The 60,948-nt window shown below is 39.6% G+C and overlaps 4 protein-coding genes across 4 annotated transcripts in view; 2 read left to right on the top strand and 2 right to left on the bottom strand.

Annotated features, from left to right (window-relative positions):
* Window positions 1-18,141: 18,141 nt before the first annotated feature.
* Window positions 18,142-19,418, bottom strand: LOC109190192 (protein C2-DOMAIN ABA-RELATED 4). Its single transcript, XM_019340643.1, has 4 exons — window positions 19,291-19,418; window positions 18,854-19,124; window positions 18,656-18,751; window positions 18,142-18,576 (listed from the first exon to the last, which is right to left on the bottom strand). The coding sequence occupies exons 2-4, from the start codon at window positions 19,010-19,012 to the stop codon at window positions 18,286-18,288; spliced, it is 546 nt and encodes a 181-aa protein (XP_019196188.1). The 5' UTR covers window positions 19,013-19,124; window positions 19,291-19,418; the 3' UTR covers window positions 18,142-18,285.
* Window positions 19,419-21,652: 2,234 nt separating this feature from the next.
* On the top strand, window positions 21,653-25,609 carry LOC109190174. Its single transcript, XM_019340625.1, has 7 exons — window positions 21,653-21,682; window positions 22,846-23,331; window positions 23,448-23,509; window positions 23,754-23,816; window positions 23,890-23,991; window positions 24,098-24,163; window positions 24,612-25,609. Exons 2-7 carry the CDS (start codon window positions 22,905-22,907, stop codon window positions 25,476-25,478), a joined length of 1,587 nt encoding a protein of 528 aa, XP_019196170.1. The 5' UTR covers window positions 21,653-21,682; window positions 22,846-22,904; the 3' UTR covers window positions 25,479-25,609.
* Window positions 25,610-38,205: 12,596 nt separating this feature from the next.
* Window positions 38,206-40,814, top strand: LOC109190184 (protein FAR1-RELATED SEQUENCE 5-like). The gene is made up of 3 exons (XM_019340635.1): window positions 38,206-38,263; window positions 38,893-39,733; window positions 39,932-40,814. The coding sequence occupies exons 1-3, from the start codon at window positions 38,206-38,208 to the stop codon at window positions 40,812-40,814; spliced, it is 1,782 nt and encodes a 593-aa protein (XP_019196180.1).
* Window positions 40,815-54,020: 13,206 nt separating this feature from the next.
* The window catches only part of LOC109190204 (translocon at the outer membrane of chloroplasts 64-like), a 7,320-nt gene continuing 392 nt past the window's right edge, over window positions 54,021-60,948 (bottom strand). Inside the window, exons 1-13 of the mRNA XM_019340655.1 lie at window positions 60,890-60,948; window positions 60,359-60,511; window positions 60,042-60,166; window positions 59,719-59,844; window positions 58,443-58,625; window positions 58,195-58,333; window positions 57,685-57,853; window positions 56,890-57,024; window positions 56,557-56,757; window positions 56,028-56,155; window positions 55,898-55,949; window positions 55,318-55,387; window positions 54,021-54,516 (exon numbers count right to left, since the gene is read on the bottom strand). The exon at window positions 60,890-60,948 is cut by the window's right edge and continues 392 nt beyond it. Of these exons, the coding sequence (XP_019196200.1) occupies window positions 54,434-54,516; window positions 55,318-55,387; window positions 55,898-55,949; window positions 56,028-56,155; window positions 56,557-56,757; window positions 56,890-57,024; window positions 57,685-57,853; window positions 58,195-58,333; window positions 58,443-58,625; window positions 59,719-59,844; window positions 60,042-60,166; window positions 60,359-60,511; window positions 60,890-60,948 (1,623 nt within the window). The 3' untranslated portion in view covers window positions 54,021-54,433. The remainder of the gene's footprint in view (window positions 54,517-55,317; window positions 55,388-55,897; window positions 55,950-56,027; window positions 56,156-56,556; window positions 56,758-56,889; window positions 57,025-57,684; window positions 57,854-58,194; window positions 58,334-58,442; window positions 58,626-59,718; window positions 59,845-60,041; window positions 60,167-60,358; window positions 60,512-60,889) is intronic.

Here is a 60,948-nt window from a genome sequence, read left to right as displayed (position 1 = left end):
TCATCAAGAACTTCCTATCGTCATCAAGATCACTCATAAATTCATCTCATCAATCATTACGATCATATCATCAATATCACAACCGATTTATCAAAGAAAATAAGTTTTGTTAAGACATGGGTTACCTCTTAGCCTTAATTAATTTCCTTGGCTATGAAGGGTCTTTCTTTAAGATTTCTCCTTTCTTGATTTCTCCTAGGGGAATTCTTGGAACTTCTTGTATGGTGAGAGATTATTCGTGGTGTGGGTTCTAGGTGCCTCCTATGACCCCTATTTATATACCTAAGAGTCCCAATTAGGGTCCAAATACTATGGGCTTGCTAATTCTATTCCTTATAGGACTAGGGGATTGGTTTTAGGGATAAGGGCCCATGGACTATGGTGGGCCTTTTCCTAATTAATTACTGGAATTTAATTCTTTCTTTGGGTAAATGATTAAATGATTAATTGATTTTAGGGGTCGTAACACAGGGTGTTACAATATATGAGCCATAAGATAATACAATGAGCAAATAGAATAATATTAATAATTATTCTAACACGTGTTACTTCCACTATTGTCTCAAAATTTAATTCCACTTCTAGATATTGCATTTAATAAGTTTAAATTCCAAATTTAAAAGTCTTTCACAGCTCCGATTCTGTCCTAGAGACGGATAAAGTAAATAACTAGATGTGTCTCAACTTACTGTAAATTAAATTCCTAAATCACTGCTGAAAATTCTGAAATTTCTGACCACCTGAAAGTGATCTTAAATCAAGTCAAAAGTCTTGTTCCGACCACTTTTGGTATCTGGAAAAACATTTGTTGTTATTTCCGATCACTTTTTGCTTTCAATTTGATTTAAGATCACTTTCAGGTGGTCGAAAATTCCATAATTTCCAGCAGTGAATATTTGTATATTAATACTTGTACATGACTTTTTTTTTCTTATTAAGACTCAAACCATGCAGTTACTAGCAAAGTAACGTTTATGAACATATTTTAGATTGATTAATCAATTGATACTATATTTGGACTAGATATTTTGTATATTGCAGTTAGGTGGCAATGATGTTGAGAATTGAAGGTACATATACAGGTGTAAAAGGGTGAGAAAAACAGAAGCTATAGAACAACTGAACAAGGACGTAATAGGAAAATGGAAGATGCAAAGTAGCAATGAGCCGCCGGTTCAACACGACCCTATAGATATAGTATATGATATGATATGAAAGGGAAAGATTAGGTTCATTCCACCGTTACGTTATTGTTCTCTAGCAGCCATATCATACATTCCAAAATTTTCACCTCTCTTTAATTTACATAAAAGTCCGTAGTCCTTACTTGAAAGTACACATTAAGTAAAACTTGCTTTAATTTGTCATTATAGCTGATAAAAGACCTAAAGGAGGTAAACCAATCTAGATTATTAATATCACCTAATTTAGGCTTTCACAATCATTACTTTATGGACCATGGTTCATGCATTTGTGTGAACCATAAATAAAAAGTACATTTTTAATATATTAAAAATACATTATTTGTATACATAAAGTACATTGTTCAAAGTACATAATTTTTTATATATTATCAAATAATATACATTTAGTACACAAATAATGTATTTTTAGTATATTCAAAATGTATATTGCATTTATGGTCTACCCCAGCTACGTGGACCATGGTTCACACACTAATTTGCTAGGTCTTCAAGACCAAATATTCAAGATTTATTCAAGTAAATGTCACTCCGATCCCCTGAAAATAACAATCTGCAAAGCCTACATGTTCTAATATAATAAAAACATATTGTTTTAAAATAAGTGTAGAAAAAGGATATAGTACAATCTTTAAGATTGTCACTAAAGTGAACATTTTGTATAATAATTTTGTAACTCTTCTAGATCGAGCTCATGTGGGTTGAATTTTGACGATAGATATATTTATCAAATATTCCTAAACATAGCCATTTTGACGATATATATGATGTTGAGAATTGAAGATACATATACAGGTGTAAAAGGGTGACAAAAACAGAAGCTATAGAACAACTGAACAAAGACGTAATAGGAAAATGGAAGGTGCAATGTCGCACTGAGTCGTCGGTTCAACACGACCCTATAGATAAATGGCTATGTTTAGAAATATTTGACAAATCATATATATTGTTAAAATTCAGCCTACATGAGCTCGAACAGCTCGAATTGTTTGTTCCCATTTGTCATTGTTAGGAATATTTTGTACTTAGATTTTGATGATATCAAAAGATAGGAATTTTAGTCCCCTATTTCTTTTATATTCTAGACTTATGATTATTTCTGCTCAAAATTCGAATAATCTGAATAGTACCTCGAGAAGCCACAATTCAGAAACAAATATTCCGAATGATAACTCGAAAGGTCATGTTTCGATTAGTCTCAACAAACATTTCGAATAGTAACTCAAATGGTTACCTTTCGAATAGCTCGAAATGAAGACTGAAGATCGAAGAGTATAAGAACAAATGGTAAGGGCAACCATTTGAAACGTAACCGAAAGATAGCAAAGGTTGAATAATTGAAGGACCTACCTTTCGAAGTATAAGGCGGACCGAATGGTAAGGTCAACCATTCGTATCTGAGAGGTTGTAAAGGTTTAAAGTTCGAAACGTCAACCTAGTTAACCATTCGAAAGGACTGCTCGAGACATTCTCTAAGTCAACAGTTCGAACCTTAATATTTTAGGTGAATGTGTCCAATACAAATTAAAGAGTGTCCTAGGAACACATCCCAAAGAAGAGTTTTTCTTAAAAGCCAAGACATTTTGTGTAGAACAAAAAGATATGTTCAACGCAAAATAATTCACCAACGGCTAGAAAATCTGACAAGTCACCTACCCTCCGGATTACCCGTCAGTCTTTACCCACTGGTCATGTAACACCTCGTGTTACGGCCTTCAAATCTGGATTAATTATTAAATTAATCTCGTTAATAAATAGTTAAAAAGATTTAATTCGATTAGAATTCCCTTAATTAATTAATGTGGTCCACAATGGATCGTGAACCCTTGCCTGAACTAGAGCCTTACGCCTGTTAGGAATAAAGAAAGTGGGCCTTACCATTCAGATTCCAAATAGGATTTCCTAAACATATAAATAGGGGATTAGAAAGCATTTAGAACCTCTCTCACCTCTCATAACTCTAATACACGAATTGCCCAAGAAACCTGGCCGGAGGAGTTCCCCACCACCAAGCTTAGGGAAATCAATCGGAGGGAAATCTTGGAAAAGAACCTTAATAGCCAAGGGAGGATTAATTAAGGCTAAGAGGTAACCGATATCTTACAAAACCTATTTTCCTTGCTATTATTTATTGATTGGATCCGTTGAACGATTGAATATATGATTTTGTTTTTGTGCCTTGTTAGAGTTTGTCTTTAGGAATTTGTGATATGGATTGTTGTTATTCTTGATGTTCTTGGTGGCCCCGTGTGGTCCTGGTATATTCTTATATCTAATCATGTTTAGAGCTTGTCCTTAGAGTTTATATTGTAAATCTTGTAGTTATGATGTTCTTGGTGTTCTTGGGTGGGTTTACGTATGCCTGGGTGTTGATTCAAGGTTTGGGCTTGTTTTAGGGCTTTGCATATAATTTTCTTGATGATATTGAGGTTCTTGATGCTCTTGGACCGTTATGTGTTTAATCCCAAGTCTTGCCATGTTTAGGGATTGTGCTTAGGGTATAATTGTGGTGTTTCTGTGACTCCCCGTAAATCCAAACTCTAATCAAGGATTAATTAGAGAATTAATCCTAGCTTCCTTGTTAATTTATTCCTAAAAATCCTGAAAATTCAATAGTCGGAAAACTAGAATTTGACTAGTCAATCAAGGTCAAACGGTTGTACCTTATGCTTGTTGGGTTGTTCCCTTGTTTCCTTATCCTTATAACTTTAGTAAGGGCAAAGGTGTCTTTCTACCTAAAGTTTGTGCTTCAAGCTAACCTAGCAACATCTCTTCATTTCATCCACCAACAATCTAAACACAAAATCTCTACCTTCTCTCTAAGAATTTGGTAGCTTCTTCTCCAAGCCAAAATTTGGGCATCCTAAATCTTGCAAGTTGTCTTCCAAGATTCCTACTTTCCTAATCTTGAGCATATGGGTGGGTAAGATCCTTGATCTCTTGGTGTTTTTAGCATCCTTTTAGTTGTCTTTTTCTAAAAATAGAATCTTTGTTATCTTTTGGTTTGTTTGTGAAGTTGGTGTGGAAGAAGAGCTTTAGGAGAAGCTTTCTAAGGGTGAGAAAGTGAAGTTTTAGGCTACAAAGGTAACCCATGCTTTACAAAACCTATTTTCTTACTTATATGATGATTTCTTGGCTTCTACTTGTGATTCTTGTGTTGAAATGTGAGATTTGATGCATTGTCTTGTGGTAATGCATGTTTAGAGCTTATTCTTAGGGTTCTTGTATGCCATTGCTTGGCTATTTCTTGGGCTCAAGTCATATTGTTGTATCGTGTGAGATTTTGGGTGTTTTGGACTTGAATTTGGACTTGTTGTTGAAAATCCCCGAAGGGATTATTTTGGAGTACAGGTGTACCCGCGGGCGGAACGGCGGGCAGAGGCCAACCCGCCGCCCCACCCGCAGGGAACAAGGTATCGTGGGCTTGGTACCCGCGGGCGGAACCATGGGTAGTTGTCCACCCGTGGCCCCACCCGCGGAGAACGTGTATGGATTGTGGCAGGGATTTGTTCCCCGTGATTCTTTTGACTCGGTATTGATGTTTTGACCTCCCGATGTTGTTTTATTTGGCCTTCATTTCGAACTCATATGCTTTAAGATCACTAAATAGTTTGTCGGTTGACAATATTCTTAGATCTCGGTGATCTCGCATAGCTGTAACCTTCATATCCCATGTAGATGGTAAGCCTCGTAGAACTTTGAGATTAATTTCCTTTTGGCTAATATTTTTGCCAAGGTCATTAATTTCTCCAAGGATTTTAATTATTCGAGCTTCCATATCAACAATGGATTCGTTTGAGAGCATCTTGAAGTCCTCGAACTTCTTCATAGCAATAGTGAGCTTGTTATCTTTTTCTTGTTCATCTCCTTCTCGGATCTTGATGAGAGTATCCCAAATTTCTTTTGCACTTGTACATTTTTGCACTTTTGGGAATATTGTATCATCAATGGCTTTGAACAGAATATCTTTGGCAATATTGTCAAGATTGTTCCTCTTTCTATCATCCGATGTCCATTCCGGTTTTGGCTTTGGTACGAATTGTTGAGCATCCGGTGATAGAAGAAAAGCCGTATTTACTTTCAATATTTCGATCGGGTCGTTAGAGATAACTTCCCACATTTCATCATGTAAGGCTGATAAATGAACCTGCATACGAACTTTCCAATCATCAAATTTATCAAGCGAGAATAATAAATTTTGAGCTAAATCTTTATTCATCTTCTCGGTGGATACGAGAGATAAATAATCCAATTACACACACTGGGTAAAACGGATCTGCCTAGCAGTCAGAAACAGGTTGACCCAAAGTGGCAACATGCTTTTGATACCACTTGTTGGTATTAGTAAAAAACAAGCTGACTCAAATAGGCTACAGGCTCTGATACCAATTGTTGGTCCCAAAAGAGGTAAGGTGAAAGTCTAGAGGGGGGGGGGGGGGGGGAGGGGGGTGAATAGACTTTCAAACTTTTTAGCATAGTACAACAATTGCTAAGGCAACAGAGAAACCAAGACTCTTAACTAGATTGTTAGAGTCCGGTGCACAGCGAAAATAATAAACGATACAGTGTGTGTGTATATTGTGTCAAGATTATTCTCGTGAGAAGCAAGCAAGAGCAGTAAGTAAAGAAAGCAGTAAAGAACACAAGGCAATTTATAGTGGTTCGGAGGTGGTGTAATCCTCCTACTCCACTTGCTCTTATTGTCCAAGAGCAATTCACTATATCCACCACTTCTTGGTTCCAAGATACAATGAATTTCGTGATCTAGTGCTTTGATCACCAAGCCCACACTAATCACGCCCAGTGCCACCAACACTGCTGCTTCGGGTTTCACGTCGCCGCGTTACTTTCCCAGGATTTCACGACTCCGCGTTACTTTCCCCCCGTCTTCTACGCTCCGGTAGAAACGCTTCTTTCGTGATCTAGTGCTTTGATCATAAGGCCCGCACTAATCATGCCCAATGTCTTCCGACACTGCTGCTTCGGATCTCACAACTCCGTGTGACAATCCAGGATTTCACAACTCCGTGTTACTTTCCTCCTTTCCCTTATTTTGCCTTGCTTCCAACTTTGAGACTCTGTAGATGATCTTTGATGATGCGCTTAGTCTCTTGTAGTTGATGAAGATTCTAACACTCTTGGATATTTCTTTTGTAAGCTCTTTATCACTCTGAGTGTTTATCTCACAAAGAATATATCAATTTAAGCTCTTGAGATGGAAAGCTTTCTTTGAATTTCGTATGCTCTGTTTAGCTCTGTTCTTTGCTCTATTGCGTTCTTGCTTCTTTCTTTTTGCTTCTGCTTTCCACTACTTCAATATTCATCCTTTTATAGCCGGTAATGAGAATCTGTCCATTGGAAAGAAACGTTCTCATTTTTGAATTTCATCTAGCTATATAGCCTTTTCAGAGGATAAGATAACGTTGCAAATATGTCAGAGATTCTCTGCAAGTTGAGCTTGAGGTTTTAGCAAAAATGGCGTCCCAAAAACTTCATCTGGTGTAGATCACGCCTCTTGGGATTTCTATCTTCAAAATATAATCTCCAATTTAATCCCTTACTAGTTTAGACAGGTATTTTTGCTTCTGCAACTTCTTCTTGTATTTTCCTTTGTACTTCACGTCTGGGTCTGTCTACTGCTTCCAGACTTCATCTTCTAAATTGACTTGGGAAATCTCTTCCCATGTAAACTTCATCCCTTACTATATTTGGAAGTGAAATCTCATCGACTTGGGAAATCTCTTCCCATGTAAACTTCATCCCTTACTATATTTGGAAGTGAAATATCATCCCATCCTTGATTTGTCAATTGAAATCTCATCCCTTCCTTGATTTGGACTTGCAACTTCATCCCTTGCTATTTATATCTTGAATTGAATTGAAGCCCTTTGCAAATCTCATCCCATCAAATTGAAACTTCTGCCCCAAGGGTGAGATACGTGAACTTCATCCCTTTTGCATCCCTTTGCAAATCTCATCCCATCAAATTGAAAATCCTGCCCCAAGGATGAGATACATGAACTTCATCCCTTCAAATTGAAATTGCATCCCTATTTCAATTTTGAGATACTTCATCCCTTCAAACGGCCAAACCATCGCCCATACTTCATCCCTTCATAGTATAATATTTCAAGCTTCTACTAACTCGTCCGTACAACCTTTTAGTCATCATCTTGTTTCACTTGGTGTACTCCTTTCTTTCTATAGATGCTTTATCTTCAAGATAGCTTCATGCAAACTTTAAGTCACGTTCTTTCTTCTTCGGGATTTCTTGAGGGATTTCTTCATTGATTTCTTGAGAGATTTCTTCTTAGGATGATAGTCTTCATAACTTGTGTATACTTCTTCATACGCATACATCTTCCTCTTTTGTTTGCCATTTTCACAAGGCAAATTCTTGATTTTAGGCTTTATATCTTCTTCATTCATTTCCTCAACTAATGAATTTATTTTTCCCTTTCTTGGTCTAAGACTCGACTAGTCTAACCAAAATAAAATTGGGGTTCAACGATTTACAATATGGCATATCAAAATCTATTACAATTTATTCCTAACACATATGTAGGTGGTTGTGTGAATGAAATGAAAAGTACCCATGTGTACTCATATGTAGGTGGTATGTTGGAGGCTATGTTGGAGGGGGGACGACGGTCCCTAGCGGTATAAGGTTGGACTCAGAAGTACAGGGTCGCACTCGGAGGTAATGGTTGGAACTGAAATAAGGTCAGGTGTAGCCATAAGGTTAGAACAGGGCATAAGGTTGGAACTGTGAAACTTGTGACATGAAGTTGTCACTGTGGCATGTAGTTGCCAATATGTGAATGTGTATTCTTTGCTAATGAGCATGTCTTGATGTATTCTACTTTGTGATCAGTAGAATACATCTCGAGTTGTATTGGTTACAGTTGGTATTCTTGTCTAGTTGTTGTCGTAAGGATATTGATTTCCTTTTCCTTGAGAGTGTGAATGAGTCTTTGAAGTTGACTTCTCTCTATGGCTTTTGAAATGATATATACTGTATTCCGTTTTGAAAATGGTTTTGACTTATACCTATCTATGCTATTTAACGCGTATTGATGGGTTACAAGCAATGTTCGCTGACCGGGTGTCATCCCCTATCTTTATGTTGCTTTACAGGTTTTGAGTAGCATCTTGGAGAGCGCGCTAGCAGGTCATTAGTTAGTGTAGCTCTTTGTGGCTTGTTTTAGTTAGACTTATGGCCTGTGAGCCATGGATTTTTATAAGTATGTCTATGATGTTTGGTTTAGACTTAGCCTGTGCACCTATAGATGTGTAGGTGTGGCATAACATCTCTCGTACTTGTTTAGTAGCTTCCGCTTTATTTTATCTTAATGAGTAGTCTTTATCTCTTCATTAAACTTTAATTGGTTTTTAAAAGTTGTGAGAATCGGGGGTGTTACAGTTGGTATCCGAGCCTAGGTTTGAGCCTTCGATGATAGAGTCTGGACTTTAAGAAGTTAAGTGTGGTTTGAGACCCTAAGGTGACCTTTAAGTACTTAAGTGTTTAGGACTTAGGACTTCTAGGACGCGTGGTGAGGTTGTGAGTTCTTTTATCTTTTTCGGTTGTGCTTCATGTGCTTTGTTTTCCTTTTAGCTTTGGTTCTCTTTAGTTAAGGCACCAGGTAAGGGTGGGGGTCCTAAGTTTCCTCCCGTTATCGTGCTGTTGCTGTAGAAGTCAAGGATGGCACCATCGTGACGTCGTGCAAGGTCTTCAGAAGTGGCCACCAACGAACAATTAGCTCAAAGCTTTCATCAACTGACACAGATCACCCAGACGTTGAGCAACGCCCTCCTTAACAACAACCACTCTCCTCAAAATGGGAATCGAGACATAGTACGCCAATTCGCAAATCTTCGTCCCCCGGTCTTCGCCGGTGAAGAAGAACCCGCAGTGCTGGACGAGTGGATCCGGATGTTTGAAAAGATCTTCGAAGCTGTGGTTTGCCCGGAGGATCGCCAAGTAGAGTTGGCTACGTTCTACCTTAGGCAAGAAGCGGACTTGTGGTGGATGCTTGAAAGGCCAGCTTGTAGACAAGATCCAGAGTTCAGTTTGGAAAACCTGAAGATTAAGTTACGTGAGCGGTTCTATCCTGCTCAAGTCAAGGAGGCCTACCTTTGTGCAGCTGACCTCTACCAGGTACAACAAGTTCAGAAAGGAATCCAGGAGAACCGTAAGAGGGAGCTTGATGGAAGTGTTACACCTGTGGTTAGGAGTTTGATGGCTACTGGTGTTGAATCAACAAGAAGTCTTCAAAGAGACGGCTCTAAGAGTGGCAAGACTCCCCAGCCAATCCGGAACAACAAGGCTAAGGGAAGGCGCTCAATTTGCAAGAAGTGTGGAAGTGACCACCCTGGCGTGGACTGTCTTAGGAAACTGGTTGAGTGCTTTGCTTGTGGCAAGAAGGGTCACCGGTCCTTTCAGTGCAGGACTAAGAGGAAGACTTCAACAGGCTCAAAACCAGTTGGTAGTGTGGGACCCCGGTCGGGAAGTAAGCCTCGAAGTGGAAGCAACAATGGACTAAATGGAAGTAGCATCCAGGACCTGTGTACAAAGTCGGGACCTCGGCAAGGCAAGATCCACAGTCGTGAGGAAGATGCAAGTGGGAACCGATGAAGTAAGTTCTTGTACCCTTTTGTTGCACCTCCCTTTGTCTTTGTGTCCTTCCTTGTGTGTTAGCTTTGGGCGTTAGCTAGTTCAAGAGTCACCCTTGACCCTCTCTAATCTTTTCTTTCCCCTAGACAAACCCAATCACCCTTTTTGCCAAGTGATCATTTTCTTCCAAACCTTGTTCTTGTTTTCTTTCCAAACCATCTTGTGCAAGGCATCGGTGACTTCAGCTTCTGAAGGAATCTGGCAAGGTCTAAGCGTTAAGTCGCGTCTGAGTCGAGGTAGAGAGCCTTCAGTTCGACAAGCGTAGTGGTCATCATCAAGTCAAAGTTTCGCCGGAAGTCGTGAACCCTTTCACCTCTTGAAGCCAATCTTCCCCTCTTACCCTCGTCAAATCCCTTGCCCCTTCTCGAGAAATCCTTCCTATCTTTTCAGACCTCGTTCTTGTTCCTCTTTTGAGTTGACTCTGTTCAAGGTTGCAACCTCATCTTTCCTAAGTTGTGACTTTGAAAATCTTGATTCCCTTCCTAATCAGCCCTATCCTTGAGCTTAAATCAGATACCCTCTATGGGAAAATCCTATTCAACTTTCTTAAACCTCGTTTTGATTCCTTACTCCCTAAGTTGTAGCCTTGTTTACAATTCTCCTCTTCTTAACCAACATGGTCCTCGAGTTGTTGAACCTAAACCTTTCACCCTGATCTTTTCCTTTAAACCGAATCCCTTCTTGTGAGCCTCTTTTCCCTGAGTTACCTTTCTCCCTTGTTACCGTTCCTGTTTTGGACCTTTCATCCAGACCGAGAGTTTTGAAGTTTCAAGTGTTGCTTTGTAGAGAGTTGTGGATTGTGTGCTAATGGTCCAACTTTGTGATTCGTTGGACTAATGATGAGTCTTGAATGTTCTATGGAACTACTTTTGTTTACCCGTTTGATAAGCATGCTAGTTTGATGTTGAAATGCTAGTATGTGTTGTTTGTTCTTTCCTATTGAGATTGGCAACTTGTGTTGACCAACGTTTGGTGTCAGATTGTGATCCTTCCTTGTTGAGTATGGTTTCATATCTTTGTTGTGATCCATTGATTGATTCCTATGATGTGAACGTATGTGATCGTTGTACCCTTTGATTGATACTTGATTAAGGTTATTGTTGAACCTTAGTCCGCTTGGTAATGATGATGACTTGTGTGGCTATGATTGAAATTGGTGGTGTGACCTGAGCGTAGGCGCATATGTAGGTGGTTGTGTGAATGAAATGAAAAGTACCCTCGTGTACTCATATGTAGGTGGTATGTTGGAGGGGGGACGACGGTCCCTAGCGATATAAGGTTGGACTCAGAAGTACAGGGTGGCACTCGGAGGTAATGGTTGGAACTGAAATAAGGTCGGGGGTAGCCATAAGGTTGGAACAAGGCATAAGGTTGGAACTGTGAAACTTGTGACATGAAGTTGTCAATGTGGCATGTAGTTGCCAATGTGTGAATGTGTATTCTTTGCTAATGAGCATGTCTTGATGTATTCTACTTTGTGATCAGTAGAATACATCTCGAGTTGTATTGGTTACAGTTGGTATTCTTGTCTTGTTGTTGTCGTAAGGATATTGATTTCCTTTTCCTTGAGAGTGTGAATGAGTTTTTGAAATTGACTTCTCTCTATGGCTTTTGAAATGATATATACTGTATTCCGTTTTGGAAATGGTTTTGACTTATACCTATCTATGCTATTTAACGCGTATTGATGGGTTACAAGCAATGTTCGCTGACCGGGTGTCATCCCCTATCTTTATGTTGCTTTACAGGTTTTGATTAGCATCTTGGAGAGCGCGCTAGCAGGTCGTTAGTTAGTGTAGCTCCTTGTGGCTTGTTTTAGTTAGACTTATGGCCTGTGAGTCGTGGATTTTTATAAGTATGTCTATGATGGTTGGTTTAGACTTAGCCGCTGCACCTATAGATGTGTAGGTGTGGCATAACATCTCCCGTACTTGTTTAGTAGCTTCCGCATTATTTTATCTTAATGAGTAGTCTTTATCTCTTTCTTAAGCAGTAATTGGTTTTTAAAAGTTGTGAAAATTGGGGGTGTTACAGTTTCTTGGTTTAATTCTTGTTGTTCGAGTCCATATTGTTGTTGATATGTTGTAGGGATGCGTTTGGACTTGATTTTGGGTTTAATTGAGGGATTCTCGAAAGGGAAAATGCCAAAGTTATCATCGTACCAGTGGGGGGACGAACCCCCACCTGACCACGTACCCGCCGGTACCGTCCACCGTACCAGCGGGTGGATGACCACCCGCTGGTACAGTGTCGCCCGTCCGCGGGTGGTTGACCACCCGCTGGTACGGGCGGGGCGGGGCGTTGTTTTACCCTGTTTGTTGTTTCCCCGTGCCCCGTTGTGCCCCGGTTGGTGTTTATGAGTCTCGGGTGATGTTTTCGAGTACCGTTTCACGGGTTGTGTGTCGTGGTTATTGTTGTTGTTAAGCTTTGTATGTTGTTGTTGTTAAGAATTGATTATCGTTGTTGATTGAGTGTTGTTGGTTGTTGTTATGGCGGTGCACCGATGGTTGTGATTGATCTGTCCATGATGGGAAATGTGATGTGATTGGTGCAAAAAGATTTGTTGGCGGTTAGCACAACGAGTGCTCGGTCATTGTGCTATAGGCACAGACCACCCTTGATTTGCTTGCTAAAGGCAAGGATCAAGTTATAAGCGCTGCAGTGCCATGTCTTTGTGCTGTAGGCATGACCCCTTGATTATTGTGCTATAGGCACAGATCATGTGTTAATGGTACTGCGGCGCTATCAGATGAGTGGATTTGTTGGCGGTATATCGGTGGGGAGCATGCGTGCTCCGGAGGGATAAGGGTGGCCTGGAGGTATAAGGTTGGATCATGGATGTATTATCTATTGACTGCTTGATGTTATTGATTGTTGTTGAACCCCATTGTTGCCGTTGTTTGTTATTATTGAACTTTGTTATCATATTATCATGCGAGTTTAGGATGCATGCTAGTATCTTTATGGTGTTCATAGTGTCAACTGTCGTTATGTCTTGATTTTGGTTTCAAAGCTAGCGTTGCTTAGGATTATATATGTATTCCAGTCTCAAAACGATTTCCTATACTTATACTTATTGTACTCAACGGGTGGGAGTGGGTTACTCAGCATTATTCGCTGACGGTTGTTACACATATGTTTTTCAGGTACAGATCAGTAGCTTCGGAGTGCGCTAGATGGATGCAAGGACTTAGCTTTGATAGTTTTAGTCTTGGTAGCTGGCCTGCGTCCCTTGACTTGTATTTTGGATATTGAATTCGAATTATGTTCTGTTTGGTTAGTTAGCATGTGCATCTAAGTTCTCAAGCTTGGATGTGGCATAGCACCCTGACTCTTATGCTTAGTTCTGCTCTGTTTGGGTAATTAATGATATATTCGTCTTTATTTCATAAGCTTTAAATGTAGTAAAAATTATGGGTGTTACATGTCAATAGACGTTTGAAATGGGTTATCCTCCAACGGACACATTTCTAAAACACATATAAATACCCTCTTTCAAGACTGAAGAAGGTGCTGGTCTATTGAAAATTTTCTAACTGTTCAAAGCAAGAGTGAGAAAGGGAGACAAAGCTTCAAAGTTTACATCCAGATCTCAAGAGACTTGTGCTACTGATTCGTGAAGATCAAGGCTCTCAAATCCAAGATCTCTTAGTTAGAGAAAGAAGAAATTTTTTCTTTAGACTTTGTAATCCCTACTTGGCAGAAGTAGAAAGAGGGGAGTAGACTGGTGATAGTCAAAAAAAAACCTGGTAGAGTTCAAGGCCGACTTTGTGTGGCTTGAATATCCTTATTGTACTAAGGGATAGTGCAATCCGCTTTAGGAGTTCCAATTCAGAAGATCGCGCACTACAAGAAATTTTACATTTGGTGACAACAGAAGTTGTCACCAAAACTATCAATTTTGGTTGCTATTGAAATTAGTGACTAATTTTTGAAGTCGTCAGTCACCTGTTGTCAGTTGTCACTATATCCTCCGTCACTATTGTAGTAGTGACGACTTTGAAAAGTTGTCACAATTACTCCAGACTTTTGTGACAATGTTTACGTATACTACAAGTAGTATTTGAGTGATAACAATTGTGGTCATAATAACGGTACATTTTGTTACCAAATATGTTATTATAAAAAAAATTGATCTAGTGACACCTAAAATCGTTGCAATTAATTACTCCCTCCGTCCCGAATTGGTTGTCTCATTTGCTTTTTGCACGCTTTTTAAGGAATTAAAGTAAATGCTATGTATTTTCCAATTATGCCCTTCACTTTTTCACTTTTGGAAATAAAAGCAAAAGTCATAAGGGTAATTTGGGAAAAAGTAGAATGATGGTGATGTTCAATTTTAGAAAGAGGACAACATTTTGGGACAAACTAAAAAGGAAAGTAAGACATGCAAAATGGGACAGAGGGAGTATTATTTTATTGTGACAACACTTTAGTCACAATAGTTGTACTTATTTGTGAGAAATGTTCTTGACTTAAAAATGATTATCAGTGACCTAAAAGTGGTAACAAATAATTACTTTGTTGTGGCAACGATCATGGTAACAAATATTGTATTTATTTGTGACAAAAGAAGTTAACTCTGAAACAATCATTAGCTAAAGTCATAACAACAATTCAATTTCTTATAGCCATCATCTTCGTCACTAATATCTTTAAAAATAATGACAGCGTATTTGTCGCTAAGTCACAATAGTTGTACTTATTTGTGAGAAATGTTCTGGACTCAAAAATGATTATCAGTGACCTAAAAAGTGGTAACAAATAATTACTTTGTTGTGGCAACAATCATGGTAACAAATGTTATATTTATTTGTGACAAAAGAAGTTAACTCTAAAACAATCATTAGCTGAAGTCATAACAACAATTCATCAATTTCTTGTAGCCATCATCTTCGCCACTAATATCTATAAAAATAGTGACAAGTTGTTGCTAAAATACTGAAAATTACTGGCAAATTTTGTGTCACTAAAATAAGTTGAAATAGTGTCACTATTGTCAATATTGATGTTTTTATTAGTGACCATTACTTGATCAAAAATATTTTTTAAAAATAATACTAGCCAAATGCGAACAATATAAAATTATTTATTTCAAAATCTTGTCAAAATTATATGTTTTAATTTAATTATAATTATTATCTGAAATAAAATAATTCATTCAACAAATGTTACTCGTTAATTTAAATATTTATAAAAAAGACATCATTCTCTAACAAATATATGTTGTAAGAAATACAACAGAATCCAAATAAAAACTTTTTAAAATAAAATGTCTTAATTATTACTTGATGGAGATGCATTGCTTTAGCATATTTGGAAGTCATTGCTAAGCAGGGACGGAGCCAGAAAATATGTTGAGGGGGGGCAAAGAAGTAGGGATGGATTCAATGGCGGATTCAGAATTTTTTTTAGTGAGGGAAAAAAATTAAAATAAAAGAGAAAGTTTAAAAAAAAAAATTGAAATACTTAAGAAGTATAACAATAAATATTGTTGGATATAGTAAAAAATAAAACATATTGAAACTTTATAAAAATATTTATAACAAAATATGAAACATAATTAATTTGATAAAACAATTCGAATATAAAACACATTATAAATTACACATTCCATTATTAATATAAAGAAAGTTATAATGGAAGTTATATATATCATGCCAAAATTTAATTGTGTTAATCAAAAAAGTGAATAAGACTATAACATTGCCAATGCAAAGACTCAAACCTAAGTCATTCCGAAATTCATAAATATTAACTACCACATTATCTATCACAGCTTTTGTTTACATAATCTGTTTTATTATACTTATATGAATAATGTACTATATATACATATTATATACAATATAGGGGGTGGGGTGGGAGGGGGTGGGGTGAGGGGGGCAGCTGACCCCCCTGCCCCCCCCCCCCCCCTCTAGCTCCGTCTATGTTGCTAAGTGAGCAAAAATTTGTTTGATTTCCACAGCTTATTTTTCTAAAGCTGCTTGTGCGATTTTAATATTTTCGTTTCCTATAGTAAATTAAAAAAAAAAAAAACAATATATAAGTATACAATATTATATATAAAAAGAAGATTAAATTTTAAACTCAAAAAATTTAAAAACTCACATCACATGTGTAACCAATAACATGTTATTCTACTCTAGGTACACTGTTTGATGTTTCAACTATTCCATTGAGTTGTTGATTAGAAACGTCATTGTTATAAGGCTCGCTCACCACATGAGAAATATTCTTATCAGTTGAACTTGTTAATGATCTCAGTCTTTTAAGATTGACTATTTTACATATATAAATAAATAAATAATTGAGTTACTAATAAATCAAGATTAATACGTATAAACTGAAATAAGATTATTATAAAAAATAAAAAAATATAAAAAAAAAAAACATAGAAATTTGTCTACCAAAAAATTTTAAATACAAAAAGACTATATCCGACATCAAAACACACAGTACTATATGTTAGACACATAACTTAAAGAGTTAATTTCACTTTTGATTCTATAACTATTGGGTTGTTGTTAGTTTCAGTCCACAAATTTCAAAACTGTTAACTTAGTATAGTAACGATTAAATTTTTTTCAATTTCTGTTTATCCAACCAAATTACCGACAAAAAATGATCAAAAAATTTTAATGGTTAAATAATGAGGACATTTTGATCTTTTGGTTCTTCTCTGTTCTTCTTCTCCATTGGGTTTCTTCTACGCCGGTTCTTCTCTGTTCTTCTTCTCTATTGGGTTTCTTCTACGCCGGAACCGATGATGGGTTTGTTTGCATCCAGAGCACCCAAACCAAGAAAATTGGCAACAATGGCTTCAACCACAGTAGTATTTTGATTTATAACTACAACATAAAATAAGAACATCAAGCAAGAAAAACTATCAAGCTCATGTGGCAAAAATTTAAGGAATTTCCTACAAAATTATGAGCAATTTGAAGTTTAAAACAAAGGACAAAGGTCAGAGAATCAGAGATAGCCCAAGGATAAGTTCGAAAGGGATTGTAACTAAAGTAGATTATAGACTAGAAGGTTCCATACTTCCATTACAAGAAAGTAGAAGTCACTGGCAAGAGGCAACCGAGAGTGTTTTTTTACAGAATTTTAGAGTGTTTTTTTTTCTTAAAATTAAAGCAAAACTTGTAAAGATTTAACCCTACAAATCCGTCTCATCTTATGCTGGGGCTAGGTGGCAGAGGCGACCGAGACGGTAGGGTTTAGAGTGGTTTTACGAACGATCTCTCAGGTGAAAGATGGTGTTAGATATGAGTTGTTGATCAAATTTAGATCAACAGTTCAAATAAATAGATTTTTTTTTTTTAAGACATTGTTATAAACCACCTATAGATTTTTTTTTTTTTAAGACATTGTTATAAACCACATTTTTGTTCTCACTAGACATCAATGGCCCACGGGTTGTTGTGTATGTTTACGTGATGGTGAGGTAAATGTTGACAAACTCAATTTTAAGAAGACAGCACCACGAGAGCTGGCCACTCATAAGCAATAAAACCTACATTTCTATTTCCATTAACTAATTGTTGAAACATGATTGCAAAAGGATAGTGGTTGTGTTTTGGGACTGCAAAAAAAAAAAAAAAAAAAAAAAAAAAAAAAAAAAAAAAAAAACACCTTAAAAAGGAAAATAACGCACCTTGAAAGCAATGCACTTTAAGAAAGAAAACCACCCACCTTAAGAAGAAAAACAACTCACTTTAAGAAAAACAACGCAAAAAAACTCTTTAGACCAATGCACCTTAAATTTTAACAACTAACGCACTTGCACACAACATAGAAACCACGCAACTTAAAAGAAGAAAAACCACACACCTTAAATTTTACCTAAACGCAAAAAGACCAAATTGCCACCGCGTTTTTTTATCCTTGTTAATCATGGACGTTAATCTCACAAGATCAATGATTGTCATCTCACCACCACATTCGCACCCGAGCACACCATCCACATTTGATCCGTATTATATATATATGTGCTGTTATGTACTAATGTACATTGGCATATTTGTTCTATATGATTATAAATCATAATGTGGTAGGGTCATAATATTGCTTCTATATGTTTATAAAACAAAGCTTACTGTTGTATATAAACATAGTGTGTAGTGAAGAGTGTGAATGATTGTTAATTGTAGTATTGAAATGGTATCATTTTAGAGCATACTTTGCAAGGTGGACAATTGTTTGAGGTTGGTTGTTTAGTGGCTTTAATTTGTGCAGGTAGACTCTACGTACATACTCATAAAAAGCAAGCCATGGGTGCTTAGCAATGAAAAAAAAAAAAAAAAAAAAAAAGCAGTATTGTTAACAAAGTAAATTTTGTTATTCAAGTAGTTGAAGATGAGATGAGATGATAAAACAGGGACATGGTGGCACGATCTCATCGATCTATAAGCCCTTGCAGCCAGGAAGATCGATCCACTGGAGCTGGATTTCGACCTCGCCACGTTCAACGTTTCTCAACCTCAGACACATATCTTGTATCACCTTGTGGTCTTTCCATGTCACACAGGACTCATCAGCTAAACAGTTTGATCTGCCTGGTTGCACTCTTGAAATCACTGTGTCACTTGGGAGGCCCTCTAGATCCATCTTCAAGGCGTCTATAAATGGTTTAATGTTGAATTCTGCATCTCCCATTTTGTCATCCTTGGTGAATGTGTCATGATCATACACCGTCTGAAACACACAAATTAAACCGCAGTGTAAAAATTGCATGTGTTTTGATGTTCTAATAAGCAATAAGCAATAAGTTTACCAGCTTAATAGAAGCGTCGGGATCTGAAACAGAAAGGGTCAGATCTTCATTCCACTCAGGATTGATATCCTTCCTTATAAAACGAGTCTTCAGCCTCTGCATCAACATTCAAGAGAACCCAGTTTTGAATCAAACAAAGACGAAGAACTCAGAAGACCCATGAATTGAAAAGGCAAAATTCAAGTATTTATTTCTGACCTGTTTGCCCATCTTGACAACAACGTAAGGATCGCTGCTCAGAACATCGCGGACGGCGAGGTTAATGCCTCGCTTGACACGCACTCTGAGAAGACCCAAGAGGCTGTCCATCAGAGATTGGGTTCCGTCGTCGCTTCCTGACAATGGTATACAATCCATGGCGCACGGCTTATGTTTGGTTTTTTTATAAGCTGTCGGGAAAGACAAAACCGACGTGGCCCCAACGTTTCCTTATTATTTTTCCTTTTTCGTATTTCTTCGCCAAATATTACTGCCAAATACCCAAAAAATATAAAGAATACACTTCTATTATAATCATCATGAAGAAAATGGGCACCAAATTGAGGGGAACTATTTTTGGTAAATAACATTTCTATTATAATATTATAGAATTTAGATTTTGTAAATGCATAGATATAGAAATGTATGTAACTTACATATATTGTGAAGCTTTTCTGATGCTACTCTCCTCTGGAATTGAAAAATAGGATAGGATGACAGAAAACCTCAAGGAGAGTAAATAGAGAAAAGCTTTTGATAGTTTTCTGGAGGAAACAAAGCAAGGCCGGAGATTCAATTCAGTGACAAAAATACTAGGTTGTGATATATAGCAGAAAGATTTGGGAGCAGTTGTTAAGGATTGGTGTATAGAATCATTAATTTTATGTTAGATGTCCACCTGGCAAGTTCTTGTACAAGGATGACCAGGTCTCTCCTCTTTTCTAGCTCCCATTTCATTCTATCATTTTCTTTTATTATGGCTTTTCTTTTCTTTAAATTCATTTTTTTACAAGTATATGCAAGTTTTCTTTACTATTTTTTTTAGGGGTGGGATGGATCGGAGGGTTAATTAAAAATTAGAGTTAATATCTCCAATGATCTTCTGAGTATTAGCAATTTGTGGTAATATATTATGTATTAGGTATGTTTTTGTAAATTTTTTACAGGTATACTTTGAAAGACTTTAAATGTAGGCCTTAAATAGCTCAAAGCCTATTTAGAACTTGTTTTGAAGCCTTTTTAAAGGCCTATATATTAAATAGGCTTTTAAAAATGTTTCAGGCAGTCGTTATATTATAGACCGCGGTGCATGTGCACCGCGGTCAAAACGACACCGTTTCTTTAAGTAAAGAAACGGCCCGCCGTTAGAGTTAACGGAGTCCGCTTATTTGGTGTATTAAACACCAACTAACACTACAGTATATCCAAACCGACACTACAGTTATATCAAAATGATACTGTAGTTATAGTGAAATGAAACTGCAGTGTATATAAACTGAAACTGAATAACATTTCACATATTTGAGTGTATATTGTACAATGAAGCTGTAATTATATCAAAATGATCATGTAGTTGTGTTTTAATGAAACTATAGTGTATATAAAATAAAATTAAATAACATTTTCACATATTTGTGTCTATAAATATCGAATGAAACTATAGTTATATCGAAATGAAACTGTAGTTGTGTTCAACTGAAACTGCAGTGTATACAAAATGACACTGAATAACAGAGTTACTTTTTGCAAAAGAGTGCGAAACGGCGAAAACAAACACTGTTAATTTTCATTTAAAAAAAAAACGCGCGGTGCATAATCGATTATGCACCGCGGTGCATAATATAATTTGCCGGTTTCAGGATAGGTCAAGTCAATTGTAGGCTCAGGCGGCAAATTTTATTGTGAACCATGGTTCACATGGCATTGTGGACCATGGTCTAAAACGGTGCCGTTTATTTTAATGAAACTAAACGGCACCCATCTCGTGTAATTAGCTTTGCTTGTATAAAATATTAAGTTTCATTTTATATACATTGTAGTTTTATTTCAGCACAATTACAGTTTCATTTGACATTATACATACAACAGTCTTATTACAGTGAAACATGTTATTAAATTTCATTTTATACACACTGTAGTCTTATTACAACACCACTAAGTTATAATTATAATTCAACTATGGTTTCATTGGACAATATACACTCAAATATGTAAAACTGTTATTCAGTTTCATTTTATATACGTTGTAATTTCATTACAACACAACTACAATATCATTTCGATATAACTACAGTTTCATTTGACAATATACATTCAATATGTGAGACATATTATTCAGTTTCTTTTTATACATACTGTAGTTTCATTTTAGCAAAACTAAAGTATCATTTCTATTCAACTAAAATTCTATTTGATAATATACACTCAATATGTGAGACATGTTATTCAGTTTAATTTTATACATACTGCAGTTTCATTTGAACACAACTAAAGTATCATTCCAATTCAATTACAGTTTCATTTGATAATATATGCGAGACAAATTATCCAGTTTCATTTGAAATACATTGTAGTTTCATTTTGTTATGAATATACAAAAAATACAAGATTTGTTAAAATGTAATGACTGCCGTTTCTTTACTTAAATAAACGGCGCCGCTTTCAAACTATGGTCCACAAAGCTCTATGGATCATGGTCCACATTATAACAACTGAGGCTCATGCTTGAGCCTAACACAAAGCCTACATATAGGCTTAGGCCCAAGTCTAGGTTTTAAATTTCTATAACAAGGTCCAGGCCTAATTTTTTAAAAATCACCTAGCTCGGCTTATTTCAACTCCTAACTCTTTTAATTGGGAGATCATGGGTTTGAGCCCTAATGGAGGAGATATTTACCCTTTGCGCTTTAATAGGTTGTGAAAGTAGATATTAACAGATAGTACATTCTAATTGAGTACTAATAAATTTAGACGCCCCTACTAATACTCATAGACAGAACATAGGGGTTTGGGGTGAAATAGACATACTTTTGAAGAATCAAAGTGAAATTTACTGATGAGTAAATACCCAAAATGGTCTCTCGACTATAGCTAAATTCACAAATTGGTCATCGACTTTGAATTTTAACCAATTAAGTCCTTAACTTTGCAATTTTAACACGATTTAGTCCTCCGTCTATTTGACCGTTTGTTGATCGTGATCTCTGAGGATATATATGTAATTTCATCGCCGCCCGTCCTCATCCGCTGCCATGACATAGTCTACCACCCAGCCACAAGCCACTGCCCAGCCGCCCTCATCCACTGCCATGACACACTCCACCGCCTAGCCTTCACCTACTGCCACGACACAATCCACCGCCCAAACACCTTCGCATAATTCATCATTACTGGCACCACAACCTAATTTGCAATCTTCATCAGGACCAACGCCACAAACAACCTTTTCAGAGTTTACTAGGCGGCGTCGCGATTCTCGTGTCCAAAAAGAAGCGCGTTTCGGGTCGAGCCAAGTACCAGCTCATGCATGTGGTCCGCACGCACAAGGGCGCCGACGATAAAGCCTACCATTGCGTTTACGAGCAGGAAGATCCGCAAGGGAAAGTCGGAATCAACCTCTCAAAAGACCTAATGGTGATCATCGGCGAAGCCCTCAAATCCAACATAACCACAATCGACCCGCTCGTTCTCCCGCCGTCGGAGCAGCTCCTCTTCCTCTTCACTCTAATCGACCGGAAAATCTTCAATTCCAAATGGAAATCCTACATTCCCGACTTCAAATAGGCCTCCGCCCGCGCCGTCATCGACGATCTCCAGAAGAACCTGCAACTCTCGTCGGAACATGTGGAGGCCTCCAGGATGACGCTGTACCGGTTCGAAAACACGTCATCTTCTTCGCTCTGGTACGAACTCAAATACATTGAATCTAAAGGAAGGATGAAGAAATGTGACATGATTTGGCAGATTGCTTTCGGCAGTGGATTCAAATGTAACAGTGCGGTCTAGAAATACAACCGAAACCTTAAAAAACCGACAATGGACCATGAAATTACATATATATCCTCAAAAATTACAGTCAAACAAATGATCAAATAGACGAAGGATCAAATCGTGTTAAAATTACAAAATTAAAGATTTAATTGATTAAAATTGAAAGTCGATGATCAATTTATAAATTTAACTATAGTCGAGGGACTATTGGGTATTTCCTCTTTACTGATTCAAGAAAAGCCCTCCCTCTTGTTCTCTCCCTCCAAAAAAAAATGCAAAGATGGAGGAGCCCTGGGAAGCACTCGACGTAGACGATTCCGACCTCCCTTCTCTCCTTCAGCCCTGTAAACGTCTCCGCCACCACCGCCGGAACCCCAACTCCGCCTCCGCCACTTCTTCTCAGCCCTCCTTTACACCTTGCTCAAGTTCTACTCAAATATCGGAACAGGAAAAGGAAGGCCAAAATCTCCAAGTTCTCCAGCCTTTCCAGCAATACGACTCCGCTCCTTCGCAGCCGCACCGCATCCCTGGTCCAGCCGGCGTCGTACAATCGGCGATGCTCCAGAAAAGTTTCGACCGTAAAAACCACGAAGTCTGGTCATCTCCGATTCCCACTCAGGATTATGTGAGGAAGGCAGTCGAAGATTCTTCCGAATTCGATTATGATTTCCACTCCAGTGCCTGGCTCTGCGCTCTTCAGTTTATCCGTACGAACTTCTAAACACTTAGATGATATATAGAGAATGAATGATTGAATATTATTAAAATACGTCATTCAAAATAAAAAGGAAATTGGTATTTCTGTTGCATATGTTTGATGTAGGTAAAGTGCCTGGAATCACAACTTTGAGATCTATAGTGAAATGTCAGCCCAAGGTAGAGAAGGTATTCCCATTTCTTCCACTTCTCACATGAGTATCATTTGGAGCTGAAAATGAAGACAAGTATGCTAATTGTGATCGATTTTACTCAAATGGATGAGGGATTTTTTAATTGGGTGTGCTTGTAAATTTGTTATCTGATTTTAGAACTTGTATTGTGATTGAAATGAAAAACCATAAGCATGTGGGCATACCCTTTATCTTTTGTACCCTTCGTCATGACTTTTGTGTTTTTACTGGGTGACTAGGTTGTGGCTGTCATAAAGTCTTCCAAACCAAATGGACTAGGTGGTCTTATGGTAACTCTGAAGGTAAGAGAAAGGGAATTCTTGATTGAAAGATTGTTAATAAGTGTGTTACTGATTTTTGTAGCTCGAAATCTAGGATCCAACAGGTACCATTGGTGCTAGCATTCATCCAAAAGTGCTAAGTGAGAGCATGTTTGGGAAGAGCATAATTGTTGGCACGGTTTTAGTACTAAAGGAGGTCTGTTCCTTAATTACTTATTGATCACTGATCGTATTGCTCTGTTTTTTTTGGTTGTTGGTTGTTGTTGTTAGGGTACTTGGTCTTGACTAGAGTCTTATTTCAGGTTGCTATATTTGCCCCATCGCGGTCAGCAGTTTATCTTAATATAACCCTCAGAAATCTGGAAAAGGTAAGGTGCTCATTCTTCATCTTTCTGCTTTTAAGATAAGAAGATACATAACATAATCGGGCATTCAACTCACAATGATCTGATCTCAAGCTATATCACCATGATGCTATACTATAATGTATTAATGCCAAATGTACCTCCCAGCATGCGCAACTATAGCGTCTCTTGTTGTGTTTATCATTTCCACATTCTGCTCTCAGGTTATCAGAACAACCGTAAATAAGGCATTCAATTGATTTACTGTAAGGCTATTTCAATTGAATGCTTCTTTGTGTTTTTCCTTCTTAAAAGAACTACTGCCAAGTTGGAAGATTGTATATCTTGCATGATCTAATATATTCCATTTTGAGAGTCCATGTACAATATTTTAAGTTTGTATAAGATAGGTCTCCTGTAAACCTTGCACTAGTATCGGAAGCAATAGGATCTGAAATAGTTTTCTTTGCAGGTATTCTGCAAGGATAGTGATTGTCTACCAGCAAATGCAGTGAACTGTTCTTATCCTGGAAGAGCCGCAGCAGCAAAGCAGATTTTCATTGCAGAAAAAGAAATGGCAGGAGAAATACTGGATGTTGTCTCACAAGGCATGAGTGCAGGAGGTGTTGTTCATAGTGAGAGTGAAACGGAGAAGGAAAACTTACTTCCAGGTAGCTATATGCGAAATTTGAGACAAGATGATGTAGAGAAAGAACCTTTAAGTTTCAGAGGAGGTACTGCAAAGGGTGTTGAAGAAATAATCAGAAAGGTGACTACTCGTGATAAACAGCCAGAAGGAGCTAAACCAAAGAAAAATTTCCATGCATGTAACACCATAGAAAGTTTTTCCAAGAGCCAGACTAGCCGGGATGAATTTCAGGAGACGAATGAAGTTATGAGCAAAACGCAGCCAATTGTTTCAAAGGCTCCACTCCCAGAGTGGACAGATGAACAGCTAAGTGAACTTTTTGGTGTTGATGGTGTGGATGATTTCGATGCATGTAATACTATCGAAAGTTTGCCCAAGAGCCATACCAGCTGTGAAGAATTTCAAGAAAAGGATGAAGTTGTGAGCAAAACACATTCATCTGTTTCAAAGGCTCCACTTCCAGATTGGACAGATGAACAGCTAAGTGAACTTTTTGGTGGTGATGGTGTGAACGATTTCCATGCATGTAAATCTATAGAAAGTTTGCCCAAGAGCCATAATAGTGATGAATTTCAGGAAAAGGATAAAGCTCTGAGCATAAGGCAACCACTTGTCTCGAAGACAACACTCCCAGAGTGGACAGATGAACAGCTAAGTGAACTTTTTGCTGGTGATGGTATGCATGACTAAGGTTTCTTTTGAATTCTCTTGTCTTTTCATACTAAAAACAGCCATGTCGAAACTAGGAATTTTTTTGAAAAGATATATATACACAATTTTAACTATACCCGTGTCAAATTTATAGTAAGAAATAAGTACTTTATCTTAATCAGTAATACTTTTTATATTATATAATAGCATCGGACTACATTGTACAAAATACAAATTATAAATTTCTTCCATCTTTTCATGCCAAGCAAAAAAAAAAAATAAAAAAAAAATGGATCCAATAACATAGTAATGAAATGTTCAAATTCTCACGAATTAAATTCCCATTATTATACCAAACATATTCCCCAATAAATTGTGTTGTGAAATTTGATCCGACTAAATTTTAGTTTCGCCACATTGCTTAGAGACAAGACAATCTTGATACTATCATGTTACAACAAAATAATTTTATTTTTATTCTTTGACCTTACAACTTTGGTTATAAATATTTAGTTTATGTCCACTATCCCACTTTCCCCTATATTTATGTTGATCATGTACAATTATTCTCGTGTATTTATATATATGATTAGGCCTTAGGGTTTATATTATTGATTATCAAAGTGTTCAAAATACAATATATATATATATATATATATATATATATATATATATATATATACTGGAGTAGGTGTCACATTACAACTAGGATTGTAAGATTCCTAACACTCCCTCGCAAGTTCAGGTTGGACTGACAACTTGAAGCTTGTCTCACAAAGCCACAAACTATGATTCAGGAAGAAGCTTTGTGAAGATATCTGCCAACTGATCTTTGGTTGAAATGAAGTTTACATGTAGCTCTCCCGAAGCCATCTTGTCTCAAACAAAGCGATAGTCAATCTCCACGTGCTTGGTGAGCGCATAAAAGACATGATTGACACACATACACGTAGCACCAAGATTGTCACACCTATAATTTAAGCACCAATTGATGACTCACGCCCAGCTCATGCAGCAGATAAACAATCCATGTGACCTTAGCACAAACATCAGCTAGGGCCTTGTATTCTGCCTCCATAGAAGAGCGCGCCATTGTTCGCTGCTTTTGACAGACCCATGAGATTAATTTTATTTTTTTTTCAAAACAAAAGCTTTATTAAACAACGGGAAAAAAAGAGTCTTACAACTGATGGTCCAAAAGTGACCAGAAAACATACTGAGCCCATTTGGGCCTATAATGCTCAAAAGAAACTAAATAAGGAATGGACCCAAACTCTGACAAGCCAGGCCTAAAGAAGGAAGGAATAAAATAATGGACCCAAACCCAACTAATAGGCCAGATCAAAAGAATAATAAATGGAGAGAAGAAATAAATAAAAGAGGATTAAATTGGAGCCCAAGAATACCGCATAACCACTAGTAGACTTTCAGTCAATAGGGCATCCGACCCAGTCAGAATCAGATAATGCATGAAGAACAACCGAAGAATACTTAAACAAAGACCATAATGCATGGTGCCCTTGACATACTGCAGCACTAGTTTTAACTGGTCCAATGAGCCACAAATGAAGCATGCATGTATTAACACAACTAATTAACAGCAAACGACAAATCAGGACGTGTAACCGTCAGGTACTGTAGAGCTCCGGCTAGGCTCTTATAATGAGTAGGATCCGCCAAAGGTGCAATATCAGTGTCCACGAGACGAGACATAGGGATAGGCGTAGCCAATGACTTGAAGTCAACCATGCCAACGCGCTTTAATATATCCTCCATACAGTGACGCTGAGATAGCAGTAGTCCACCATTTAGCCATACCGTCTCAATACCTAGAAATAACCCTGGAGCACCTAGATCACGTATCTTCAAAGCCGTAGAAAGCTTGGCCAAAAGCATAGAAATCAGTGTCGAGTTATTATGTCATGACCGGTTGGGTAATCCTGGGCAGAATATGATAGGTTGGATCGTTTCCAATTCTGTTGGACATAACATTTTAAGCTCACATGTACTTTCTCCAAATCAGTATACATGTGTTGTTTGTGCGAAAGACAAATTTATTACACGCCCGTTGCGTACTAAAGTTGGGCACTCGTCTGGTTTTCTTCAAAGATTACAAGGACATCTGTGGACCAATTAATTCACCATCTAGACCATTTAGGCATTTCATGATTCTTATTAATGCTTCCACTCGCTAAAATTCATGTTAGTTTATTATTCATTATAAACAAAGCTTTCGCTAAATTTATTGCAAAGATTATTGAATTAAATTTATAGTTTCTCGACTATCCAATTAAATCAATTAGAATGGATAATGTTGTTGAATTCACATAAGCTATATTTTTATGAGTATTATACAGCTTTGGGCATCAAAGTGGACACCCAGAATGGTATAGTTAAATCTTTGATTAAGCATAACCATTGCTACAAAAGTTCAGCTTACCAGTTACTTGTTTTGCTACAAAAGTTCAGCTTACCAGTTAGGGACATGCGGTATTATATGTTGCAGTTTTAATTCACCATCTGCATGTATTTGAGTGTGCAATATATACCCCCATACAACCCGGTATTATATGTTGCAGTTTTAATTCACCGCATGTGCAATATATACCCCCATACAACCTTGCGAGGTAAACACCTCTGCTGGGTGAGACAACTGGCCTAGAGATTTAAGGCTGCTCCATTCCCAAAGCCAAGGATTGAACCATTGACCTTTGGTTAAGGATGGATGAGTCCCTTCCACTCAACCACACCCTACAGGTTGTTAGATGTTTTTGTTGATCATATAGGAGTGACTAGATCCCATATTCTTGCTGAAAATGCTCCATCAAGAGTAGATGTCCCCGAGGGACCCAACTATCAACACTAACACTTTCCATCTCCAGAAACGCGAGAAATCAGTCGGTGCAAAAAAATTTAAATCCACAAAAAAAAAAAAAAAAAAAAAAAAACAAAACAAAAAAACAAAAACAACCGAAGTTGGTAAAACATCTCTACTCCAAAAGCTTTAGACCATCTTGAAAACAGAGAACCCAGTGAACTTGCACGTGCTCCAAATAAAATTAATATTGGGAATGTGAAACATCCAGATCATAATATTGTGAAAAATTACAATGATCTAGTTGATGTAAACATAGAAATTGCCATAAACTTTGTTGATATAGGAAAAACATATAATAGAGATTTAACTGTCGTCGATGACACATTTGCCTACGCAGTTGCCCTTTAATGTATCACGTGATAATCTGGATCCAAAACTAAAATCAATATTAGAGTGTCATAAGAGCTATGACTAGTTAAAGTAGGAAGAGGAAATTCAAGCAGAGCTTAACTCGCTTAATAAAAGAGAAGTATTTGGTCTCACTGTACTTACCCCAAGAGGTGTGATCCCAGTAGGATCTAAGTGGGTATTCATACGGAAGACAAATGAAAACAATGAGGTGGTTAGATATAAAACGAGATTGGTAGCTTAGGGATTTACGTAGAGATCCCGATTTGATTTTGAATATATATATATATATATATATATAAAATCATGTTATTGAGTTATTGATGACACTTCCTTCCATTACTTAATATCACTGGTAGTAAAAATTAATTTAGATATGCAGTTGATGGACATAGTGACTACTTATCTATATAAGTCACTTCAAATGTCATTGTATGGTTTGACGCAATCGAGTAGAATGTGGTATAACCGATTAAGTAAATTCCTCTTGAATAAGGGATATGTGAACAATGATATTGTCCCTATATCTTTATTAAGAAGTCATATAATGGTTTTTGCATTATATTTATTTATGTTGATGACATAAACATTGTCGGGACACATAATAATCTTGTAGAAGCATGTTCATTCTTAAAAATGGAAATTGAGATGAAAGATTTGGATAAAACTAAGTTTTGCCTCGACTTGCAGATCGAGCATCTCCTTGATGAGATTTATGTACACAAGTCAAATTATACAAATAAGTTATTGGATAAATCTCATCATCTTAGTACTCTGATGGTGGTCTGGTCTCTTGAAGTAGAAAAAGACTTATTTAGACCTAAAGGGGATTGATGAGGATGTGCTAGGACTTGAAGTTCCTTATCTAAGTGCTATTGGAGCTCTACTCTATCTGCCTAATTACACTAGACCTTATATTGATTTCTCAATGAATTTGCCAGCTAAGCTTAATGTTTTTTCAACCAGAAGACATTAGAATGAACAATGAAGTAAAGCATATCCTTAGATATCTCAAAGGTACAAAAGACATTCGTCTCTATTTTGAGAGTAACCGGAATGTTACATTTGTGGGTTAATCAGATGTTGGTAATATTTCTTATTCTCATAATGCAAATCCCATAGGTTAGGTTTTTTATTTGTGGAGGCCCGCTAAACAGGCCCTAGTTGCTACCTCGTCTAATCACTTACCATTGCTTTATATGAAGCCTCATGAGAATGTGTATGATTGATACATCATATCCATAGCTCGTGTGGTATAGCGAGCAAATCCGATACCTCGATTGTCTTGTATGGGGATAATGCATCATGTGTTGCATATATGAGTAGTGGGTATATTAAGAAAAATCTTACAAAACACATTGCGTCTAAGATTATTTTTACCCACATGAACTCCAAAAGAGTGGTAAAATCCTTGCTGAGAAAATTCACTTTTCAAAATATATTCATAAACTTAGAATGCGTGGGCTTTGAAGGTTGTTTCCTTCAGCGGGAGCGACAATGTCTAGGCACACTTTAATAGACATACCTTGAAAATCCTGAAGATTATGCCCTGAAGGCTTATGGTTTATTAGGACTATATTCTAGGCACGCTAGAATTCCTTCTCTCTCCCTGTGTTATTGGAAATATTATCATTTACCATTCTTGTCCTGATTGCGACTCTTTGTATCCTTATAAATACAAATATCTATGTACTTCAAACATAATGGATTAATCAATAATAAGATCATTTACAAAACTATTATTCTCATCTGGTATCAGTAGATCAAATGATCCATGGCCACCAACCCTACCAAGAAAAAAAAAAAAAAAAAAAAAAAACTGCAGTCGCCACTAACCCCCTGATGTCGCGCTGCCACGAGCCAGTGACACCACTTCCTCTTCTTGCATCATCTTCAATATTGTTTATCCAACTACAACCCTTATAAATACCTACAAACAACCCATCACTTTATCTCCATTATTAAACATACTTCTTCAAACTATCTATTCTGGATGGCTCAACTTGTTCCCTTTCTCCGCGATCAAAATCTCAGTGGATACATTGATGACACGTTATCTTGTCCAACTTCATTTATTAAGACTTCGGATGAGTGTTCCGTTGTAGTCGATCCTACGATAAAAAATTTGATCTGTCGGAATTCTTTTATTTTATCCATGCTCATCTCGTCTCTCTCCGATGAAGTTTTGTATGATGCAGTCAGACATGCCATATCCTAGGCCTTATGGAGACTATTGAAGTCGCCTTGTGGTCTTCTTCTCGGGCACGATATATGAGTCTCCACTAACCACAACAATGTTAAATGATCTAAGTGACAAGCTCAATGTTCTTTCTAGAGAACCTTAAGCTTGAGGGGGCGTATTAGGACTTTGTATTCTAAGAACACTAGAATTCCTTCTTTCTCTTCCTGTATTATTGGGAATATTATCATTTACATAATTGTTGTGTTCTCATTGATATTATGTGAAAACAATAATTCTTGAAAGAATATTGATTATTGAATAACTTGACTATGCAAAGTACATGAAGGGACTATTTATAGGGATACAAATAGTCCTTGTCAAATTAGGAATGATAAAATGGATATTCACAATAGTACTTCTTAGAATACTTTCGGTAAGTTTTTAACGAGGCTATGAGTATAGATTGATAATGACAAAAAAAAAAGGAGTTTTATAAATATTTAGTTTATGACCATTATCTCACTTTTTAAATATTTATGATTACTCTTGTGTGTGTGTGTGTGTGTGTGTGTGTGTGTGTGTGTGTGTGTGTGTGTTGTTGGGAAATTGCAGAAAAGAATGTCGTAGCTTTCGGCTACTTTGTTGTAGGCTGAGAACGGAAAGGAAAAAGGAATCTGTGACGTGTACGAGACACTACCTTAAAAGAAATTTGCCGGAGACTACGTAAGTCTTTTAACCCGGTAGCTTTCGACTGGTGAACACAAATATTTTGCGTTTAGAAGCACGTCTAAACCGCAGTTCGAACTTGACTCGCAAAGCTCAGAGAGAAAGACAGAAGAGATAAAGAAATGAACTAATGAAGGAGTGTTTAGAACTGAGGGGGAAGCAAAGTATTTATAGTTTCTGAAATAACTGTTTCCCCTCTCTCAACCACATACAACCCACAAAAATAGCGCAAGAGAGGCTACGAATTTTAGAGTTCAATTCTGACTCCACAAATTAATTGTGGACAGGAGAGACTCTTCACAAAACAAATTCTGGATGAGAATTCTAGCTGAAAAATCGAAAAAAAAAAAAAAAAAAAAACAGAAGGGGGCGCAAAACGTTGACCCCACCACACCGCGCGAGCTGGGCGGGACAGCGGCGCGCGCATGTGGGGTTCCCCCTTACTTTTCCCTCTATAATAATTCAAGTACTCCAATTGGGTTAGTGAATAAAAAGGGGGGAAAAGTTCTCTTGTGAAAGCAATGTGGGACAAGTAGAAGCCTCTTCTACACATGATTGAATGTAAACTCCAACAATCCCCCACACATTCAAGTAGGTGTAGAATAAAGAAATGTCTGAGCTAGGTATGAGATCTAACCTTAATGCCAGTGGTTTAACTTGAACTGACACGTAGTGACTTGAGTAACTTTCTTCTTAGTAGTGAATTAGATCTTAAACTAGCTAAGAAGAGGTAGTTTTGAACTCAGTTTCACACGTCAGCTCACATTATGCAGGTTCTTTGGAAGTCAAACTCTATGACTTGAGCATCTACCTCTGTGTAGATCTGCTTATGTTCATTTGTCTATGGACACTTAAGCTTTGCTTAATTTGTTGACGTTAGACCCATCTCTTTTGATGTATCGAGGATGGCCTTTCGGTTTAGTCCCTTTGTGAGAGGATCTGCAATGTTCCTCTTGGACTTCACATACTCTAATGTGAGTACACCACTCACAATTAACTGTCTTACAGACTCATGTCTGACTCTTATGTGTCTTCTCTTTCCATTATAGGCATTATTCTTTGTCACGCATATGGCAGTTTGTGAATCACAATGTATGGGCACCGATGGTTTAAAACACCCCCACAATGGCATGTCTGCCAGTAGGTTTCTTAGCCACTCGGCTTCTTGCCCAGCTAGATCAAGAGCTATAAACTCAGCCTCCATTGTTGATCTAGCTATACACGACTGCTTCATGGATTTCCACGATATAGCCGCTCCATCCATGGTAAACACATACCCACTGGTGGAGCTCACATCATCACTATTATTTACCCAGTTCGCATCGCAGTACCCCTCTAGGGCTGCAGGGAACCCAGTATAATGCAATCCAGTTGATTGTGCCTCTTAGGTAGCGTAACACTCTCCTCGGCGCATGCCAGTGAGCATCACTCGGGTTGAGTGTATCGACTGAGCCTATTTACTGCAAGAGCAATATCCGGTCTGGTGTACATTAAGAACATCAGACTCCTAATTATTTTTGCATATTTCTCTTGAGACACACGTCTCTGTATTTTTTGACAGTTTCACACTTGGATCATATGGGGTTTGTGCCGGAGTCACCTCAAAGCTGTCAAATTTCTTTAATAGCTTCTCGGTGTAGTGACTCTGTGATAATTTTAAGCCATCTTCTTCTTTAATGACTTTCACTCCAACTATCACATCAGTTTCTCCCATATCTTTCATGTCAAACTTACTACATAGAGACCTCTTGGTCTCTTTTATTGCGTTTATGTGTGGACTGAAGATTAACATGTCGTCTACATAAATGCATATAAGAATGGTGTTGGACTTAATCTCCTTCGAGTACAAGCAAGCATCCGATCTGTTTACCGAGTAACCCAGATCTAACAGTGTTTTATGAAACTTCTCATACCACTGTTTGGGAGCTTGTTTTAATCTGTACAGAGATTTTATAAGTCTACATACCTTTCCTTCTTGCTCTAGATCAATGCACCCAGGTGGTTGATCCATGTAGATTTTTTCCTCTAGATCCTCATTTAGGGAAGGCTATTTTTACGTCCATTTGATGGACTATCCACTTGTGGGATGAGGCCAGGGCAAACAACACACGTATTGTGGCTATTTTGGTCACGGGTGAATACGTGCAGAAGTAGTCTTCACCAAATTTCAGTTTATAACCCTTAGCCACAAGTCTAGCCTTGAACCTTTTGATTGACCCGTCTGGTCTTAGTTTTCTTTTAAAGATCCACTTGCAACCAATTGGTTTGGCTCCTTTGGTTAGGTCTACCACTTCCCAAGTGTGATTAGACTTAATTGAGTCTAACTCACTTTGGACAGCTTCTGTCCAGAAGACAGCATCGATTGAGCACATGGCAGCCTCAAAGGACTTTGGTTCCTTTTCTAGGATTAGCTGACATACAAATTGCTCAGAAATTTCATTAACGTCATTTAGCTCAAATATGTATGTAATGAAATCAGGCCCAAAACTCATTTCGGTTCTTTGCCTCTTGCTCCTCCTAGGCTCTTCTGTCTCGATCTCGGTTTGAAAAGGTGGAGGTAGTGAAGAGGATCCTCTTTCAGAGTTAGTTGAAGCAAGTTTTAGTGGGAAGACATGTTCGAAGAACTCAGCCTCTCGTGCCTCGCACATAGAGCGACTGTCTATGTACATAAACCTGTATGCAGCACTATTTTCTGCATACCCCACGAAAATTGCTTCTAAAGTTTTAGGTCCAAGGTTGGGTCTCCCAAAAGATGGAAGACCTACCTTAGCTAAGCACCCCCACACTTTGAAGTATTTTAAGTTTGGAGCATAACCTTTCAATAATTCATATGGAGTTTTCTCATACCCTTTATGAGGTATCCTATTGAGGATGCGGTTAGCTGTAAGGGCAGCTTCTCCCCACAGTGAGGTTAGAGCGCACGAGCTTATCAAGAAAGCATTGATCATCTCCTTGAGGGTTCTATTTTTCCTTTCAGCAATGCCATTTTGTTGTGGTGAATAGGGCTCTGTCACTTCATGGATAATTCCATATTTTTCACAAAAGGATTTAAGAGATATGGACTCATATTCTCCGCCTCTGTCAGATCTAAGTCTTTTGATCTTTTTATCTAGCGGATTCTCTACTTTAGTCTTAAAGATAATGAATTTTTGTTCTGCCTCATCTTTAGTTCTAAGCAAATATAATTTTGAAAACCCAGTGAAATCATCTATAAAATATATATAATATTGTTTCCCACCTTTAGTCTCAGTATTCTTAAAGTCAGCTATATCTGAGTGAATTATCTCTAAAGCACACGCAGTATGATGCTTTGCAGTAAAGAACGGTTTTTTAGCTAATTTTGCCTCAGCACATACTTCACATTGGGAAAACGAATCATTTTGTAAGCTTGAAAACATATTCATGGACCAGGACTATGTGGTCTAATGGTACCCGTGTTGGACTTCCATTTGGAAGATTATAAGTTCGAGCCTCAGTGGAGGCGTTATTGGTTCTTTGTGTTTCAGTAGGTTGAGAAAGTATATGAACAGATACTACAATGTAATAGAGCCAGTAACTTTCAAAAAGAAAACATATTCATGGTTTTTAGCCTATTCATGCATTTAAAATCAATATGTCCTAATCTAGCATGCCACACATCAAAGGAAACAATAATATACGCAGAACCGCCAGTGCGAGTGGCAAGATTATTCATGAAAGTTTCAATGTTTGCAGAGGTGTACGCAATGAGGGGTAAAAGAAACAGCCCCCCCCACATAAATAAGCCTTTCCAAGATACCCCCCCCCCCCCCCTACGAGTCATGATCATACGCTCAGACTCAAACACGAGTTTGATCCCAACCCTACCTAACAAGGGCCTTGAAACCAAATTCCTTCGTAGGGTGGGGACATACAACACATTAGACAGAAACATATACTTTCCAGAATAAGTACTATCGTTCCCCATATAGATATGTTTTCCTTGTCCTTGAGTAAAGGCTTGGAACTCTTTGAACATGATCCTACTCGCGCAGAAATGGCGAGTTGCTCCAGTGTCAATAATCCACTCTTCAGTACCTTGCACCACGTTTTCCTCCAAGGTCACCACAGCTGCTATCACCTCAGTTTCTTCAACCACGTTTGCTTGGCTCTTGTTTTCTTGTTGGTTGGACTTCTGTTCGGTTGCCCCCTTCCGATGTTAACATTGGGCTGCGCGATGTCCAGTTTTCCCACAGACGAAACGGGCTCCTCATTTTTCTTGTTTCTGGTTCTTGTTGTTCTTGAACTTGTTGCCATTGTTCACCTTGAACCCCTTCTTCCAGCTTTTGTTTTGTCCTCCATTCCCAGATTTAGACCTATCACCTTTCACACCATTGGATTCTACTATGTTAGCTTTTAAATTATCAGGAATAGAGACATACCTTTGGCGATAAGCATCTTCTATGTTTATGTGGTTGACCATTTGTTCCCAAGAGTAGTCCTTGGATTCGTGCCTTGTTCTGGAATTCACCCCAGGATTCCGGTAGCTTCTCGAGTAAGGCATACGTTTGCAGCATTATACTTACCGGAATACCTTTGGCCTCTAGGTCAGACACCAGGTTTTCATACTCGTGTACCTGCTCGATGATTGGCTTTGAATCCACCATCTTGTAGTTGAGCCAGCACCCAACTGTGTACTTCCCGCGTCTTGCATCATCTGCTCCGTACTTCTTCAACATCTCCCAGATCTCCTTTGATGATCGGTACTTTGCACATATGTCTAATAGATTGTCGGTCATATGGTGCAACAAAGTACCACGAACGGTTTTGTTATCCCTTTCGTACTTGGTATGAACTTCTTGGGACTTGTCAGATGACACGGATGATGGGGTTTTGGGATCAGGCATTTTCGGGTCTGGAGTGTCATCTTGATTTTCAGGTTGAGAGGATTCAGCACTCTTAGATTGAGTGGGCTCAGGATCAACTTCCAAAATATATTCTAGCTCAACAGATTCAAAGTAGATCATCATCTTAACAGCCCACCGACGGTAATTGAGGCCATTAAGTGGTTGAAGTTTGGCAAGGTCAGAAGCTGGCTTGGAGACGAAGGTCGACATTGTTTTCTGTTCAAATTGCTTTTAACTGTTGGGAAATTGCAAAAAAGAATGTCATAGCTTTCGGCTACTTTGTTGTAGACTAAGAACGGAAAGGAGAAAGGAATCCCTGACGTGTACGAGACACTACCTTAAAAGCAATTTGCTGGAAACTACGTGAGTCTTTTAACCCGGTAGCTTTCAATTCTGACTCCACAAATTAATTGTGGACAGGAGAGACTCTTCACAAAACAAATTCTGGATGGGAATTCTAACTGAAAAATTGGGGAAAAAAAACAGAAGGGGGCGCAAAATGTCAACCCCGACCACACTGCAATGCGCGTTCGAACCGAACGGAATGACCGGGCGGTGACGATGCGCGCGTGTGGAATTCCCCCTTACTTTTTCCTCCATAATAATTCAAGTACTCCAATTGGGTTGGTGAATAAAAAGGGAGAAAAGTTCCCTTGTGAAAGCAACGTGGGACAAGTAGAAGTCTCTTCTTCCATGACTTCTACACATGATTGAATGTAAACTCCAACATATATATATATATATATATATATATATATATATATATATATATATATATATATATATATATATATATATATATATATATATATATATATATATATATATATATATATATATATAAGGGATCATGTGCATTTGAGGCTTCCCGTGCAGTTGTGCGGGTGGACGCACGTTAAGCATTAATCTGACGCACTTAAAGTACACAACACACGCACATTAAGCACACAAATCTCACGTATGTTAAGCACAAGCCTCACACATGTTAAGTACAAGTCTCGCGCATGTTAAGCACAAGCCTCACGCATGTTAATCACAAAAACACACGTACCTTAAGTTTTAAAAACAACTCACATTAAGTACACACTCACGCAAATTAAGTACAAAACTCACGCACGTTAAGCACACGACTCACGCACATTAAGCGCAAAACTCACGCACATTAAGCATGAAACTCATGCACGTACTTTAAAGTTTCAACAACAACTCACATTAAGTACACACTCACGCACATTAAGCACAAAACTCACGCACATTACGCACAAGACTCACTCACATTAAGTACAAAACTCACGCACATTAAACATTACACACTCACGCACATTAAGTACAAAACTCACGCACATTAAGCACAAGACTCACGTACATAAGGTACAAAACTCGTGCACATTAATCACCTGCACAACCGCACGGGAAGCATTCACCCGCACTGGAACTTTATATATATATATATATATATATAGGGTGGTTTTCTGGTGCAAACCATTTATTTATGTGTGAACCTGTGCACTCATCTGGAGCGTTGATTATGTACATCCTAACGCCCACGATGAGCGTCCACCCCGTTACATTGCACTTGCACGCATGATGACAAGCCATGCAAATATGTAAAATTGGTTACTTATTAGTGAAGCCTACTCCAACTATGACTCTTACACATAGAATCCCGCCACCAACACTGCTTAGAGTTCCGGACAAACGACCTTGAATTCTGATATCAACACTGCCGAGAATCCCGATACCAACAACGCTGGTCACGTGGTGACGATGGACGCGCACGGTGATGGACACCCGACGGCTGGTGCGGTTGAGCACGGTGTGACAGGTATTCTCCCCACCCCCTTGTTATCTTTTGATGTGTTGCTGTACGATCGCATTGCGGCGTTTTTTACCTCTACCCACCCGCCATTTATGGGAATGCACCGTCACTGGCATCCAAACAAAACCCGAATCCTCTCCCCGCCACCATTCTGAGTGGTAATGTTTTGGAATTTTTTTTTTTTTTTGTCGTCCCTCCAATACCCCCAGTTGAACGCCCAGAGACCATAATCTCTAATTCCCCCAATCTGCATTGTGGCGTAAGCCGCCCCCCCCCCCCCCCCTCCCCATCTGAACTGTGGGATACTGTTCATTAGTTATGCATCGATGCATTGATGCACACTGTGTTAAAGTTTCTGTGCAACACTGGTTACTAATTAGACTAATGCAACACTGTGGTTTAATAATCCTACTAATGCATTGTATTGAATTGGAATGCATCCCCCTAGCAGTACCTCTACAAATCTATTTTATAATATAAATATATTCTACAGAATAAATTGAAATATGAAATTAAGATATTTTTTGTAGTTAAGTTATAAAATAAATATAATGCTAAATTTGAGTTGTTATTCAGTTTATATATTTATAGAATTATTAGAATCTTGGAGTTAAAGTTGGTTGTGACTACTACAGGGTCAATTGACGGTGATTTCGGTACTAGAGATGCAACGCACTACACGCCGGGGAAAACCAACACCCTCAACCAACACTGGAAACCCAACGTGGACACTACAATCATACCTGTACTCGGGCAGTGTTTTAAATCAGTATACGAAGGGGTTGAATTCTACAAGATCTACGGGCGAGCTAGTGGTTTTGACGTCAGGCAGAGTAGTGTTAAGCGAGATCGTAGCGGGGATGTTATCCGACGTTCTTTAGTATGCAGCAGACAAGGAGCCAAAGGAGGGGGTGGGAGGAAACCCACCTTAGACGTCCGTGGTACTAGTAGTAGCAATAAGCAACGACGGAGAAGGGTTTCTAACAGAGTCGGGTGCAATGCAAAGCTTGGGTTGAAGAAAAAGAGTACTGGGGAGTTTGTGGTGTCTAAATTTGTCGAGGACCACAACCATAGTTTGTGCTCTGAGGGTGCTAAATTATTTATGCGGGGTAACCGGAAACTTAATGTAACCCAACATGCATTTTTAGAAGATTGTCTTAAAGCTAATGTGGGCCCTTCTACAGGGTTCAGATTATGCAGGGAAGTGGCAGGTTCGTTTGAGAACGTTGGTGCAACATATGTGGAATTTCATAATTTTAAACTGGACTTGCAAACGTATGTCGATGTGGCTGATGGTGAGATGATTATCGAAAGGTTCAAAACCAAGCGTGGAGCCTGTGACAGTTTCTTTTTCGATTACCACCTTGACGAAGAGAACCGCATCGCACGGCTCTTTTGGGCCGACCCTATTGGTAGGCGGAGTTTTTCTTGTTACGGTGACGTGATTTCGTTTGATGCCACGTACAGCACGAACAAGTGTGCAACATATTACATTTCAATAGCATAGCAATGGGTTTTTAATTTTTTTTCCCTTTATTTTAGTTTAATATTTCTGCCAGTAAGTTTGTCCATATAATGCCTATCCTACATTACCTACTGAGTAATAATCCACGGTTAACCCCCATACTGATGGACTTTTCATCTTTATTTGTTCGCATTGCCTTCTAATTGCAGGTACAACTTGGTGTTTGTCCCATTTACTGGAGTAGATAACCACAAACGATGCATCACTTTTGCCGCCGGGTTGCTCAGTAAAGAGGATGTGGAATCGTATAGTTGGCTGTTAGAAAGATTCAACCTTGCAATGGGAAAGGCCCCTCTATGTGCTGTCACCGATCAGGACCCTGCTATGAAGATTGCTATGGAGCAGGTTTTACCAGGGTGCCGTCACCGTTTTTGCATGTGGCACATTATGACGAAGGTTAGTGAAAAAGTCGGTCCTGGGTTATCAAACAATGAGGAGTTCCGCAAGAGTTTGAATGATATTGTGTGGAACGAAACAACCTCTACCGGTGACTACGAAGTGCAATGGCAGCTGCTGATGGAGAAATACAACTTATCTGATCACCGGTGGTTTCAAAAATTGTATGCAGAAAGGGATCATTGGATTCCAGCTTTTTTTTTTTTAGATTTACCAATGAGTGGGTTGGTACGCACCACATCCCGGTCCGAAGCACAGAACAGTGTTTATGGGAAGTTCACACGCCTCCACTCCAGTTTGGTAGAGTTCTACATGCAGACCGAGAGCGTCCTTGACACACAACGCCACAATCAAGCTAAACTGGATGCACAGTGTGAGGGGTCCTTGCCCGAGTTTAAAACTCCCTTGGCGTTAGAGCGGCACGCTGCAGATTTGTTCACACTAACTATTTTTTATGCTTTGCAGAAAGAGATTGAAGCTGCCTGCTTTTATTGCGAAGTTGTGGGCATCCGTGAAGATGGGGGACCATTTATTACAACATCGGAGGAGATTGCACCACCACGCACACTGTACAATACGAATCGAGCGGGTGTATTGCTTTTTGCAGCTGCAAGATGTTCCAACGATTGGGTCTAATTTGCAGACATATGTTCCTAGTGTTCAAGTCCGCACATATAGAGCAATTACCATCCTAGTACGTTGTGGAACGTTGGCGCAAGCACCTAGGTTGCGGTGCATGCAGAGGGCGGCGTTCTGATGGTGACCCCCCAAAATCAGGTGCCTCAGAACTGTGGTCTGAGATACAAACATGTGTTGGGATGGTTGGTGAGAGCACGGTCCGTCAGGCTCGGATGGTAGAGGTACTGAAAGAGTTGAGAGATGAATTCGCGAGTGACGGCACGATCATCTGTGTAACACCCCGTGTTACGACCCCTAAAACCATTTAATTAATCAATCAATAAGCCCAAGAGAAGGAATAAATCATAATGATCAATTAGGGAAAAAGGCCCACCGTAGTCCATGGGCCCTCATATATAAACCCAACCCCTAAACCCAATCCTTAGTTCCGAAAGAAATAGAATTAGCAAGCCTATAGTATTAATTCCTGATTAGGACTCCTAAATATATAAATAAGGGACTTAGGAGACACCTAGAACTTCCCACACGCCTAAACGCCCCACCTCCCCAAGAGAGCTCCAAGAATTCCCTTAGAAGAAATCAAGAAAGCTTAAAGAAAGATCCTTCATAGCCAAGGAATTAATTAAGGCTAAGAGGTAACCCATGTCTCAACAAAACCTATTTTCATAGCTATGATTTCCCCTTAGGGTTTCCCCCATATGATTGTAAATGGCGAATTACTATGATTATTATTGATGTTGATTTAATGATTCCATGGGGAATCTTGATAATCTTGATATTTGGAGTTTCTTGATAATTGTGATGTTCTTGATGATTAATTGGGATTCTTGATGATTTCGTGTTGTTCTTGATGATTATGATGTTCTTGATGATTAATTGGTATCCTTGATGATTATGTGTTGTTCCTACCGAATCTTGCAATTAGAAGATGAACCGTATTCTTGTTGATATAAAAGTGATTAGAACCCTAGGTTGTACCGTATACTTTGATTCTTGGATTATCAGGTGGGAAATTGCATGTTTGGGTGTTGATTATGTTTAGAAAAGCATGATAGGCCATGTGCCGTTCGTTTCCCGTATCTGATCCGTTAATTGTCTACTTATTGTTGTTAATTGCGTTGTAAAGTGTCTAAGCATGGTTTCGGGTTCCACAACGGTTCCCGGGGCGAAAAGTGATGAAAAGAGTCAGTGGGGGGGTAGGTGGGGGTAGGGGACCCGCCACCTACCCGCGGCATTCTCGGGCAGCTCCGGCAGCGGGCAGCCGGCGGGCGGGCAGCTACCCGCCGGGCACCCGCTGCCCGGAACAGTGGCAGCCGGCGGACAGCCGGCGGGTGGACCCCCACCCACCGGCTACCCGCTGGAAATTACACTACCTCGGGCTCCCGGTCTCCCCGTTTGATGTTTCCCCGATCCCCGTGGTGTCCCAACGGACCCCGTTGTCGTGCCTATGTCTAGTTTGATGTTTCGGGTACCGTTCGTAGGTTTATGAGTCTGTTATATCGCATGCTAGATGAATTGGTATCCCGTTGACCTAGGTGAAGGAAGTATGAACCCCTTAGGACTATTCTTAGTATGTGATGGATCACGCATAGGTTTGTTATACGCTTTATTCCCCTTCCCAATGTGTAACGTGGGTTGCATGTGCTTGCTATGTGTTATGTGTGGGTGCTACCCCAATTCGGTTGCGATCGGATTGGTTATCCTGAGCTGCGGTTCAGAAGCTGGCTGCGGTCAGATTGGTATTCCTGGCTGCGGTCAGATGACATCCTCTTGGGCTGCGGTCCACCGTTTGGTTGCGATCAAACGTTTCTATACGAGCTGCGGTTCGTCCTTTATCCTGGCTGCGGTCAGATGACACTCTCTTGGGCTGCGGTCCACTGTTTGGTTGCGATCAAACATTATGATGAGCTGCGGTTCATCAGTCGGTTGCGATCGACCTCCCCGTGTTGTGATACGGGGCATGGTGCTGCGGGGCTGTGTCAGAGCTATATGCGCTGACCCTCATGTATGGGCATGCGATCGGTCCCGTGGCGCCAACAATGTGCGCTATGTGTGTGATATGGACGAATTGTGACTATGAGTGCCTTGGGGGATGTGACTATGGGATTTATATTGGGGATTGTCATGCTGGGTTATGATTATCGTTTATGCTTGGCCTTATCTGCCTTATCTGTTGTGAACTGCATGTGCTCGTTATAACTGTTGATTGTGTCTGGCATTACCTGTCGAGTCATTCCCGGTTTTGAAAGCTAGAGTTCGTAGGATATATCTTCATGCTCATAATGGTTTTTGTATATCTATATATATCTCTATATGTATTGTATTTCAACGCGTTGGAGTGGGTTACTAGCACCTCTCGCTGAACAGATATATTTGGCTTTCAGGCACAGAAGAATAAGTCACTGGAGTGCGCTAGAACTCGGAACGTAAAAGTAGATAGTTCCCTTCTCGGCCTGCGTGCCATATTATGCATTTACATTATTGAGGATATTAGTTAGTTAGCCTGTGCACCTGGGTTCTCCAGCTCAGGTGTGGCATAGCACCCCGTACACTTGTATTATGTTTTGGGACTCAATGAGATAATACCCTTATTTTATAAGTTTTAAATGTCTTGAAAATCTGGGGTGTTACAGTTGGTATCAGAGCCTAAGTTTGACCCTAGGAAAAGACTCTTAAAGACCGGACTTTAGGACGTTAGGCTTGAGCTCTAAGTACCTAGGAACATAGGACTCAGGAATCTTAGGACGCGCGGTGAGATTGTGAAACCTACACATAACTCCCCTACACGTTGCCCTTCCCCATTCTAAAACCCTTCCCCACTTATCACTTCACCAGAAGTGCGTCGAACTCTAACTTAACATTCTTATAAACACTGACCAGAAAGACGACAGCATGGCACCGAACAGAAGGCAATCAAGGACTCCGGAACCCGCCACCAACGACCCCTTGACCCAAACCCTACAGCAACTAACACAAGTCGCGCAGGCGCTAAGCGACGCGGCCCTTCGCAACACCAGGCCCCCACCGCCTCCGGTGAATACAAACTCTGACGTTGCTCGACAAGTCTCGAATCACCGACCACCCACGTTCTTCGGAGAAGAGGACCCTGCAGTCCTGGAGGAATGGATTCGGACCCTTGACAAGATTCTAGGGGTAGTAGAATGCCCAGAGGAGCGTCGTGTAGAAATAGCCTCGTTCTACTTCGGGCACGAGGCCGACCTCTGGTGGATCCACGAAGGACCCACCCACCGACAAGAACCAGGGTTCAACTGGGAAAGCCTCAAGGCACGATTACGTGAACGGTTCTACCCAACCCACATAAAAGCATCCATGTATGAAGAGTTCCTTCATCTAAAGAAAGGGACGGCCACCGTCGTGGAGTACCATAAACGATTCCTCGAACTGGCGCGCTTCGCACCCGAACTTGTCCCCACCGAGGTGACCAAGGTAGAAAGATTCGTATCGGGCCTCAACTTCGAAGCCCGGAAGGCACTAGTAGTAAGTAGGCCCCGGACCCTCAACGAGGCTTACGTCAGTGCCGCGAACCTCTATCGGATCCAACTACTTCAACGCGGAGCTCAGGAACAAATGCGAAGAAGGAACACCGGAAGTGGGGCACCACCGGTGAAAAGAACAAGGAACGACATCGGCACGGGATCAAACAACCCGACTAACCCAAGACCGCCCCCGGGAAGCAACGAAGCAAACCCAAGAAACTTTCCTTGCCCGAGATGCAACAAAAGTCACAGAGGCAAGGACTGCGCAGGCAACCCCTGGCGATGCTTCAACTGTGGGGAGGAAGGACACAAGGCCTTCCAATGCACTCGGCCCCAAAGACCGCGTCCCACCACCACGGGCCAACACGGGGGTACCGGTCACCAAGGGGGCTACGGCGCTCCCGGAAAAGTATTCGTCATGAGTCAAACGCAAGCCGACCTCGGAAACGAAGAAGGCCTAGAAGGGGAAAACCCAATCCCTGAAGACGAGGACCATACGAACCCCGCCGAAGAAAACCCCGAAAGCGAGTTCTGTCTAGGATAAGCCATCACCCCCTTGTAACCACCCCCTGTATCGTATAAACCACTTATTTAGTTTAATTACTTCGGGAGCATTATGTCTACTTAGCTTAGCTACTTAGAAAGTATTATGAATAAAGATTCCTTTTCATTCAAATTCCGATTCCACTACGAGAGTAAAACACAAGTTATGCCATCCAACCAACCCTTCCTCACTAAAAGACGAAACAAGGAAAAGGACAAAAATCACCTCATCAAGAAATGCCTAATGTCACCACTAGGGATTGAACCTTAAACCTCCTATTTATAAGTCCAAGTCCCAACCACCAAGCCATGAGTGTTTCTTGAAACCTCAAGGGGACACTCCCTTGTTAAATCCCTCTAAATCCCTAAAACCCACAAAATCCCCAAATCAAAAACCCTTCTTCTCCTTCTTCTTCTTCTTCTTCCTCTCTCTCTCTCTCTCTCTCCCCACACCCTCTCCTCCTCCCCCTCGCATACCCCACTGCCCCACCACAGCCACCACCTCCCACCGACGCCGCCACCGCCCGGACGCACCCCGGCAGAGCCGCTCGCCTCGCCGCCGTCCAGACCAAGCCGCCGGAGACCACCCGCCATCCGCCCGGAGTCCGCCCAGCCGAGACCCGCTGCCGCCTCCACCGAACGCCAATCCCACGCCATCTCCTCCTCATCGTGAACCCCGCCTCGCCGCCGCCTCCCCCGCAGCCGGAAGACGCCGCCTCGACACCCGCCGGAGCGCTGCCCACCTCGCCGGAGACTCGCCGGAAACCTCGCCGGAAAATCCACCGGAAAAGTACCACCTATCGCGATGCCAAAGAAACCCCTCGGAATCCGCACCCCGGAGTGGAACAATGCCGATTACACCGTGATCGGAGGTAAAGCACTTGAACCCGACCAATTCTCTCCGGAATTGGTTGATATGCTTAAACACCAAGGACTTTTAGATACGTATCTCACCATCAAAGGGGATACGTACCCCGAATTGGTGAAGGAGTTCTATCAACACCTTGTAGCCACCAAACGGGGTGACAAGGTAGAAATCACCACCAAAGTCCGCGGCAAGGAAATTGTGCTTTCCGAAGGCCGTTTGGCCAAGCTCTTGAAATTGACCACCACGGGTGTGTCCGACTATGACCGGAAGGGGTGGATTGGCACCCAAACTACGGGATACAAGGACTATCTCGGGTACTTACTCGGGAAAGAGGATGGGTTCACCTCGGCCACCCGACCAAACCGGAAATGGCTATCGGCGGAGCAAAAGATATTGGTTATGATTGTAACCGATAGCCTCTTGCCCACCAATAACAAGAGCAAGGATGTGGGAAGCTTGGAGTGCACCTTTGCGTATCTCCTAAAACATAAAATCAAGTTCAACCTGCCGGCACTCATGCTAAAGCACATAGAGTTCTGCAAAACAAACAACCGGCTTAGCCTACCTTACGGGATGATCCTAAGTTGGATCATGGAGAAAAAGGGGGTAGACCTGAGCCACACCGAGGTCAAAAACTCCAATGGCATGGTTTTCAATGCCCAAAACCTCCGCCGCAACGACATCTACTTCATCAAAGGAGGACACTATCTCACCCTCGAAGAAATCTGCCACAAACCCGATGAGGAACGTAGGGAATTGGTTGATCGGTTGGACATCTCCAACAAAAAGCTCAAGCGGGCCATGCAAGATTGCGGAGGCACGGAAGAAAATGAAGGACAAGAGGAGGAAGACGGGCCTAACCCGTCAGTGCACCCACAACCAGGAGGGAACCCGAGGGGGCGAGACGAAGGTTCGGTCAACGAACGCATACTCGCACAGCTCGACCGACAGAATCAAATCATGGAAGAAGGGTTCTCATCCCTGATCCGCACCACACACACACTCGATCAAAGGGTAGCAGCGATCGAGGCCGCCTTGGGCACTCGCGGTGCACCCAGTTCCAGCGCAGGAAACCGAGGTACAACCAAAAAAAAACTTCCCTATCACAACACCATCAAAAGTTCAGCCTACCCCAAGCCAAGACAAACGTAAGGCCGCAACCCTAATCAGGAGGCCGAGCTACGAGGTGTCTGGGGGTGAAAGGGTGGACTATAACACCGGGCTTCGGGGACGAAGCCCTTGTAAAGGGGGGAAGAGTGTAACACCCCGTGTTACGGCCCCTAAAACCATTTAATTAATCAATCAATAAGCCCAAGAGAAGGAATAAATCATAATGATCAATTAGGGAAAAAGGCCCACCGTAGTCCATGGGCCCTCATATATAAACCCAACCCCTAAACAATCCTTAGTTCCGAAAGAAATAGAATTAGCAAGCCTATAGTATTAATTCCTGATTAGGACTCCTAAATATATAAATAAGGGACTTAGGAGACACCTAGAACTTCCCACACGCCTAAACGCCCCACCTCCCCAAGAGAGCTCCAAGAATTCCCTTAGAAGAAATCAAGAAAGCTTAAAGAAAGATCCTTCATAGCCAAGGAATTAATTAAGGCTAAGAGGTAACCCATGTCTCAACAAAACCTATTTTCATAGCTATGATTTCCCCTTAGGGTTTCCCCCATATGATTGTAAATGGCGAATTACTATGATTATTATTGATGTTGATTTAATGATTCCATGGGGAATCTTGATAATCTTGATATTTGGAGTTTCTTGATAATTGTGATGTTCTTGATGATTAATTGGGATTCTTGATGATTTCGTGTTGTTCTTGATGATTATGATGTTCTTGATGATTAATTGGTATCCTTGATGATTATGTGTTGTTCCTACCGAATCTTGCAATTAGAAGATGAACCGTATTCTTGTTGATATAAAAGTGATTAGAACCCTAGGTTGTACCGTATACTTTGATTCTTGGATTATCGGGTGGGAAATCGCATGTTTGGGTGTTGATTATGTTTAGAAAAGCATGATAGGCCATGTGCCGTTCGTTTCCCGTATCTGATCCGTTAATTGTCTACTTGTTGTTGTTAATTGCGTTGTAAAGTGTCTAAGCATGGTTTCGGGTTCCACAACGGTTCCTGGGGCGAAAAGTGATGAAAAGAGTCAGTGGGGGGGTAGGTGGGGGTAGGGGACCCGCCACCTACCCGCGGCATTCTCGGGCAGCTCCGGCAGCGGGCAGCCGGCGGGCGGGCAGCTGCCCGCCGGGCACCCGCTGCCCGGAACAGTGGCAGCCGGCGGGCAGCCGGCGGGTGGACCCCCACCCACCGGCTACCCGCTGGAAATTACACTACCTCGGGCTCCCGGTCTCCCCGTTTGATGTTTCCCCGATCCCCGTGGTGTCCCAACGGACCCCGTTGTCGTGTCTATGTCTAGTTTGATGTTTCGGGTACCGTTTGTAGGTTTATGAGTCTGTTATATCGCATGCTAGATGAATTGGTATCCCGTTGACCTAGGTGAAGGAAGTATGAACCCCTTAGGACTATTCTTAGTATGTGATGGATCACGCATAGGTTTGTTATACGCTTTATTCCCCTTCCCAATGTGTAACGTGGGTTGCACGTGCTTGCTATGTGTTATGTGTGGGTGCTACCCCAATTCGGTTGCGATCGGATTGGTTATCCTGAGCTGCGGTTCAGAAGCTGGCTGCGGTCAGATTGGTATTCCTGGCTGCGGTCAGATGACATCCTCTTGGGCTGCGGTCCACCGTTTGGTTGCGATCAAACGTTTCTATACGAGCTGCGGTTCGTCCTTTATCCTGGCTGCGGTCAGATGACACTCTCTTGGGCTGCGGTCCACTGTTTGGTTGCGATCAAACATTATGATGAGTTGCGGTTCATCGGTCGGTTGCGATCGACCTCCCCGTGTTGCGATACGGGGCATGGTGCTGCGGGGCTGTGTCAGAGCTATATGCGCTGACCCTCATGTATGGGCATGCGATCGGTCCCGTGGCGCCAACAATGTGCGCTATGTGCGTGATATGGACGAATTGTGACTATGAGTGCCTTGGGGGATGTGACTATGGGATTTATATTGGGGATTGTCATGCTGGGTTATGATTATCGTTTATGCTTGGCCTTATCTGCCTTATCTGTTGTGAACTGCATGTGCTCGTTATAACTGTTGATTGTGTCTGGCATTACCTGTCGAGTCATTCCCGGTTTTGAAAGCTAGAGTTCGTAGGATATATCTTCATGCTCATAATGGTTTTCGTATATCTATATATATCTCTATATGTATTGTATTTCAACGCGTTGGAGTGGGTTACCAGCACCTCTCGCTGAACAGATATATTTGGCTTTCAGGCACAGAAGAATAAGTCACTGGAGTGCGCTAGAACTCGGAACGTAGAAGTAGATAGTTCCCTTCTCGGCCTGCGTGCCATATTATGCATTTACATTATTGAGGATATTAGTTAGTTAGCCTGTGCACCTGGGTTCTCCAGCTCAGGTGTGGTATAGCACCCCGTACACTTGTATTATGTTTTGGGACTCAATGAGATAATACCCTTATTTTATAAGTTTTAAATGTCTTGAAAATCTGGGGTGTTACAATCTGCGCAGCAAAGGGCAACAGAGCCGCGATCGAGGCATTATGTGGGGTCCAGCCACCCCCATATATAACTATTAAACCCCCGGCACAAGCTAAGAACAAAGGGAGTGGGAAACGTATTAAGAGCACCCGGGAGATAGCCATCGAGAATAGCGGCAAAGTCGGCCGAAAGTGTGGGGGGTGCGGTGAATACGCCCGTCACAACGCACGTAGTTGTCCTTCCAAGCAACGGGCAGTTTAGTTCTATTTTGTTGTATTTCATAGCATACGTTAATTTACACTTACTATGTGCAATTCTTCCATGTTGTTTTTCCCTGCACTTTCTAAATGAATGGCAGCAATTTTTATATACTTATATTCCGTTGTATGGTTGATGTATTCAATTGTTAATTGCTACCAACCAGTAAGCTACATAAAATATCATGGAATAATGTATTGGTAATTTCTCCCAACCTAGGGTGCACTGCGGTCTATCTAAATTTCTAGAATCGTTGCTACTGTTACTCATCCTTGTTTCAGCCGGGGCTTGCTCTTATCTACAAGTTCTCTTGGCTCTGAATACATCTGAACAAAGCAAGCTGCAATTCCAGGCTGAACCTATTTAGTGAAGGACTGGATTGACAGGGGGAAGTTTTCAGTTTGGGAAACGAAACATTATGCCTTGTGTGGTGAGACAAGATTAGTCTGATTTTTGTGTAAGTTTGGTAGCTGGAAATTGCACACGAATAAGGAACTTGAACTATGCACATCAAGGGCGTAAATCTTTTAAAATCGGCAGAGAAACTAAACAAAAAAAATACACAGACAACGAAACAACCAACTACACAAATGCTATTACTCTGAAATGAACCTTTATTAGCAACCAGTGCTACAGTAACCTGTGAATACAATAATGTTGAAGAGAAGCATCCAATTGGTTTTCGGACCTCCAGTGCAGTAACAACCTCATCCAATGAAAATATGTATAATATAACAAATAGAAAATATTCATAAAACTTGGCACTTGTGCCTGTAATTCACAAGTTCTAATCTGTCCCAATAATTAAAAGGGCCATAGCTAAATACTATCCAAAACAAATTCACTACCTCTGCAATAAAATCATATGTACTATTACCAAACGACCTAGCTATTAGCAGCTATCATTGTTGGTGTTGACCCGACCTTTGAATATCATATTGGCCGATGCGAGTGGCAATATTCCCCGTGTGTTCATTGACCTCACTAAACAAGATGTTGTGCAAGTAACGTTTCCGTAGATTGAGTAGTTGTTGGGTGTTCCCTCTCTGCAGCCCACAATCCCAATTTGTGCAACTTTGACCGGTGTATGACTCCATGTGCCGCATCGTAAACACCGCTGAATCGAGGGTGGACGTCGTGTCTCTCCATGGCATCTGCATCCTTTTAGGTTTCATGCTTGCAAGCCGAAATACACGTAGCGTTTGACCTTTGATATCCAAGTATACGCTTAGTAAGTCAATCTGCACCAAAGGGATGTGGTCTGTGAATATAATGTAACAATTAGCAGACACAATCATCAGATGTATGTTACAACAGACACATACCAACTCCTGCGGTGCACCGTCGTACATCTCTTTGGTCGGTTTTTTTGCAGATGAGCTGTCAATAATATCAAACCTATAAGGCTCGAAACTAATGCTCATCATGTAGTACCGGCCCCCTTGCAATATCGGGAAAATAAACTGGACAGCAGTCATATGTGTGTATTAGTTAAGTATCACGTCGTAGTCTAGAGCGTCAGTTTTAATTATTTCAAAGTATAAGTATGCTTACCATATCTATAGTCGCTATCCCTACATGGTCTGTAGTATTCAGTTCCGCATCTAGCCGGTTTTTGAACCACGAAAGCCTCTCATCTTGGCTGGATGAAATGCCCACTACAGTGCCAATCTGCACGCCAAATATTTTTAGCACCGAGAATTAATGGTGGGAATATGTGGTTGGGTTTTAGATACGCACCGTGGCAAAGGTCGAGAAAAAGATCCTAGAAGGTACCCCTCCCACCCTGTTTTTTTCCCTGGAATTGAGAACGCTGCACCATGCATCCACCACAGTCTTTGCAACGTGCGTCCTCCCCATTAAAGTTCTAAAATCTGCCCATTTGACTTTGCGCTTGACATGCTGGAACAACACCGCATCCCTAAAACATTTAACAAAAATGATTACGTTAGAGAGAAAGCAAGAAATTGTCTTTTAATTAGGTATAGTGGTCCATCAACCCACCCTTACTGCAGCTACTATCCACAGATGTAAAACACTATAATAGGGTCCCCTTTTTTCCCACTGAGTATGAATGCACCGGTCAGATGCACCACCTTGCAAGGGGAACGCACCACCATTATTCTGAGATGCCCAAACCAGTGCAACACATATTCTAGCAATTTTAAATTCACCGTCACCATAGAAAAAACAGATTACTATACTTTATAAGTTGTTTCTCAACTATAACATGATAGGTCCCCACACGGTTACTTTCCCATGCGTATTCATAACGCACACAGCAAGCACCTATACTAGCAAATTTAAATTGTTTTTTCCATAGAAAAGCTGATTCCTTAGTGAGAAGATCACACCTTAATTTCTCCCTAAGTTATTTCTCGAACATAACATGATCAGTCCCCCGCGGTTACTCTTCCATTCGTATTCATAACACCCATGGCAGCCACCTACATATTTTTTTTCCCCATTTAATGGAATGCAACCAAGTGGTTGTAAGTTTTAATAACATGCAACAGGCAGCAGCATTGTTTCAGCTGCACCACCATGAATGGGAATGCACAACCACTATTTTGAGATGCCAAAATCAGTGCAACACCTATTCTAGCAATTTTAAATTCACAATTATCATAGAATAAACAGATTCATAAACTCCCTAAGTTGTATCTCAACTATAACATGATAGGTCCCCCATGGTTACTATCCCATGCGTCTTCATAACAAGCACCTTCGCCCCCCCCCCCCCCCCCCCCCCCCCCCCCCCCCCCCCCCCCACAATTAATAAAATAAACCCAGCTGGTTGTTAGAAAAACACATATTTTGAGGTCATTTAACCCACTTGATTCCAGATCACGCAAGCAAACACCCACTGAACTAACGTACAAACGGAAGGCAGATACAAACGAGAGAATAGACAATTAGAGAGAAGAGAGAATAGACAAGTAGAATTTGAATCGGTTACGGCCACGTAGATCCAAAAGTAAAATTCCAAACTAGTCCCCCAGGAGATGTGCCACTGTCGTGCGGTGCAGATGACTAGCATGCACCCTCACCCACGCTCACTAATCAACAAACAACGCACGGCTGTGATAGGTGCACACGTTCTCACATTACCTAAAGTTCACACCAGAACCAAATTCTATATATATATATATATATATATATATATATATATATATATATATAGGGACGCACTCAGGTGCGAATAAATGCCCAGGAAGGAAATGCGAACGAATCAGCGCGTGACACGTGTCCAGATCTAATAACTTAAAAAAAAACGCGGTGGCATTTTCGTAAATAATTGAACATCGAAGTGCAAGTAAAATCTCTTATAAGTGCACCTATTTTCACCTATAAGTGCATGTAATTTTTCCTTGTTAGCATTCACTTTCCGCAACCATTCATGCACCTGGGTGTGCTTATAACTATAGGTGCAACTATTTATAACTATAGGTGCAACTACCTATAACTACATGTGCAACTACTTTCACCTATAAGTGCATGTAATTTTGTCTTGTTAACATTCATTGATCTGAGTTCAGCGGGTAGTAATACTCCTGAAAACCACTCGCAAACATTCATGCACCTAGATGCAACTACTTAGAACTATAAGTGCAACTAAGTATTGATGCTCAGTGTAAATTTTTACTTACACCTATAATACATTTTACATGCACTTGTAATACATTTTACTTGCACTTCGATGTTCAATTATTTACGAAAATGCCACCGCATTTTTTTAAAAAATCAGTGTTTCTCATCCATTAGATCTGGACACGTGGACGAACAGAATCCATTCCTATTTCGCGTCTGGGCGAGCCGTTCGCACCCGAATGCAAGTCTATATATATATATATATATATATATATATATATATATATATATATATATATATATATATATATAAAATAGAGAAAATGTAAACATCAGGTTTCGAACCCAGGCTCTATAAATTAACAAATCTAGCACGCGACTTACAAACTGTGGCACACGACTACATTCGACCACGCACACAACATATCGGCTAATGGCACACACTACATTTGTCCTCACAGTCCTCTATAATATACTTGTCCTCATTTGAATACACATCTATATATATATATATATATATATATATATATATATATATATGAACATCTAATGAAAATGAATTCCTACAATTTTGTCCAGTTCATCTCCATTTTACTTGTCTCTATTTTCTCTGTATTATTTTTGGCATACTACACTAATTTTACCCCAAAGAACTAGGTTACGGGCTGAATTTAGAACAATAGTTACATCAACAACTCTTTAAACCAACTGCCTTAACACTAAGTTTGATAATCTAGCATAATCCTTTCATAAATTGTTATTCTCTTATTACAAGGCTTGAGAAGAGAGATTGAGGGAAGCATAACTACGCTCTTTCCACAAATGCATAATAAGTTAATAACCCAAAAAAATGGTAAATAAACCAAGCAGAAACAAACTTCATTTGGATTTTACAAATCCATCTGTCTTCTTTTTCCAATTCCTAACCAAGAATTCATTTCAAAAAATTGAAGGTTGATTCAGAATGCTTAAAATAACAGATGGACAGCTCCTTGATAGACATACAATTCGAATGCAAACAGGAAGTAAACAAAATTGCACTATAATTACAAAATCATCCCTCCCTATCAACCGCTGAAATTGTACTCTGATTACTCCTGACTTGGAACTTTAACACGAAAGAAAGAATCGGATGCCTCTGATGTGCATGGCAATAGAGAGCTGTTCGCATTTTCTGTATCACGGGGGGATGTCTATCGGTTCGCGAAAGAACAAGTTCCGGCGAGCATAAATGTATCAAGGACCCCAATTATGTTTTAATGACTCAATGAAACAGCTTTGCGAGCCTCTCAGCAGACTGAGCTGCTCTTTTGTTGGTTGGCTCGAGGACAAGTGCATATCTGAAATCTGCAAGACATAAGAGGCATGGTTGAAAAAAATCGTTAGGCGTTTCTCGGGCGCTCGGGGAGCACCTAGCCCCCAGGGCACTTAGGCGGGGATTAATCGGTGCCTAGGCACCCATGTATTTTTTTATTTTTTAAAAATTTGTTTAAATTTTTAAAATTTTTAAGACTTGATAATTATAAACTATTTAATACTTTAATAGTTAATACTAAAATATTAAATATTAACCTAAAAAACATTTTGAACAATTTAGGGTTATTTTGGTCAAAACGATGTCGTTTTACGTTTTATGTGAAATAACTCATTTAAAAAAGAAGCGAACAATAGCTAATCGACCGACTAGGCGACCTAGTAAGTGCCTAGGCGGCCTAGTCGGCGCCTAGGAGGCCTAGGCGGTCAGCGCATAGACGGCCTAGTCGGTCGCCTAGCTGGCCAGCCGCCTGGACCACCGATTATGGTGATACACTAGGCAGCCGGCCAACGCCTAGCGCCTAGGCACCGCTTAGGCGGGATTTTTGCAACACTGATAAGAGGATAGACTGAAGAACACAAAATACATAATGGCAGAAACAATCAAATAGTAAGAAAGGAAAATAGGTTTTTCTCGTAGAGCTATGTTACTCGTATAGTTTTGCAGATTTATCAAGAAAGATTCACATTACTTCTTTCTGTTATTGGCTATAAAGAAAATTTAAACTCAAATCTGCTTCAATGTGGCATTGGCAGTTTTTAATGGTCAAAGATCATATGCCCCAGCTCGATTAGTTAAGAATATAAGAAATACAGGGAGAGAAGACTACTCACCTTCTATTGCCTGGTTATAGTAACCTAGCATTTCCCTTGCAGTGCCCCTTCTGAAGTACGCTTTTACATTCTGCATGTGGGAGAGGAAAAGGAAAGAGAACAACTAAATATTGCCATTCTTGGACTAGAAATGTCAACATAAAGGTGAACAGGACAACATAGAAACATATAAACAGAACCCATAATAATAATAGGAGTTAATTATCGATTTGGTCCCTCGACTATGAGGATTTCACCAATCTGGTCCTCGACTTCCAAAATTCCTCAATTTAGTCCCCAACTACGCTTTTTTTAGTAATTAACTTTCGGAGAAAATGGTGCATGTGATGAACAAAATGGTCCCTTGACTATAGCAAAATTACCAATTTGGTCCCGAGTTAACGGATGTCTAACGGTTAGGACCATTTCGGGTAAAAAAGGCATAGTCGAGGACTAAATTGAGGAATTTTGGAAGTCAAGGACTAGATTGGTGAAATCCTCATAGTCGAGGGACCAAATCGGTAATTAACTCATAATAATAGCATAAACAATCATGAATCTCCTCAATGTGTATGAGTAAAAGCACTGGGAAAGGGATTACCTTCTTATCAAGTTCAATGGCCTTTGTACAATCGGCTTCCGCTTGGACGAAGCTGTATAGTGTATAAAAAATATGAGTAATAGTTCAAAGTAGAAGGTAGCTAGCTAACATACAAGGCAAAAGAAACTACCTTCCAAGTTCCAAATATGCTGCAGCCCTGTTACTAAAGTAAGTTGCACTATTGCCATAGAGTTTGATAGCCTCCGTATAGAAGCCAATAGCTCTCTGCCATTGTTTCTCTTTAAAAGCTTGGTTACCCTGGTAAACAATTACAAAATACGACTTATATTTCTACCTTGAACCCTCCCTTTAGCCAGAAGCAATTCATCATGTACTATAACAACTATATACATCATGTAAAGACTCTTTAGGTAATTCATTTGTTATTATGTACTAAAAATAGAACTGTGCAATGTTAAAGATTAGATATATACTCAGTATTAAATAGCATTTACCCATTTACTATATATATATGTCGTCATAGTACATGAACCCATAAATAACTAATAACAAAGTCAGGATGGAGAAATGCAAGGAACGAAACATAAGTGGAAAACAAGAAGCGATTTCATAGGAATTTTATGCCACTACGATATATGTTAATATAAGAAAGATCCCCATCAAATAAAATAAAATAAAATAAAATTTAATTTGCACACCTTTCCTTTAGCAATCTCAGCAGACGCTTCCTTACTGATAGCATTATTAGATGACTTTGACTGTACAGCTATCTCGGCCTGCTCCTGCAAAGGTGCAAATAGAGCCTGTACTGCATCGAGTAAAAATCGATCACCCCCATTCCTTGCTACAAAGGAGACCGAAATTGGGCATTTGTCATGAAATCCCAGAGGTATGGAGGCCTATTATAAGAATTCAGAAGAGAAAGGAGAGTTAAGGAGAGTTCTGTATAATATTATTATAGATACACAAAACGTTTCAAAAGTATATTTATGGGATTCTTGATTTCCCCACAGACACAACCAAGACAGTACCTGACAACCACCCGAGAGACTAGCCAAGCTAGCAAACAAACATGCTCTAGATACATAGTCGATGGATTGAGTCTCCTTTGCACCAGCTTTTGGAGGAGGATCAATAACAGTGGGAATAACCAAAATTCCATCATCCTGTTTTAATTATCCATTCAAGCATGCATGAGGAAAAAGACATCAAACAACAAAACTGCTGAAAACTACTGTGCATAATAATATCAAATGGAGTCGGAAATATGCATTTTACCAGATAAACTAAAATATAAGAAGGTCAAATCATAACTGAAAAAGGCAGTGCTGTTCAACCAGCCATTCATTTAAAGTCAAATAGCTATACCTTTGCCCTTTCATTCTGTTATAAGGTACCAAGTACAGGATTACATGAATATCGCCATGTAAGCTATAAACCCTAAGGTTTCATTAAATGCAAAATAAAATTACCATAATTATTATTTTAAAAAATCCCAGTAGAGCAAAAGAAAAAAAGGAAATAAAAGAAAGTAGTCTACAGAGCAAACAAAAGGTAGTGTTGCAATATTCTAGAGGGTCAATGTTTTAAAGGTGGAATCTTGATGAAAATGGTACAATGTATATATGAAAAGATAAACTTAAATTAGTAACCACACAACCTAGAGTATTGCAATTGTTCTGTAATAATTAATGAGAAATAAAAAGTACTGGCAGGGTTTTTTTTTTGGTACATGCAGGCACAGCATAATAAAATTAGCCACTTTACATACATAGTAATATAATAACAAATTGATACAATTGAAGAAAAAGTTGCAAATTAAATACCTTTAGAAGATCACTTAGAGCTGATCTCATTTCATTCCTGACAGCATGGCATTTATCAATCTCTGTATCTGCCACCTCCAGCCCCTCGTGCAGTTGTGCAGTAATAATAGGGTCTAGTGTAGGCTTCACATCGTCGATCCAATCATCATGATTTCGCTTGAATTCATGTCTACATGAAAAACATAAATATAGCAACTTAGGCTAATAGACTTGAGAAGGAAGTGTTCAGGTCTGCTAGGAAAGACCCAAGGAAATTGTGGACAAAACAGGCAACCAAATAAGAGACAGTATAGCATATCAAGCAGAAAATCTCATGCAGTCATTTATGTTGTCAAAGAGCTCAGAATTAACTTGAAGAAAACATACTGAACCAATCAAGAATGGTTCTTAGAATTCAAATGTTTCAAGGATACAAAAACCACCGGAAATAAGAAGAAAAAAAAATTAAGTTCTGATAAACCCATCAATAGTGAATTACACAACAATCTCAACATCATTTTGCTACTTCACCTCTTGAGTGTTTGGACAACATGTCCTAACAATCTTGTAGTGGACAATTTAGCTTCACCATTTAATTTCTTAAAAGACTTTAAGCTTGGAACTTTATTACTCAAATAGGCATCTAGATTCTCATGTCTTATCATTTGTCCTGCAAAGAGAGGTTTAGGAATTCACTGAGTTAATGAACAAGGAAATTAAAAATATGGAAATTATGGTAGAGATAACTATGTCCAAGACCACAAGTAGAGAGGATTTACTTCCAAACTGCTTTTCAATGGCTTTTATCACTACTTGAGAGGTGCGATCAGTAGGAATATTTAATGACTGAAACAGGTCATTAGCTATCACGATGTTCCTTGGATTACGTTGAGCAGTAAATGGAACCTGCAGCAGCACATGTCCAACACGACGCAGTACATCGGGATCCCTAGTAAACCATCCTACAAGAGTGAATTCAAAAAGCATTACAATGTAATTTCAAACGAGATGACAGTGAGTTAAACTGTAAGTTTTATCTAATGTTGAGAGCTAGTATCTTCAGCATCTAATATGAACCCAAGCAACAAATATGTGAAATGTGAGAAAACACACTGGCCCTGTTTGGTAAAATAATTAGCATATCAGCCAATTTTGGCTTATTTGACCACTATTAGCTTTTTGACTTGGTTAAAAAAATCAATATGAGTGATTAATTAGTTTTTTGTAACAACTTATTGTTCCAAAATGCTAAAATTCAAAAAGCTGCTCAAAGTAGCTTTTCCGATCAGGTTTTTGTGAAAGTTATTTTGTATGTAATCAGCTAACAACTAACACCTAATTTACCAAACATTTTTCTACAATCAGCTAATGCTATCAACTAGTCAAACTCATTAACCCAATCAGCTAACAGCCATTTACCAAACACCCCATTATCATATTATATAGGAATATTTTGCTCAGTAAAGAAGTTGAGACTTACTATCTTAAGCATCTAACATGGACACAAGCAACAAATATGTGAGAAAGCCGCTATAGATTAGTCAGGAATTCTTTACTCAGGATCAGTTAAATGTATAATTTATGCCAGCAACCTGATTATATGGACACCAGCACATCCTGTTTTAGCTTTAATTATGTTTGATAAGAAACCCTAATATATGATGATGCACACAGCAAGCTGATTCTCTTTTAGTAAATAGAAAGTAGATCCCACTGGTAATAGAAGAGAGTAAAAAATGTAGAACTTTATACGGGCAGCAGACATACACAATAGACAAGTTGATTCAGCAACATTTTGAGTTTGTTCTAGGCTTCCAGCAACCTCATGCCAAAGACTATCAGTTTCAAATTTAATTGTTCTTAGATAAGCAACGGATATTGTTATTGATGCCTATTCACAGCCAAATTAATTTTCTTCATGTAGATAGAGCATTCCTAGAATTAAATAACAAGTTGACAAAAATGGATATGCACCAATAAAGAAATAGATCTCTCTACATGAAAATGAATTTTCTTCGCTCCCTATTTTAACCTACATAAATGGACAGGGCATACCAACTACATCAAGGCTTTGTGAGACGGGAATTATCCCCATGTGAGAAACAGCACCAAATGATGGGTGAAATCCCAGAATTCCACAATATCCAGCAGGAACTCGCACGCCACCATCAGTATCAATACCTGCCATAAAAAGTCAATCAACACAGAATGGTTCTTTAGGGGCCATAAACCACAGTTTTTTATTAGGTAAATATATAATATATATAAAATTAACAGACCAAAAGCGCAGAAAATCAGGATACAAAAATGCAGAAGAAATGAAATTTACTAAATAAAGCAAATAGAAATGGTAGAAAGTCTGGGATTATAAGAGATACCCAAAGAAAAATCTACAAGATTTGCGGCAACAGCCACTGCAGCTCCACTTGATGGACCTCCAGGTAATCGTGAAGAAGATGCAGGATTAGTTGGTGCATCATAATGCTTATTTGCACCACTTATTCTGGACAGTAAACATGAAAGGGTTCAAAGAGCAAATTAGTGAAAAAAAAAATGGGGGAAAAAGAGAGAGAGACAAAGCTGCTTGCAAAAGCCAATTTACATTATATAAATGGACACTTTGAAAGTTGGAGATTCGTTCTTATATCCTATAGCACATTCATGGATTAATGGAAAGACAGAGTTCAGTACATACCCAAAAGCCATGTCATCTACAATTGTTTTCGCAACACATGTTGCACCAGCTTCTACAAGAGCAGTGACCACGGTAGATGTCTGCGTTGCAGGTTCATGAGTCTTTGCCCAGTCTGGATTGCCAAACCCAGTAACAAATCCCTCTATATGAAACCTGTGCAATTATAACTCAATTATTCTACTAATCTTTCATACACAGTTTCAAGTCGTTAAGACTCCTCCTTATGGGCATACAAACATCTCTTGCCCATATAAAGCTTTGCTTGAAGTAAAAAAGAAAAGAAAAAAAAAAGGCTAAAACCATTCACATCCATAAAAATAACAAAATAAACTAAATAAGAAATCAACTCAGCAAATGCAGTTGGTGTCCACCAGAGTATCCCTTTATGCAATTAAACTGAGCTCAGCTTGTTGCCAATCTAATCATGTTTAACAGAATTTCTAATGCGAAACCGACCAGAAAGATGTATCTAATATAACTAATTAGTTATTCTCTGGGATTTATTTTTAAACGCATAAAAGACAGGCTTACACATCAGAAACGGCGAAAGAGAGGCCGGTAAGAGGGTGGGGAGCTTTAGGCGGAGGAGG

The sequence above is a fragment of the Ipomoea nil genome, unplaced genomic scaffold (assembly GCF_001879475.1).
Source record: "Ipomoea nil cultivar Tokyo-kokei standard unplaced genomic scaffold, Asagao_1.1 scaffold1574, whole genome shotgun sequence".
NCBI lineage: Eukaryota > Viridiplantae > Streptophyta > Magnoliopsida > Solanales > Convolvulaceae > Ipomoea > Ipomoea nil.
Note: the sequence above shows the minus strand (reverse complement) of the source record. Positions and strands in the feature narration are given on the sequence as shown.

What these genes read in the sequence shown, in the direction of transcription:
- LOC109190192 (XM_019340643.1), bottom strand. Translation starts at nt 19,012, where the DNA reads ATGGATTGTATACCATTGTCAGGAAGCGACGACGGAACCCAATCTCTG. An exon ending in TTGTCAAGATGGGCAAACAG is followed by an intron (nt 18,752 to 18,853) that starts GTCAGAAATAAA and finishes ATGTTGATGCAG; the next exon opens with AGGCTGAAGACTCGTTTTAT. An exon ending in CCGACGCTTCTATTAAGCTG is followed by an intron (nt 18,577 to 18,655) that starts GTAAACTTATTG and finishes TGTGTGTTTCAG; the next exon opens with ACGGTGTATGATCATGACAC.
- LOC109190174 (XM_019340625.1), top strand. Translation starts at nt 22,905, where the DNA reads ATGGAGGAGCCCTGGGAAGCACTCGACGTAGACGATTCCGACCTCCCT. An exon ending in GTCTTATGGTAACTCTGAAG is followed by an intron (nt 23,817 to 23,889) that starts GTAAGAGAAAGG and finishes CTCGAAATCTAG; the next exon opens with GATCCAACAGGTACCATTGG. An exon ending in CGGTTTTAGTACTAAAGGAG is followed by an intron (nt 23,992 to 24,097) that starts GTCTGTTCCTTA and finishes GTCTTATTTCAG; the next exon opens with GTTGCTATATTTGCCCCATC.
- LOC109190184 (XM_019340635.1), top strand. Translation starts at nt 38,206, where the DNA reads ATGGACGCGCACGGTGATGGACACCCGACGGCTGGTGCGGTTGAGCAC. An exon ending in GGTTGAGCACGGTGTGACAG is followed by an intron (nt 38,264 to 38,892) that starts GTATTCTCCCCA and finishes TGACTACTACAG; the next exon opens with GGTCAATTGACGGTGATTTC. An exon ending in GCCACGTACAGCACGAACAA is followed by an intron (nt 39,734 to 39,931) that starts GTGTGCAACATA and finishes TTCTAATTGCAG; the next exon opens with GTACAACTTGGTGTTTGTCC.